Genomic DNA, 72,089 nt, shown 5'->3' on the forward strand with positions numbered 1-72,089 from the left:
AAGATGGAAAAGAATCCCAACCCACACAAGGTGTCACTTGTTTCGAATGTAACGGGCATGGACACTTTAAGAAGGAATGTCCGAATTATTTGAAATCAAAAAGGTAAAGTGTATGCCACGACCTTGAGTGACTTGGATTCGTCTGACTCAGAATCTGAAGAGAGCTGTGATGGAGAGGGGAACTATTCAGCTTTTATGACTATTGCTCATGTTGAGTCTTCGGATGAGTTAAATCTGCTGGTACAAGACCTTGGAGAACATAGTGATGATGAATCACTGGAAATTGTTGAAGAATCAGATGCTGAAGAAGATGAAAGCACAGCAAATCTTCAAGAGAATTATAACTCACTCTTGGAGAAGTCGGGTGAGTACACAAGGGTGGCCAAGGCTGCTGTGAGAAAAATGAAGAAGGCTGAGGAGGACTACAAAAATCTCCTAATTCGATATAGGGAGGCCAAATGTGAGATAGAAACACTGAATGGTGAGTTGTCCGAAGTTTACACAAAAGTGAGATTTCTTGAGAATGAGGTTGTGCAAGCGAATGCTAAAATAGAGAGGGTCACCACTAAGAAGCTAGATGATGTTATATCATCTCAAAAGAGCTTTTCAGACAAATCCGGATTGGGATATACCGGAGGAAGTGGTTCATCTGGAAATGTCACTAAAGAAGTGAAGTTTGTAAAGGCCAAAGATCCAGTTGTAGCTGACCTTACTGGTGAGAAGCTCGAGGTGGAGGAGAGGAAGAATGTGGTGAACCAACGGATGCTGAATCCCCGTAATCAGTCTGTGGGCAGGTCTGAATCTCGTGCCAAGTCACGTCCACGACCACAAAGAGGTCCTAGAGGAACTTATATGTGCCATTATTGCGGACTTCAAGGGCATACTCGACCAAATTGCCAAAAGCTGAGAGCAAAGAACAGTGCAACTCCTCAAAGGTCAGGAGGAACCAGAAATGATAGGAGAATTTGGGCAGGTGATCAATCTAGAGATCAAAATGGAGATCCCGGAATGATGAACGTGATGAAGATGATTGGTGCATTCACCAACTGCTTGGAAAGCTTCTCACGAAGGTTTGAAAGCCCTAACTCCCGTACCCAATCCTATAAGGAAATCACCCCAAACGCAAGTGACGTATGGGTGAAAAAGGGTACTCATGCATAAGCATTACAACATGTCCATGCATTAATACTTCCTATGCTTTGCGACTATGTTTGTTTGGTTTGCTTGCTGTTTTTGATGTTGGTTGTTTGCTTGTCTTCTTGTGAATATTTTTTAATTTTGTTTTATCAATCTTTTTGTTTCTTGTGTCAAAAATCCAAAAACCACATAAAAAATTAGAAAATCAAAAAGCTTGATTGACTTTGTTGAGTTTTGTCTCAAAACTTGTTTTGCCTTGTACCTTTGTGCTAATGGCTTTGTGCATTTTTGAGCATTGCTTGTTTTCATGCACTTATATCACTATGGGAAAAATCTTGAAATCTATGTGATTGTTGTAAATAGATCTTCAAACTTGTCATGAATGATTAGTGAATGGTTATGTTGATCTTGAGACATGCATAGACTTGTGTCTATATATCTTCCCACTCTTTATTTTTTGTTTTGCTAAAAAGAGCTCACCAAATGTAAATCTCCAAATGAAAAGAGATATTGAGCTGCAAAAGCCTGTTCTTTAAAGTGAAATGTCATATATCACTCTCACAATGAGAGATGATTGCCTTAAAAGATCAAAAAGATCAAATGTTATGATTGAAAGTGGAGTCAAATGATAAGCTCCAAGTTATGTTATCAAGTTGTGTGAGAGGTCATATATACATATTTCTATAATTGAGATGGGTCACATGATCTAGTGCTAATTGTGTATGCCTTGGTTGAATTGATCATTGAAGCTTCACATTAGACAAAAGACTATCTCATTATTGATATCCACACACAACACACAAGTTTATGTTCAATAAATGCCATATTCATTTGTGTGATTGTACTTCATAAAATATGTTTTCACATGCTCAATCTTTGTTAATTCAAGCACAAAAAGATTTTTGAGTGTTTTAGGTGTTTTTGGAAAGTATTTTATTTGAAAAATCTGAATATTTCAAAAATCCAGTTTTGCCCTGTTTCGGCGGCTCAGTCGCGGGTATGTCAAGTCGCGAGCCTCAGTCGCTTCTTCGCTGGTCATTTTTGGCGACTTGTTCGCAAGTGGAAGGTCCAGTCGCGAGGTTCACTCAGAGATTTTCGCGGCTCAGCTCGTGACTCACTCGCGGGTAGACCTTCCAGTAGCGAAAAACACTTAGAAAAATTTTTCAAATTTTTGGTCTTGAGTGCTTTGGCGGCTTGAGCTGGCGACTTTGTGGCGACTTAATCAAGTCGCGAAAAACGCGTGTTTTGCAGAAACAGGAGCAGTTTTTAAACCTCTTTTCAGTTTTCCCTCGAACTTTTGGAACTGTTAATCTTCTCTCTAAACTATCTTCTTTCCAAACACTTGGTGAATCCATTTTCAAACCTCATTGGTGCTTCATTTCTTATCCAAATCATCAAGAAAAGGTATGGGTTTTGCTTTCTCAATCTCATTTTCTTTTTCCTGCATATTTTTGTTATCGTTTGGACTGTTAGTATGTTCGAAATACTTCTCTCTTTATGTAATGGGTATGGAGTGTCGCGTTTGATATTGTTCTCTCCTGTTTTCATGCTGAGCGGTTACAATGTGTTTTTCATTGTTCTGATTTTTGCCTATTATTGAGTCTGAAAATCTTTTCTTAAATGGGTTTGGTGTCTATTTGACTTACTCATTTCACTTGCTTAAGTATTGATGTTGGTGTTTGGTATTGGTTACTGAGTTTTTATGATAACATAATGTATGTCTCTAAACCATGTGCTCTAGTGTGGTTGATTGATTTCTTCATGTTGAAAAATTTTCCCTTGTTCATATCTCTGATGGAGTGATTTATGTTATCTGCTCTAATTGTTCAAATGCTGTATCTGTTTGCATATCATGGTCATGATAACCTGTCTCATTGACAGTTTTGTCAGTTGTGTTGTCTATCTATGTCTTGGTGCACTATCACCTTTTTGCTGCACCTGTTATTCTGTGCTTCTTTGTATTGTTGGAAGTTTGGTTGGGTCTGCACTATCCTCAGTTTGTGTTTATATATTGAAATTTTGTTTACACTGAATCTTGTTGACAATTATCTTGTGTGGTATTGTTGTTTGGTTCTTTGCTGTGAGCCTGTTCTCTTGTAGATGTCTCGTCGATCTTCCAGGGGTAAAGACATTGTTGCTGACGAACCAGCAACACCAGTTGCTAAAAGGACTCGTTTATCATCTCAGGCATCTCAAGATCCCAATGAGGATAGGTTCAGACTTCCGCTTAACTCACACGCCTACTCAAATGTGTTTGACAAGTCAACCACTATAGTGGAACGGGTGGTAGAGTTCAACACTTTAGGGACCACTTTCATCCCTCGAATCTTTGAGAACCGAGATTGGGCAAACTTGTTCGGGAACTTTGATGATCCAATGGATGAGCTGGTCAAAGAATGCTTCTCCAATGCAACTGATCTTGGACCTCAACTCATTTTCTGGGTCAGAGGAACAGAGTTTAGTGTTACCCCAGACTCCATCGCAGATCTTCTCAGCATCACCAGACCTCAGAATGTGAATTTAACTCCTTATGATGAACGAAATCCAGAAGTTGGAGAAATTTTACAAATCCTAGGACACGATCATGAAGTATCCAGTGCAGGAACATCCATCAGCACCGCAAAGTTTGCACCTGAGCTGACCACACTGAAGTTGATCATGTTCACCAATCTCTACCCACTGTCCAACACTACATTCATCAATCTTGGGAGAGCTCTATTTCTTTGTGACCTTATTACAAGAGCCCCCATTGATATATGTGCTCACATCTACTACACCTTGAGGAAGACCGCATGTCGATCTGCAGCTCGAGGAATTATTCCATTTTGTAGTCTCATCATGAAGCTCATTCTTCGTGCAGGCATTATTCCTCCTGCAGATGGAAAAATGTTGACTCGTCAACGTCCCATTTCCTTGTTCACTCTTCAAGCTAGCAGAAGTCACTCCTCTAAATCACCAAGAAGTGCTCACATCTCTCTGGTTACTCCATCTACTCCTTACTCAGAGACACCTGCTCATACCACATCTACATCACGTGCTGTTCCTGAAGCTTCACCGGCTAGTATTCCGCAAGCACAGACTGCTCCTCATACTGATAGAGTCGACAGTGTACTTGAGCATATTCAGAAACGCGTTGATGAGCTTGTGGCACTTCTCTACTCCACAAACAACCATGTCCAAATGCGCCTCGAGACTATGGAGAATCAGCTAGATGAAATTCAACGAAAGTTGGACGAGAGTCTTTAGCTATTCGTGACAAAAAGGGGGAGAGCATTCAGTAAGGGGGAGAAAAGTTCAAAGGGAAGTGTGCATAGTGATAGGGGGAGTACACACATACTTTTGTCATACTTTTGTTTTTAGTCTTATCCTCTAAACTTATGGTTTTAGATTTATGTTTGTTGGGTACTTTTAGTGTTTTTATGGTTTTGATACACTGTGTTTTGGTGTATAGCTGTTACTAACTCATTACTTATACTCTTGGTTTAAACTTTAATATATTTTGATGATGTTATTCAGAATGCTTTTGTGTTTGTACCCATGTGCTTTTGTAAGCTTTTAGGGTTAATGTTTTATGCATAGTTTGTAGGCTTTATGGTATGTACCTTGCTTAATGCAGCCTTTATGCTATGTTGAAATCAGTACTTTAATCTAAATGTTCTGCATTCTGGTTTATGTACTGTCACTCTTGTGCCCTTGTAGGATTGTTCCTAGATGCATATGCCTTGTGTGTTATGCATTGGTTGAGTGTTGAGCATACAAGTGTCTTGCCTTGTGCTTGTTAACTTATATGTCCTTGTGTTCATTCCAAGTGTGAATGAGCACTGTGATCACTACCTTGTGGTGTTCACTTAGTTGATCAAGCCATGGTTTGTTTATTAACTCCATCTTTGCTTGATCACATATTTCCTGTTTCATATGCATTTATAATTTTCTGCTTACAATGATCATGGTGTATTGTTGTGTTTCAGGAGTATTATGTTCATATGATTCAAGTGCTTCACAGCTTCTAGAATTAGGTGTGAGTGAGTTTTGTTCAACTGTTCCCAACTCACATGTTAAGTCTAGAGTCTGTTTTAGGGTTTTGTCACGGAATAGCCAAAGGGGGAGATTGTAAGGTTGAATTTATTCAACCATCTAATTGGCTTTATTCCGTGTCAAATTTTCTTGTAATTCAGCATTTAGTAACCCTGTATTTAGGTGGGTTTGTTGTAAGGGTAGTGAGTGAGATAGAGTGAAGATTGCTCAAGAGTGTGCAAGAAAACAGAGACTCGTGGGTGGGACTCGCGGGTGACTCGCGGCTGCAAGCCGCCAGAAGCAGCACACGTGCCAAGCATGTTGGAAGATGAACAGTCATGCTAGCTGGAGCACTACAGGACAAAACAGGACAACTGGTCATACGGTTAACTCGCGACTGGATCTCGCGACTTAGTCAAGCCGCGAGGTCAAGCCGCGAGCCACCCCTGTTTTGTAAAACCTGACGTTTCACATTCCTCTCTCACTCCAGTATAAATACCCCTTTTACCCACGATTGAAAGAGAGCTTCCAGAGAGAATTTTGAGAGAGAAACCCTAAAGAAAAACCCTAAAGAAAAACCAGATTGCTTCACCCACAATCTCTACCTTAGAGTCTCTTCAAATTCCTCAACTCTCTTCCTCTCCATTGTCAAATCCTTGAGAGGCATTATACCAAACCTGGTTCTCACCATCATCATCACTGTGAGACAGTTGTTTGGATTTCTGGGAAGCAGTTAGGAAGGAGCCAATCTTCATTGGTTGATGCTACGGTCTAGTAGCGGAATCCGGGAAGCTAGAAAAGAAAAAGGTTCGGCGCAACCTCGTTGGAGCAAAAAGCTTGGAGGGCTTAGGTGCACTAGGTAGATTAGGCTTGGAGGTTCTATTGCTGTCCTTGTATCCCAACTGTATTTTCTAGTGGATTGATTACCGCTTGGAGGGCGGCGGAGAGGTTTTTCGCCGAGGACTTCGGTTTCCTTTTCGATAACACATCGCGTGTTGTCTTTGTGTTTGCATCTTCCTTCCTCTCTATCTTTGCCTTTATATTATCTGCTGTGGTTTTATTATGTTATGACTTAGATAGATTTTAACCAATTTCATATTATAGCATGTGTTAAGTTTCCGCACATTAGTTGTTTGACATATTGCTTGAATTGGTTAAGTTGTATTTTGGGGGTCTAAACGTTCAAAGGTGTTTTGTACACGTTTTTGAACTTTCAATATTCAATACCACTATATGAATATAATTGCATTCTAGACCTTATTAATAAATTATACTCCTAGACTTTATTATACATGCAACCCATTCATTAAAATATTTATAGTAATACAAAGTCATGAATGTTGACTATCACTTTGAAGATTACTATATCTTAATCCTTAAGTACCTGGTTTAATACTTTAAGTTATTCATCGTATATTTATGAAATCCAATTTCATAAATATATACTTTAGTGACTCCTTACTAAAGTAGTTGGGCCTAACACTCTAAATAACCAAATCTATTAAACTTATTTTAAGGGAATATTTTATATCTTTGTTAAGAGATTATGAATTTCATCTTAAGAATATATTTTCTATCAACATTAAATGTAGTTGTCTAACATACTGAGATTTTGATCGTGACTTTAGATATCACTCCTGATATATCAAAGCAACCAACACCTTATGATCAAGTTCATTATTCTCTTAGGATTTAGAGTTGATGTGAATAGAAATCGTGAGATTTATTATTCATTTGACAGTCGTTAGGAGAATAATAAATCTCACAGTGGTCCAGTTCAATATGTCTTAACTCTTAAAACATATCAACATATCAACTAGAAGTCTCCACTTCCATGATTAAGACAAATCATCTTAGTTGATATGTTATAGTCTTCACAGATGAAATGCTCAATTTCATCATCGACTACGAACTAAAATTTTGAGTTTACAATAATCACATAAATCACATACTATGCATCTCATGTACTAAAATAATGTCCCATTAGTTTATTTATAAATGGTCTCATATAATTAAATAGTTTAATTATTTATAACATGCCAATAAATTGGATTTTATGGCATAAACCACAACATAATATATATATATATATATATATATATATATTTGAGGAAAAGTAGTCGTACAATGACAGTGTATCAGGTAAAGCAAAAACTAAAAGTAAAGCCGTAGTATAGGCTTAAAAGAATATAAAAGCATGTGGTTCTTTTTACTTGAAAGAGCCTAATATATTGTTAAGTTACTTAAATTATGGTCAAAAATTTAATTTTATTGGCTTAAAAAAAATTCAGGGTGTTCCCAAATTTTTTTTTAAAGGTAGATAAATATAAATGGCCAAAAGGTGGCACCACCCCTAGAGCCGAGAGCACGTTTCCCACCTAAGCATGAGCATAGTGACACTCTACCCATTAAGGATCCTAGTGACCATAAACTGAGAATATGAAGTTATTTCCTAGGCACTTGTTTATTGTGGGATTCGAACTTGGGATCTCCACCTTCCAAACCTTTAGGAGTGAGCCCATAACCACTAGACGTACCAACCAACCACTCCCAATGGTGGTGTATCTCCACCACTTAAAGGCTATTACAAAATTTACTAGAAATAGTTTACAAATTACATAGTCTGTAATTTTACTTCAACAGTTCTTTGCTAAAATTCTTTTACAATCATGATCACTATCTTTTATTCTTTCTTACTATTGTGGTTACTTCTGATCGAAGCTCAGAGACAGAGTCTGTACAAAAATTTGTTAAATTCATTTCGAAAACACTCTATGGGGAATCCCTTTCGGCAGCACCCGCGCTGGTTCTGAGAGTAATTGGCCTTCAGCAATCATCCCCGATGCTTCACCCCAAAGAACCACTAAAGCTAATAAGTGTGCTTTCTCTGTTTGTGGAATAATTACCCTTTGTATCGTCGTTTTATTTATTTTTTTAGGGTAGTTACTACTGTTATGGCTTCATTGTTTAAATAGTTATTCTTAAAAATATAGAAGTAAATTATATGATCCCTCCTACAATTTTAATCTCCAGATATATATGGAAGACTCTTTGATGTCTACTTTTCACAATTTTCAACTTGATTGTTTCAAAAGCACAAATTAAAGAAAATAAAATTTTTAAGAAATTGTTAAAAGTAAAATCGGAATAAATAAAAAGTTAATGAGTAAAATAATCAAACTAAATAAATCATTCAAATATATCTAACTTCATACACCATATTTTATCCATAGTCGTAATACCTGTAAATTGCAACTATTGATAATTTAAATTTTGGGTAAATTACAATTTATCCCATATGGATTGGTCCCTTTACAATTCGGTACACAAAATTTCAATTTGCTACATTTAGTGTGCGTTTGACACCAAATTAAAAAACCAGTTTTTTTTTACTTTATTTTGCTACTATTCATGAGTCTTATTACACTTTTTGATGTTATTCATGAGTTTCATTGTACTATTTCAGCTAACTTTTATCTTTTTCTACAGTCATAGTTGTTAGCATTATACGATACGTATCGTATCATGTGTAAAACGTTCTGTATCATATCGACATATCATAAATACTCATGAATCGTACGATACAGTGTGTGTATCATATGAATTATATCGTATTGTAAAATCATTTGTATCATACGATACATAGACAAATGCTTTAAAATGAGATTTTTTGTTAAAATTTGTACTTTTATTTAAATCTAACAAGTTGTTAGACTTTTTTTAACATAAAATTATTAGGTTACTTAATTTAACCCAATAAAATAACAAATTAATAAGTTTTTCTTTTTTTCTCACAGTATACACTTACACTTCACTTTAATATTTACATATTTATTTTCTATACTATGAATAAGATGTTAATTGACAATATAATTTTTTTTTTTTGTCATTATTGTTATAAGTTCAAGAAACTAAAATACCAAGAAGATATATATATATATATATATATATATTTTTTTTTTTTAAAGAATTAGATGTTATTGACGATGAAGAAAATTTTAACGAAGAAATAAGTTTGCAAAATGATAAACGTGATGATATAGCATTGACTTAGATGGGGTTGATTAGGCAATAAGATGAATATGAAGAAAAAAAATTATTATCTTTGAGTCATTTGTAATATATTATTACTTTTGAATTTAAGCAATTTGAATGTGTATGTTATAAACACATGCTAGTTTGATTTATTTAGTTAGCTTGTTAAATGTTATTACACAAGTGATGAGTAAATTAGTCATTAGTTGAATATATTCAAAAATTTTAATGAATATACCCTTTATATATGTATATCTATAACTTTTTTTAAAATTTTTTTATAAAATGTTTGTGTATCTTACGATATACCATACGATATAATATACGATATGGAAAAATTAAAAATCGATTCACAATATGATTCACATTTTGACAATTATGTCTGCAATACTTTTAGCAAAAAAATTTCAATTTCGGCTAAAGGTCTATTTGGGATCCCCTTATTTTGCTGAAACTGAAATTTTTTTACTGAAAGTACTGTAAATAAAAGTAAAAGTTAGCTGAAATAGTATAATGAGACCTATGAATAGTACCAAAAAGCTGAATAGTAAAATAAGCTAGCTTTTTAATTTGGAGCCAAACACACACTAAATAAGTTATTCCCAAACGGACACTTAAACAATTAAACCCTTAAAGTTTGGACTAAAATGAAACGAATTAGAGCTCACCATCAACAAAGAAGGAGGAGTTGAGGAAGTTGAGCATGACACCTAGCTTACTAGCATATACATAGGTACTACTTTTAACAATTCTGTTATATAAAATTGTATTTCGTCCTCCTAAACAATATAATTAATTTTTTTAAGAGTAATGCTATAACTACAAACTTTTCTACAATATTTTTACAAACTATTGAGGTACAAATTATTACTAGTTCACACTTGGGCCCGCTACTTGCATTACTTTTTTTACTTACCAACAATCACTCATCATATCAGTAATTTGTAAAAAAAATTTGTAGCTCAAACATTTTCCCTCCTTTTAGAGGCCATAAAACAATTTATACATCTAAAATCTATAACAAAATACGCAAGCCCAAAACAATTAGCCCAACAACAAAATTTACCAATAACAAAGCTAAAAAAAATTAAGCCCAATTAACCAATTTTACCAATTAAAAGGAAGGGGGTGGGGGGTGGGGGGGGGGGGGGGGGGGGGAACTCAACAGCTAAGCAACAACAAAGTCAGACAAATAGCAGTAGAGCTGCCCCCTAACTCCAAGTCCTAACTCCGTCCGTGACCACACCGAGATCCTATAGTTCCCGTTGGCATTGATATGCCCATTGTCTAGCTCATCATGCTTGGCTTTTCCAAACTTTTTTGTGCTATCTCTGGCTGTGAAGCAACGTGGTCAACTCCTCCATAGAGTGGCTTGTGGTGACAAAGGAGCAATAGATCTTAGTGAAGTGGGAGTTTGGGGTTTGGATGTTTCTGTGTTGGGCAATGAGGAGGGTTAAAAAGAAAGAATAGAATGAAAAAATGAAAAATAATGTTAGATAAATATTATGGGTGTTTAAGAAAGAACCAAAAAAAAAAAAAAAAAAAAGTGAACTAACTTTTGATATTCTCTTAATAGTAATAGATAGATAATAATAACTAAACGTTGTAGTTTTAATTAAGGGAGTCAATTTTGTACTCGAGACAGTTTTGGTTTGATAAGAGGAACGAAATATTTTAGTATCGATTGACACCGATGCACTTTTTTAGAATTATTGCTATATATATATATATATATATTTGTATATATTTATGTTAGTATGAATTAATTAATTTTTATATTTATCAACATAAAATTTAAAATCTACATATTTTTATAAGTCTAAATATAGCATAAGAACATTAATCCAATATATTAACTTAAGTAGTATTTTTTTCACAAATTTTTTATTGTACCACCGGAAATGTCAAAATGTGAAACACTCGAAACATGGTTTAATAGCTGGTGCGGTATATTTTTCCGATATGATCTGTACTGATACAGCATTAACTTGCCTAATTTTAATTTGGTAGAATTAGGTCTTTTAAAATGAAAATGATATTTAACTACCATTTCATTAACGGACATGGATGGAAGGACTTGTTTTAAGTCATTAAATAATGTTTCATATTCAAATCTAAAATTTCAAAGAGTGTGGCACAAAATTAAAATTATTTCGAAGTTTGAAGTTACAAGTTACCAAAAAAAAAAGAAGTTACAAATTTTGAGAGTAAAGTCCCTTTCACCGCTAGACTCCCATATCGACTACAAGTTGTTTCTCTTCTTTTCCCTCCTAGGCCTTGTGCAATCTTTTTGAGAGTTGAGACACAGAGTAACACAAAGATTTGGGAAAAAGAAAAGAATAGGAAAAAAAAATGAGGGAACAAAATAAATGCAGTGTTCTACGCAGAGTCGTATCATCCGATCCAAGCAGGAAGCATTGACGGCACCGATATTCTCCCCCATGACAACGCCATTTACAGAGTCCACCACTGCGCCTCTACTGGCCTCTGTATCTCTCTCTCTCTCTCCTCCAATTCTCACAATTCCAATTCTAGAAATTTTATTTTCGCTTCTTTTGGTTCAGCATATAGTCAATATCAACTATCCACATTCAATTTAATCATTGTTTTGGTAAGGCAAAACATTACCTCATATTTGTTCTCCCACAATGGTTGTCGTGCTGCTTTATCTCTCAAGCTCTATCTTACCTCTGGCCTCCTGGACAGCTTCTACATCTGCTTGCCCTTGTGTTTCCACACACCTGTACGGGCAGCAACTCCGACAGGCCTTATCACGTGGATCAAGTGCTCATTAGGAAAATGATCTGTTGAATTTAGCATTATTAGTAATGCAAATGACATGCAGTGGTTGTTTAGACTTCTGATATAGTATTGGATTCATGTCAAGTGCTCTCAAAGATAGTATTCGTATTATTTAAAATTAAATCAATTTCCACCATATGATCCTCTTCCTATATAAGATACAGAAATCTAATAGGCGGAACCTGGTATTAAAGAATACTGATTTTAGAAGGGGAGGTGAACTTGAAATAGGCGGCTCTGATATTAAAGAAGTGCACAGCGTCTTATTGAGCAAAAAAATTAAATTTAAAAAATAAAATAAAATAAAAGCACAAGGATAATTATAACTTGATCCCATTTAAATTTAGATAGATGGAGAAAAATTGGACTCCAATTTCAGATTTGAATTGAACACATGGAAGGATAATTATGATGTGATACCCATATAAATCTAAACACATGGCACAAAATTTGACTCTAATTTAAAATTCTAATTTGACTTTTTCGAAGCTACCGCATGGGAATGGATATATTATTAATCATGAGTTTATTCATGTTTAAAAGGCTCAGTTAAGTCTAAATTCATATTATTAACCAGAAAATTTCATTAACAAAACTTGGCAGTATATATATGTAGAGAGGGAAAATTCCCGACCTATCACAAGCTGACACATCACATTATCAAGTCCACAAAATACAGCCAATTACAGAACACCATGTATTGCTGCTAGGTTTTGCTACCACTATTCAGAAGCCAACAGAAATTTGCCAAGTGTCATGCAAGAGCCAATCACGCATCAGCGCACGTGTAAGCGATGACTCAAGCGACCTCGCACGTGTAAGCGATGACTCAAGCAACCTCGCACGTGTAAGCGATGACTTAAGCGGACCAATCAAGCTGTGACATGTGTCACCAATCAAGCTCCGCCACGTGTCGCTCACCCACCCCAAAACTTCTATAAATAGAAGCCTTCCTGAGACATTTGAGGGGACCAAAAAAAATTTAGAAGTGAAGAAGCTCTGCGAAGATCAAGCCTCAAAGCCTTCAAGAACTTCAAGAACTTCAACCCCAAAATCGGAGAACATTCGAAGCAGAATCATCCAGATCATCTGCCTAGATCCTAAAGTTCACAGGAATCCAGCCAAAAGTGTCTGAAAACATCAATAAATCACAAATCATTGAAGCTCAACGGATTCAAGCCTCTAAAGCTCCGAAGAACTTCCACCACAAAACCTTCGAAGACGAAGAACGCACGAAGAACGCGAAGAACAAAGGATTTCTAAACAAGCTCATAGCCAGAGATTCATTGTAATTCCGTTTCAGTAATCTTCAATCCATCCCTCAACCAAATTGAAGGATATTTTGTGTTCAAGTCAAATCCACATTACCATAAATCTAATCAATAAGTTTTGCAAGGAGATCGAATCAGAGGATCACTCTTTTGTAATTCCAGAGAATTGTACCACACAATCATCAATACAAAATTCGCATTTGTGAAACTATTTTACTTGTTTGATTAATTTCAAACTAGAAATTTAGTCGCTTACAATATATTTTACACAGAAATATGAACCTTGATGACAATGTTTATCCAAAAGATCCATTCACGCTTTTGAATCTTCAATCTCTATTGGTGATTGAAATTTTCGCAGCTTAAAAAATTTAAAATTAAAAAAAAAAAAAAAAAAAAAAAAAAACCCTCAGAGTTGTACTCATTTTGTAGTTTTACGATGGGTCATTTTGTAACATGATGGGCATTTGTGTGAAGAAAAAACCTCTGAAGTTCTATGGCTGATAAAAGAAATTCTCTCCAATCTCTTTTTATAGAGAGAGGGGTTTGTGTGTGTTTTTATACATCCTTCATAGTTGTATTATCACGAAGCAGGTCCAATGGATTTAGATTGGTACTACCGATTCCCAAAGTATGAGTGTTTAATGTGTTATTAATTTCATCTCATTGGTTTCTGCACATGACAGCAAAATTAAAAATAATTAGATTGTACACGTGTATAGTAAAATTGGACTCCAATTTCAGATTCTAATTGAACAATTGGAATGATAATATATGATAGTAACAACAATAGGAAAATTCAAATAAAATTTCGAATTAAATTGTAACAATCTGAATAAAAAATTCCAGTAGAAAGACAGGGTGGAGTGATCCACTCCAAGAAGGCGACCAAACTTGCGTAAATATAGAATAATAAATCTCTCTTCGGAAAATTTACATTGTTCATAACCTTTACCTTCATTGAACATTTTAAAAACATAGTGACTTACATCTGCCATCCAGACATCTACAGCTGAGTCCTCTCCAATTCGCGTGAGATTCCATTGATCACTAAGTTCATTTGCAGCCTGCAAAAAGTATCATCCATCGGTCCACAGCAGTGCTTTCTTCATTGTTATAGGTGTCAAACCTGAACAAAAAGCCAAATATAAGGATAGTGAATTTTAGGCATAATGTGCATCTAATCACATATTAGCAATTTATAACAAATGTAAAGATGCAAACTTTGTAAGTGAATAGTAAACAAAACTCAATGTCAGAACCAAGAAGAAAGCACTTTAATCCAAAACTCAGTGCAAATGTAAAGATGCAAACTTTGTAAGCAATTTATAACAAAGATGCAAACTCTGGCTTTGCTATCTTTTTGGAAATTATGCAATGTACCCAAACCAAGTTCTTATCACCGATATTAATCTCTTTGGTTTTCATGTTTGACTACAAAATCAAGAAAAAACTTAATTAGCATAGTAACTCACTTGACCCAATACATAGAAGTGGTTTTAATGAGAATGAACCCACATACATTTAGCCACATGATGCAAAATTCAACTTCAATTTCAAATTCTAGACAAATGGCACAAAATTAGAGTTCTAATTTGGAATTCAATTCCACACTCTCTCTTCTTCACCTATTATTTTATATATAGATCAGATAATCATTTTTATTCATTATTATTATTATTATTATTTTCATTTAATATCCCACTCTCTCCTATCACATCTAAAAACACAGTAAAATAGTGAACACTCACATACCCTTTCAAATCTAATCTTTCACCCCTCTCTCATCCCAAACCCACAACCTCTTTCTTCTCTCTCTACTGCCGCTCCTATTGCTTCTTCTTCTTCTTTGCTCAGATCACCTCTCCCTCTCTCCCTCATGGTCAGATCGCCTCTCCCTTTGTTCAAACCCCAAGCTGCCACAAGAATTCATCTTTGTCAAGCACTTCTGCACAAGCAGTGTCAACGACATAATAAACAAATGCTGCATATCATATGTTAGCAGTACTCATTTTGATAAACAAATGCTGCATGTCATATGTTAGCAATACTCATTTTGATTTGGGGCTTTTAGCAAAATAATTAATAAATATTGCATGTGTAGAAAAATTTGTACCAATACCTTTAGCATTACTTTTTTTTTTTTTTAATTGATAATTAGGAGTGTGGGTATTTAAACTTTGGATATCTCTATTGTAAATACTATGATATGACAATTAAGTTACAAGATTCTTGCTTAGAATACTCCAAAATATATATATATATATATATATATTGAGAAAAAGCATTACTCAATTAATATAACATAATTAGCCCTACTTAAGCCTAATCTATAATCTATAATATATAGAGAATTGAGTTTAAATTCTATTCCATAAGTTTTGGAAGATGTGCCACCAGACCTTGAATGACTTGAATTTTTATTTCATGCTAATTTGAACAATCTTCCTTAATGAAATGCATTGAAATTCTTCTATCTATATATATATATATATATATATATATATATATATATATTTATATATATAAATCTATTCCCGAATTATACTCTCCATTAGAATATTGGTCTTTAAAAAAAAGAATATATAATTTCATATACAAATACAATCATAATAAAAGGCTAATACATAACTGGTAAATTCCACTAACATACCCTAAGGTTTAAATTAATGCCAACCAGGTCCAAGACTTTTCAAAACTAGCCAATTTCGTTCCTAAAGCCAACTTAATTCCTAAACAATTAGTTATTTTCCTTAACTGTTTAAGGGACTAAATTGGCTTTAGGGACCAAATTGGTTAGTTTTGAAAAGTCTTGAACCCGATTGGCATTAGCCCAAATTTCAAGGAATGTAAATGAAATTTACCCTATATAGTTTCATGTTAGAATAAAATCATAATAATTTTCCATTAATAACTCCTATAATTATCAAATTTCATAATTATACAAAAAAGGTAAAAGAGATAAATAAAATTATATTATGATAAACTTTCTCTCATACTGGGAAATTATTGTGTACTCCTGGAGTACTGTAAATGCGTATTCCCTCCTCTCACATGAATGGTGGGTTCCACTAATTAAATTCATGGTGGGATCTACTATTCATGTGAGATGGAGGACTACGCATTTATGGTACTCCGGGAGTACCTAATAATTTTCTCATACTTTTAAAGTTGTTAACTGGAATTAAGAGTTGGATTATTGGGTTACCAGTTCAACTAGTGGGTCATCAATCAAACCAAAGGATTAAAAAAATGAAGATAAGTTTATGAATCATATATATGTGTGTGTGTGTGTGTATATATATATATATATAACTAACCAACTAAAGCACTAATTAAAATTAAGTCTATAAAGCTAACCATCTAATATAATTCAACCTCAATGTTATACAAGTAACAACTATGGTTTTAAAAACCAAAATGGTCAAACAACTTATCTAAGCTAAAATTTGAAATTCTGTCATTATTGAAAATTCCAGCATTAACCTTGTTATAAAAATTTTTCCCATTACACTTAAGATACATAAAATGGTACTACAATGAAATCTTTTTTTTTTTTTTTTTGAGAAACAAATACATACACATGGGAGAAGAAAAGAGGTTTTAACACAAAACCATATTATAAACTCTACTCAAAATTTACGGTAACTTTTAAGGGAGTGTGTGACAAGTTATACTACAATGAACTTATAAATGTAATTGACATAGGTTGAAGAAAAAAAAAAAGCTTTGACTTTTACTAGAGCAATTGTATAGTAGTCCAAATAAACAATTGGACCAACTTAGGTACCAGTTCACCAAAGCACTAGGTAGATGACTGAATCGAATGACATATATAAGGATATTATTTAGAGTAAACATTCGGTCAGGCAGTGGCGTAAAACCAATGTTTTACGCCAGCCAATAGGAGGCTGCCACATCATCACAGTCTCTTTTGTCTTCTCTGTCTTGTCTTCTCCGTCTCACAGGTCTCTCTCTTCTCTCTCTTCCTGCAACCACCCAAAAAAAAAACCCAGCAACCACACGGTCCCCACCACCGATACACACACCACCACCACCACCACCTCTAACACCCACCCACCACCCCACCACCAAACGCACCCCCCAGCAACCACCAAAAAAAAAAAAAACCAGCAACCCCAGTCCTCACCACTGATACACACACCACCACCACCACCTCTAACACCCACCTACCACCACAAACACACCCCCCGGCAACCATCCAAAAAAAAAAAAAAAAAAACCTAGCAACCCCAATCCCCACCACCAGCTCTAACACACAAAAACCCACGGCATACTCAGCCACCGATCAACACAAAGCAAGGTTAGACCTCCACTACGCCGATTTACCACGCCCTCCACCACGCCAACCCACACCCTCCTCTACGTCGATCTAGAAACACAGGCCTCCACCACGCCGATCCACAAACCCAGACTTCCACCACGCCACCACCACGACAACACCATATGCACAGAAACCCACAAAAAAAAAATCAAAAAATCAAAGAAAATCCACACAAAACCCACAAACACCGAGCAAGCAAAGAGTTGAGAGAGGAGAGTTTCAGAGAGTTGAGAAGGGGAGGGGCTGATGGCCTTGAAGCTTTTAATTGGATTTGATTTTAGATGGAGAAGAAAGGTATGGGTGAGAGAGCTGGAGAGAGGAAGAGAACAAGTGAGAAAGAAAGAAAAAAAGAGGGAGAAGAGAGAGACCAGTGAAACGGAGAACACAAGAGAGAGAGAAAAGATATTTATTTAATGATGTGGCAGTTTTTTATTGGCTGGCATAAAACATTGGTTTTCCGCCACTGCCTGACCGAATGTTTACTCTATTATTTAACATAATATGTAGACCCCATTACTTTATATTAATCCGTCAACTTCTTTTTTTTTTTTTTTTTTTTGAGGAATCCGTCAACTTTTTTAGTTTTTCTCTATGTGGGAATTTTTTTTTTCTTTTTATATGAACAAAAAACTTTTGAATTTTACCATAAGTAGTCCAATCAACAATTGGATTAGGTGCCGGTTCACCAAAGCACTAGTAGATGACGAATAGAATGACATATGTAAGAGCATCCACAGTAGTGGAGCTAAAATTTTAACTTTTTAGCTACACAAAAAGTCATTTTTATCTATTTTACCTTCACACACCCTACAGCAGTGGAGTTATTTTACCTTTTAACACAATAAAATAATATAAACACTACAATAAAATAATATTTTATTCAACCACCAACCTACCACCACAACCACCATCAAACCCATAAAAATCACTGCATAACCACAACCCCACCGTGCCCATCAAAACCAGTGAAGAAGAACAAAACAAAAACCCAAAAAAATCAACATAGCCAAACCAGTGAAGAAAAGCGAAACAAAAACCTAGAAAACTCACCAACCATGACAACCACCACCACAACCCACTACCACTGCCACAACCACAACCACAACCATAAACCACAAAACTCATAGCCAAAATCCACAAAACCCACTGCCAAAGCCAAAATCATCCACCACCATCACAACCAAAATCCACAAACCCACTGTCAAAATCATCCACCACCACTACCATAGCCAAAATCAACCACCACCACTACCATAACCAAAATCAACCACCACCACCACAGCCACCAAACCCATATGAAAATACATATAAAAAAACAAAAAAAAAAAAAAAAAAAAAAAAAAACCTCAATCACAGCAAAGAGAATAGAGACATGGGCCGCAACGGTGGCTTGCGGCTTGGGGAGGACGGTGTCGGCGTAGGTCTGATCGGCGGAAGAGAAGTGGGTCTGATCGGCGGAGGTGTGGGTCGACGACTCGGGGCTTAGGTCGGCTTGGGCCAGTGACGTTGAGGCCAGCGAAGGCAATGTTGACTATGAGCTTCAAACCGGAGTTGAGATAGATGAGCTTCAGAGATGGAGATAAGAGTGAACAAGAGAGAGAGAGAGAGGCACGGTGATAAGAGAGAGCAAGTGGGGAGAATAAAATAATATATATATTTTTTTAGCTCTCATGAGCAGTGCACATCTATCTATAGATGTGCACTATAGCAATGGAGCTAAAATTTTTAGATTTAGCTCCACTGCTGCAGCAAGATTTTTGTGTTTGTGGAGCTAAATTTTAGCAATATAGTAATATGCCTCCACTGCTATGAGTGCTCTAGGGATATTATTTAACATAATATGTAGACCCCATTGGCAGCTCCTTGTTTGACTTTTTTTCTCTAACATTTTGATGATATTGACATAAGAACATTCACATCAGTCCATGGATAATCTTGTAAAATACAAAAAACAGCTCTTTTTACACATTTTGACCTAGAAATGCTCCACATCAGTGCTTCTAAATTGTGTAAAAATGTGTATATCTCTACACGAGCTACAGTAACCGTGTAAATATACATGGTTACTGTAGCTCATCCATTTATTATTTTATTAATTTCCCGTTCGCTCCCTTTTTTCTCTCTTCTCCGTGCTCAACAAACTCAGTAACTTCTCCTCTTTTCATCTTCTTCTTTTTCCTCAGATGCACACAAACACACCCACACACAAACACATCCACACAGAAAAATCAACACAAAGATACACTTGCTCAAAAAAAAAAAAAAAAAAAAAAAAAAAAAAAAAAACGGAGATACACAAACACACCCACACACAAACAAACCCAAACGGATAAACAACAAAGAGACAGATCAGTGCTTATCGGAATGATTGGTGCTTGACTGGAACGATCGGAGCTTGTGGGTCTCGCTTGATTGGAGCTCGTGGGTATGAGTCTTGCCTGATCGGAGCTAGGGAGATCGGTGCTTGTGATCGGAGCTGTGGATCAGTGCAGTTGTGGATCGAAACTGTGGATCAGTGCAGCTGTGGATCGAAGCTGTGGATCAGTGCAGCTGTGGATCGGAGCTGTGATTAGAGTTGTGGATCTATGCTGTGACTGAGATGATGTGGATCGGAGCTTATGGCTGAGAGGGAGAGAGATGGGTATAGAGAGATAGACCGAGAGGGAGAGAGATGGGTATAGAGAGATAGAAGAGGGAGAGCAACAAATCACAATAAATAGGTAGAGAGAGAGAGAGAGAGAGAGAGAGAGCATGCGTATAAAAATGGGTTGGTTGAGAGAAATAATAAAATAATTGAGAAATTGATTATTTAAATAAAAGAGGTGATAGAATAGATGAACTGATATGGGTGTTTTGTAAAAGTGATGTGTAAAATAAAATAAAAAATAGGTTTTTTCGTGTAAAATAGACAGAAAATTTAAACGAGTTGATGTGGATGCTCTAAATCTAGCAAATATAGTTGAAACCTAAGCCTAAAAATCCCAACAAAAATTATGAAAGAAAGGAAAATATTTCAATGTCTGAATCTAAAAGCCCGGCAAAAATTGCTGAATAGACTATTTCCAACAAAATATTAGGCGCATGGAATGCGTTCAAACTTATTTAGTTAGTTGGACTCTTTTTGAAAGTCGAGTTGGGCAAACTCGACTTTAGGCTGGAAAGCAAACACTATGGTGGCATTTTTTTTTAGTGGCATTTTTGAAAAACACCACTAAAAAAAAATGCCACTATAGTGTTTGCTTTCCAGCCCAAAGTCAAGTTTGCCAAACTCGACTTTCAAAAAGAGTCCAACTAACTAAATAAGTTTGAACGCATTCCATGCCCCTAATATTTTGTTGGAAATAGTCTATTCAGCAATTTTTCCCCTAAAAGCACAATTCAGCTGAGTCCTAGTCCTACACAGCTGCCACTTCCCAAACTCTCCCTCTTCCTCTTATCTCCAACTCTTAAAAGTCCCTCTCTAAATCTAAAAATCTCACTCCATATCCAACATGGCTTCTCCATCTCCCACCACCCCCTTCATCCAAACCCTACCAAAACCCATCTCCAAAATCACCTAAAAATCACATTTTTCCAATAATTTCACTCCAAAAATCTCACCTTTATAACTTTTTTGTTGGTTGGTGGGTTTTTGTGTGCGTGTGTGTGTGTGTGTGTCTTCAATGGCTTCAACACCACCACAGTGTTCAATCACAGGGACCAAGCCTTACCAAAATCACCAGTACCAACAAACCCACCACAAAGACCAAAGCCAAACCCATCCCCAAAATCGCCGCTACTGGACCAATACCAAAGTCTCTCTCTCAAACCCTTCACCTTTGCCTTTACCCTCACATCGCAATGCACCAAATCCCTGTGCTGCCGCCACCACCACCACCCAAAACCCCAGGTTTCACTTTCTCTGTACCCCAAAATCCGAGCTTTCAGCCAACTTCTCCGGCCGCCGATCGACCCGGTTCGTTTCCAAGCTTTACTTGGGTCGGCCCAAAGCCTCATTGGGCTTTTGCCACTCCCCTCTAGCCCAGGAAGTTCTGACTTTTTTTTTTTGGAGAAGCAGGAAGCTCTAACTTTTACTAGAGCAATTGTATAGTAGTCCAAATAAACAATTGGACCAACTTAGGTACCAGTTCACCAAAGCACTAGTAGATGGCTGAATAGAATGACATATATAAGGATATTATTTAAAATAATATGTAGACCCCATTACTTTATATCGATCTGTCAACTTCTTTTTTTTCTTTTTCTTTTTTTTGAGGAATCCGTCAACTTTTTTTTTTGGGTATACCATGATTTAATATTAAAACTAAGTATTTATCAGTCTATTACAATACATATTAGCTTTATCAGCAGTCAAAATAGCTTCCACCACATACGGTGGGTTACAAAAAACATCAAAACTATACACTGATTGTGCTCCCATTTTAGCCAATGCATCAGCACATTGGTTTGCTTCTCGAAAAGGATGGATCACTCACTTGCAAGGAAACTCCTTTAAAACATTCCTGCAATCTGGTCAACTTTTTTAGTTTATCACTATGTGGGACATTATTTTTTTCTTTTTTTTATGAACGAAAACCTTTGAATTTTACCATAAGTAGTCCAATCAATAATTGTGCTCCCATTTTAGTCAATGCATCAGCACATTGGTTTGCTTCTCGAAAAAGATGGATCACTCGCTTGCAAGGAAACTCCTTCAAAACATTCCTGCAATCTGGTCAACTTTTTTAGTTTATCACTATGTGGGACATTTTTTTTTCTTTTTTTTTATGAACGAAAACCTTTGAATTTTACCATAAGTAGTCCAATCAATAATTGGATTGGGTGCCGGTTCACGTAAGCACTAGTAGATGACGAATAGAATGACATATGTAAGGATATTATTTAACATAATATGTAGACCCCATTGGCAGCTTCTTGTTTGACTTTTTTTCTCTAACATTTTGATGATATTGACATAAATAGGCTCTTCTCTCACGAAAAATAAAAGATACACATAGGCTGACCTCCAATTACTCTTCATTCTGGACTATTGTGTGCTGCAACTAATAACCATGCCGTCTTGGTCCTTACGAACCACACCTTGCACTTGCAGTAAATATGAGTATGACGTCTTCATTAGTTTTCGTGGCGAAGATACTCGCACAAGGTTTACGGACCATCTCTGTAAGGCTTTTAAAGACAAAAGGATTCGCGTGTATAGAGATGATAGTGACCTTGAAAGAGGAAAGACGATTTGGACAGAGCTGGTGCAGGCAATCAAAACATCAAGGATTGCAGTTATTGTATTTTCCGAAAACTATGCTAATTCCAAGTGGTGCCTTGATGAGCTCGTGGCGATCATGGATTGCAAAAGTAGTACTAGTAAACGTAGGTGTAAATGTAAACAAACTTTAACAGTGCTACCTATTTTCTACCATGTGTCTCCGTCTGAAGTACGAGAACAGAAGGGAAATTTTGCAAAAGCGCTTCCGAAGGGCCCTAAGAAGAAATGGAGGGAGGCATTGACAGAGTCTGCAAAGTTGTCGGGCTTCCCTTTAAAAAAAGATAGGTAACTTACTTTCTATCTTTATTTGCGGTAATTTAATCTCTTCTTCCTTTCTTTCTTTCTTTTTTTTTTTGGTCATAATTAAAATCTCAATCTATATCAGTTAAATTTTATTAAAAAAAATAGATATGCATGTCGTTAGTGGTTTGTCAATAATTATCCCATGATTGATATGGTGTGTACCCACCACTTAAAAGGCTATTACGAAATTTTATAGAAATATTTTACAAATGACAAAATTTAGTTATAAAATTAATTGTAATCTTAGGCTATAACTTTATTCAATATATTTTTATTGAAGGTGAATTTTGACAAATCTACCATTAGATTATATATTCTTATTATATTCATCATACTTGTAAAATTTCTAGAAAATTAAAGGTTAATAACTATGTAATCAATAAATTGTTTAAATTACAAGTTTTTGTAGTTTAAAATAATGCATAAAATATAAAAATATAAGCTTATAGATCATATAGTAAATAATATCCGATTGATACAAAATTTTATGTGTGCATTAAGAGTGTAAAAAACATGCAATTCAACAGTTAGATTTTCAAAATATTTAATAATGTTTATTTTATTGAGTAAGATTATAACCTTATAATACAACTAATTTTGTAACTAAATTTTTTCATTTTACAAATTACAAAGTCTATAATTTTACTTCAATAGTTCTTAGCTAAAATTCTTTTGCAATCATGATCACTATCTTTTATTCTTTCTTACTATTATGGCTATTCTTCCTATTAATGCAGCTCAGAGTCAAAGTATATAGAGCAGATTGTTGAAACCATTTCGAAAACACTGAATGGGGAATCCCTTTCGGCAGCACCCGCTGGTTCTGAGAGTAATATTCATAGAGAAGACTCTTCAGCAATCACCCCCAATATAGTAGATGCTTCATTACATCAAAAAACCACTAAATGGAAAAGGTGTGCTTGCGCTATTTGTGGAATAACTGGCATATCAGTTTTAGAGGAATCAACGATATAATCAAACACCAAAACCAAACGTCATCCGCCTCTTCTTAGAATCAAATCTCCATACCTCCGCCTAATTCAGTGCTGGAACCTGGGAAACATGTCAAAGCCGCTGTGATCGTTGTGTTGCAACTTCAAGGGTTTTTTTTTTTTTTTGTGATTTGTTCTTTTACCTTATTTGGATTTCGAAATATTGATGGGGTTGGGTTAGTTTTTTGGATGTGAATCACTTGATTTGGTATAGCTTTCGCTGTATTTTGGTATCTTGATGTGTTTTGATAAGATTCCAAAGTGGTTGAGTTCAACCCCTAAACAAAATCTGATTGTTTAGTATGAGAATCTTATTTTTTGATCCAGCTAATTTTGTTTGGGTTCCAAATCAAGATTGTTGTATGATGAAACTTTATTGGGGGTTTTCTTTGTATTTTATGTTGGATTGTGTGGCCAAATAGCCCACAATATGGATGTTGAATTATGTGTTCAAATAACCCACAATGCATATGTATGTAATTCTCAAAAGAAATTACCTTACACAATGTTGTACAGGAAATAATTATTATTATTAAAATTATTTGAATAATGAAATTGCATGTTTTGGCCATGATTGGCTGTGTGGGGTTTGACATGGTTAAACATGCAGTTGAGATTTTGTAGGGATAATGAGTTGTGAATGGGGGCAGTGAGGTGGATAAGAAAACTGATTTTAATATTTAAATAAAAGTTAGAGACTTTAACGTTCATGTCCTAATTTGTAGGAATTGAAATAAACATTGACAACTTTTGTGGGTCTTTAAATGTCTCACTTGAGCTCTCTAGATAAAATAATCACATAGAAATCCTGTAGAGTAAGAAAAACCATTGCAACCCAAATACTATTTTATTCTTATTTCTCCATTTAAATATACGTTACAGATATTCATTGTTTTAGTTAAATAAGAGTTTTATTTCAATTTTGCTTCATCTTAATACTCGGTCTTGCACTGCTGTGTTTGTTCGTATTTCAAGTTTTATCAATTCTGTTCTTCAAAGATTTTAATTGACCGCTCTTTACTTGGAATGTACGGAAACGTGGAAATACTTAAATTGAAGGCATTGACTCAACTAATGCATGCCATGGAAGATGAGCCATTAATGTATACTTTCAAAGATTTTTTGTTTTGGGGGCACTTTAGTTCTAGGCTTGTTTAACATAGAAAGTATTGCATTTTTTTTTCTGTCTTTTCTTCTGAGATCTGTAGAGGTGATGTTGATGAGCCATTTGCTTTGGACAACATAGACAGTGGCGGAGCTAGGAATTTATATTTGGGGGGGCCATGTATAAATTTTTTTTTTTGTGGGTGCATGAAATGTAAAATAGTAATGTACAATACTTCATAACTTAATATGTATAAACCAAAGTATATTTAATTAAAATTAAACAATCATGAGACAAAATTGACAAAATGATTTAATATCTTTAATCAACTATATAAAATGGGCAAAGTCACAAAACATACAATAACATAAAAGCTAAACATCTTTGTTCAAAACTGTAACCTACGCTCTTTAAAAGATCTAAAGTCATCAAGTATTGAGTTAGTAGTGAAGTTCTCAGTAATTTCCTTTTCAATGTAGACAACTAAGTTATCTGAGAGAAACTCGTCCTCCATTTTGTTGCGCAATCTTGTTTTAACAATTTTCATAGCAAAAAAGGCTCGCTCACCAGTTGTTATGGACACTAGAAAAGTCAAAACAAGGCAAATCAATTGATCAATAAGAGGATATACCTGTGAATTTTCTGTCTCTATTAACCTTCGACATAATTCTACCATAGATGACAAATTTTGAAACTTCAAATGATTTTGCACATCATGCTCAAATAGCTTTAATTGAATTTTTAAACCAGTCCTATCCCGCTCAAAAAAATCAAGAGGATAATATTTCTCAACAAGACGACATATATCATCCACATTAAAGGATTTGTAAGCATCCTTTGGATCCAAAGCAGAGCAAAGTGTCAAGAGTTCTGTTGGTTGTTCACCAAACCTATTGTCAAGCTCTTGCAATTGAACATCTATATAACAAGATTATAATGATGCTCCACTGTAACATGATCCATTTTCTTATGACTTCTACCTTTAGCAAATTGAGCACTTAGATGTGGAATATCAATTTCAAATATTTTGGAGAATCCTATGACATTCTCAAGATTATCCAAACCATCTACTCTTAAATTTTGGATGAGTGCCTTTGTTGCTGAAACTAAATTTTGGGCATTTGAGATGTCTTGAGATTTCTACTGTAAAGCTTGACAAAGAACATGATTAATACCCATGATTTCCATCATTAGATGTAAACTAAATATAAACTCAAATGAATTAATCATTTTATGAGCTATATTTGCATCTCCACATTGCAAGTAGGTGGACCCATCTTTCTTTATATTTTCAAGCACCAAACAAGTTGGACCAAACATCCTCACTAGGCTACAAATAGAATTAAAATGAGGCCCCCAACAATCTCCAGCCCATTTTAGAGTCCCAATTTGGTTTGCTCCTGTTCCTGTTTCAAGTTCATCAATAGCTAACATTCTATCAATTTTTGTAGCTTGAGCAACTCTTAGTTCATCATTACGTTTACACAAAGAACCAACTGTAGTGATAATGAAATTTAAATTCAAGAAGAATTCATGGATAGGGATTACCTCTCTTGTTGCAGCAACTAATGCTAATTGTAACCGATGAGCAAAGTAATGCACAAAGTATGCATAAGGACAATCATTAAGAACTAAGGCTTGCAATCCTTTCCATTCACCACACATGTTGCTAGCACCGTCATATCCTTGTCCATGAATATTTTGAATGCCAAGATAGTGACGAGAAAGAATAGCATATATTTCGTTCTTTAGGGTCAATGCAGTAGTGTCTTTAACATGAGAAAGATCAATGAAGTGTTCCTGTATAAAGCCACCATTGTCAACAAATCTCAAAACAAGAGCCAGTTGCTCTCTCTTTGACTCATCACGTGACTCATCAACAATAATACAAAATTTAGAATCCCCAATGTCTTCACGAATCTTACTCCGCACTTTACTTGCAATAACATGCAGAATCTCCTTCTGAATTGTAGGTGAAGTGTACTTAGCAGATTTATGAGCATTTTCCAAAACAAATTGTGCAACCTTATCATTATAAGATGCCAAAATTCTAATCATCTCAAGGAAATTTCCTCAGTTTTTTGATTGAGGGGTTTTATCATGACCTCTAAAAGGACACCCTTGAAAGGTGAGCCACCAAACAGTATCAATAGAAGTTTTCACCCGCAATCAGTTATTTAGAATTTGTTCAAAACTTTGCCCATTCATCACTTTATCTATATGCACTAATTCACTCAATAGATCATCACAATATTTCACAGCATTGTTGTGGGGTGAGCAAGGATCTTCCCCAACATGATTCAAAAAGGCACAATTCTTTCCATTATTGACTTTTTTCCAATTTCTAAATCCTGTGAAAGTAAATGCATCACAGCCAGGGCGTCTACTTCTTTCCATGGTGTGAAAGACCGGGAAAATTCCATAGTGCTCTCAAAAAAGAGATTTTGGTTGCGTTGAAAGACACCTCTCTTTTTGGGTAGGTGGTGTGGAGTCACCACTTATTTTTTATACAAAAAAATAAGAAAAACTAAATACAAGATACATGACTGAGTTGTTCCATTCTCATTGATTGAATAAAAAAAAATACATGTTTGATAAATTGAAAATTACATGGCTTTGGGTCCTAGTTACAAACTACCAAATAATTACATGGCTTTTTGTCCTAGTTACATTCTACCCAAAATAAAGCAAAGAAAAAACCTAGGTCTACCTATCCAAAGACACTAAAATCGGAGGCTAGGTTACGGAATGGGAAGGCATTAGACACCTATTCTACCCAAAAAAAGTCTGGTCTTCTAGACTCTTGTAACCAATGTACCCCTTTTATGCATGCTATGAACGACATGCTGCACATATATAAAAAAAAAAAAGTAAATCACACAAGTTTATTTATGAAGGCATCCTCTTCTTTGTTTAAAAAATTCAGATCTGTTGTTATGAGTGGAAAAAAAAAATGAATTGGGTTTAGGAAAATTAAATATGTTTTTAAGAACTTAAAAAAATTGGTTTTTTGAAGAGAAAAATTCAAATCTATTTTCATTAAATAAAACAAAATCTTTTGATTTAAAAAAATATCAGATCTGTTTTTTGAAATCTTAGAAAAAACGGTTTTGATTTATAAAAGATCAGATATGTTTTGTAATAATAAAAAAAATCAGATTTGTATATAAAAAAAATTAGATCTATTTTTATATGTGAAAAAAAAAATAATAAAAAGATTTCTTTAGAAGAGGATTTTATTCATGAAATAAATTTATGCTACATGCACTAAATAAAACAAACACAGTAAACACAACCATTCATGATCCTTTTTTATTTCAAAATCTACTACGTTAAAAAAATCATATCTACATCTAGTGAAAATGTAGATCAGTTTTTTTAAATAAGAAAAATTCAGATCTGTATCTGAGGAAGATACAAATCCGTTTTTAATTTAAGAAAAATTCAGATCTGCATCTAATGAAGATGTAGATCCATTTTAAATTTAAGAAAAATTTAGATCTGCATCTAATGAAAATGCAGATCTGTTTTTAATTTAAGAAAAATTTAGATTTGCATCAAATAAGGATGCAGATCTGTTTTTAGCTTTGAAAAAAAAATTAGATCTACATCTAATGAAGATGCAGATCAATTTTTAGATTAAAAAAAAAAAATCAAATCTGCATCTAATGAAGATGCATATCCATTTTATTTGAGAAAAATGCAGATCTACATCTAATGAAGATGCAGATCCGTTTTTATTTAATAACATGCAAATTTTGGAAACTAAGAAATAGATCACAACAATAATAAAAAAATCAAAAACATGTTTCAACAAAATAAATCAACAATTCTTGATATGAATATTTGACACAACTAAACTGAAAGAAATATATAAACATGCATCATTACAACAAGAGAAACATAAGAAAAGGGGCTAAGAGACAACCTCTTACATGGAGCACTCTTCTTCTTGGGGGGATATTTTAGGGTTCAAAGAAATTTATGCAATTATCTTTGAAACCTAAAAACCTTAGCTTAAGAGAGAATATCATAAAAGAGGGGTCAGAAGTTTGAGAGTGAGAAAGAGTCTTCCTGAAAGCGTAAAAAAGTGTGCTGAATTTATCCAGTGTCTATTTATAGAGGCTGGAAGACTCGAAAAAATAGCTCAGACAATTAGAATGCGAATCGGGACGCGTCCTTTTGTGGAAAAGTCGAAAAAGATGTGTTCTATTGTCACTCGAAGAGCGTCGGGCCAAAGCCCTTATAAGTGTCATTCGGCACTTTGAAAGTGCCAATCAGTACTCCAAAAGTGCCGAATGGTACTCTTGGATGCCAATCGCACTTTCGTGTTCGAGTGCATTTTGGACTCCCTTTTTAGGTTTTCTTGAGCCAGCACTTGCACTTAGACGTGTTTTCAATCCGTATTCTAAGATTTTTATCTCTTTTCTGGATAATTCAAGTCTTTTCAACAACAATTATCATGTAGATAAATACTCTAAAATAAATCTTGATAAAGTTCAAATTATCCACAATTTTATTGTTATCCAATTATCCCCTTTATTCTTATGCAAGCAATCCTATTTTAGACATTAACTATCAACCAATCACAAAATTATTTAATTAATTTTAATTTTTTAACCAATCAAAATTAATTTAAATTAATCATACGTGGTCAACTCTACCTAGTCACAATGCATGCTGACCATGCAAACTTGATCATGCGATAAATTTCGATCCGACGATATGATTTGAAAGCCGGGCATATCGTCGTGACTATTAGAATCTCAAGATCATTTTTATTATATGTAATGTAAAAATTAATGCATGTAATGCAATCATGATTTTTTGGGTACATGAATGATCAATCTGGTCACCTTCCTTGATTAAATCATGGGTGCAAAATCTAGTGTCTACAGAATGCCCCTCACTGACAGAGCTTGGAAAGTGAATGTCAATCTAAAACAAAGACATTGATTTTAGCAACCATGATTTAATTGAGGATGAATTTTCAAAGATTACCTAGCCCTTGATCCTAGAACTTTGGAACATAGAACTAGTGCCTTACCTTTGACAAAAAATGAAAATACTAGTGCCTTACCTTTGAAATGATTCTTGATAATTGACGTGACCAAGAGGCTTTTCATTCCTGATCTTGAATGATGGAGCAACCAAGAGGCTTTTCAATCCTAATCTTGAATGTTGAAGGCAACCAAGAGGCTTTTCAATCCTAATCATGCTAGAAGGGAACCAAGGGGCTTTTCAACCATGGAACTGGAACTGTGACGACCCAGGGGCTTTTCAACCTCGATCTGGCTGCTAGAATGTCGATCAAAGGGCTTTTCAACTTCAATCTTACTATAGGAATGTCGATCAAAGGAATTTTCAACTTCGATTTGAACTACTAAAATGTCAATCAAAGGGCTTTTCAACTTCGATCTAACTGTTGGAATGTCGATCAAAGAACTTTCCAACTTTGATCTGGCTGCTGGAATGTTGACCAAAGGGCTTTTCAACTTTGATCCGAGTTATTAGAATGTCGATCAAAGGGCATTTCTACTTTGATCCAAGTTGCTGCCTGCAAAAAATCAAAATTTGGGATTAGACTTTAAATGATGAGTGCTTTATGGTCCCACTGTTTTTTGAGATGTGTGATTTCCATTTGTTTGATAATAAAATTTTATCAAGAAAACTTTGATTGATTTTTGGTAGTTCTTCGACAAAGATTTTATTTTTGACACTCGAAGCTTGGAATTGGAAACTGGAAATTTTGAATTTAAACTTTGAAAATTGAAACTTTGGAATTTTGAGACGTGAAATTTTTGAAGCTTGAAACTTGAGATCTTTAAACTTGGAACATGGAATTTGAGATTTGAAAATTTGCAACTTGACATTGTGAAACTTCAGATTTTGAAAATTTGCAACTTGAAATTTTGAAACTTGAGATTTTGAAAATCTGCAACTTGAAATTTGAGATTTTGAAATTTTTGCAATTTGAAATTTTGAACATGAGATTTGGAACTTGGAATTTGAGATTTTGAAAATTTGTAACTTGAGATTTTGAGACTGGAGATTTTGAAATTTGAAATTTGAAATTTTTGCAACTTGATATTTTGAAACTGGAGATTTTGAAATTTGAGTTTGAATTTGAAAATTAGAATTTGGAACTTGGGAATTAAAATTTTGAATTGAAAATTTGGGATTTGGGATTTGAAACTTTAGAATTGAAAATTTTGGGATTTGAAAATTTGGAATTTGAGAATTTGGAATTTTTGGAATCTGAAAATTTGGAATTGAAAATTTTGGGATTTGAAAATTTGGAATTTGAAAATTTGGACTTGAAAATTTTGGGGTTTAAAAACTTGGAGTTTGAAAATTTGGAATTGGAAATTTGGGATTTGAAAATTTGAAATGTGGAGTTGAGAATTTGAGATTTGGAATTGAAAATTTGATGTTGAGACATTGTCATTGTGTTGTTGTGTGATCTTGTTGGAATCTGGGGCATTGTATGATTGATCATGTTGTATTCTTGGCTTTGGAACATTTTTGAATTGTTGTGTTTTTTTTTTTTTTTTTTTTTGGGGGGGGGGGGGGGTGGGGCCCTCTTGGACAATGTTGGTGGCTCATGGAAATTTGGCAATGTTGGTAATCTGTGATGTTGTTGGATGAGTTTTGGCTTCGATTTTGGAGGCATTGGCATTGTGAAAAAATTTGTATTGCAAGCTTGCATGAACATATTCATGATGCATGTGGGAAATTTTGTTGGCATGTGTAATTTTTGTTTCATGAACATGTCAAAATTTTGTAGGTATGAGTATGGATAAATTTGTGGATATGGAAAATTTTCGTGGATATGGAACAATTTTATGGGCATGGGATTTTGGCTACAGAAATATTTTTGTTGGGTATGTGATGTTGGATCATGGAAAAATTTTTGTGGTTATGATTTTGGACATGTAAGGATTTTTGCGGTTGTGATTTTGGTTAGGGAAAATTTTTGGACATGTGATTTTGGGCATGGGAATTTTTTGGACATGTGACTTTGGGCATGGGAATTTTTTGGACACGTGATTTTGGTCATGGGAATTTTTTTTTTGGACATGTGATTTTAGGCATGGGAATTTTTTGTTGGTATGGAAATTTTTGATCATGTGGAAACTTAAATGGGACAAGTTTAGAATTCACCTGATGAGGTCTTGTAGTACCAATTTAAACTTATCTTGATCAATTCTAATGGAGTTTGTACCCATTTGAATGAGGCAGAGCCGAATGCCCCTAATTTAGAAATGAATGCATGATTTTTTTTTTTTTTTTTTTTTTTTTTGAAATCTAGAAATCCTGGTTTCTTATGAAAAGATGATGATGAATGACCCTTTTTTTTTTTGAAAATAAATGAGGCATGGCCAAATGCCCTTAGTTTGTAGATTGATGCATGACTTTTGAAAACCTTAATATTTGAGGAAAATATGATTTCTTTTTTTCAAAATGGATGAGGCATGGCTGAATGCCCCCAACTCAACAATCAATATGAATTTTGAAAAATCTTATTGTGTAAGGGCCTCAATAAAGAAAATTTTGAGTAAAACAATATCAAAATCAAAAAACTAGGCAAAACAAGGATTGCTAGGATGATGGGCCAATGGGCTCTGTTGGAGTGCCGATTGGCACATCTAAACTAAAGATTGATGGTGATTATTGAGTAGATGAAAGATCAATGTCCACCTCCTGCAAAAGATTCTTTCCATGAGCTTGTTAGTAATTAGTTGTTATAAAAATGTTTTGGGCCAATGCCCCTAGTTTAGAAATGCTTGCACAGAAAACTGATGATATGCTTAATGCAAAACAGATGCTCCTAGCCTATATTCACACACAAAAAAATGTTTTGATTTTGAGTCTTTGAAAAAAAAAAAAAAAAATTAGTGATTGTGACCAGGCCTTTTGAAAAGGTTGCCTACATACCTCTCTCATAGAGGATCAAGTCCAGATGTAGTTCAAAAAAAGAGTTTTGAAAAATGAAGTTTTGAAAAGAAAATCTTTTTGAAATGAAGTTTCTTTTTGGGTGATTGTGACCGGACCTTTGAAAGGTTGCCTACGTACCTCTCTCATAGAGGATCAGGTCCAAACGTAGTTCGAAACAAAGTTTCGAAAAAAATGAAGTTTTGAAAAATCTTTTTTGAAATGAAAATTTTTTTTTTTGGGTGATTGTGATTGGCCTTTGAAAAGGCTGCCTACGTACCTCTTGAAGGGACTGGGTTAGAGCACTTCTCCTGTTGGATGAATGGTCTCAAGCCCAACTAGCCCAATACAATAAATTTGTAGAGAATGGGTTTAAGAACTAGGTCCTAGTTTGGATTATAACAACTAGACACGATTACATATGAGCTAAATAACAAGGATATGGATTAAAGCATGAAATTTTGTCCTCGGGCATTTCGTCCGAGGAACTTAGTATCCTTCTTCTTCCTTCAGTACTAGGTTACAGAGGTTTCCAAGACCATGTAGACTACTACCGTCTTCTCCTTTTTCTCTCCTCCTCTCTTTTTTCATGATCCCTCATTCTTGGAGGGTCTCTCACATTATATACTTCTTTCCAGTCGATCTTGACCCTCCACCTGTTGATCATGCAAGTCATTACTCGAGTGCTCTTCCCATCGGCCACCTTTCCAAACCCTCTGTGAGTTGCAGCAACCAAGGCCGCACTGTTCAGGGTTCATTTCCTCATTAATGCGGCTAGAACGTTAGTTGGGTGCATTCAATGCGGAGGTGACAATTTCTCCTTGGATTGCTCTTGCACCATAGGCCCATGGGTATCCTACTGTACTTGTCCTTCTCCTGGAGGCGCTCTAAGAGGCTGCCTTTGCCGGCGTGCTGTTCTTTCCTCCTGGAATTTGGGATGCCGAGAGCAGGATCATCCTTGGCAACGTTTCTAGGCTATTTGGGCTTTCTTTGTTCGTCCTCGGCCATTTCTCCCTCCTCGGCGTAGGTCTTGGACTCAGTATAAAGTTGGCCGAGGTTGTCAAATTCATTGGCCCCACAATAGTCCCTCAAAATCCTGCTATCCGGCTCCTCAGACGGAGAGGAGGGTTTTGGTGGCATCGGGCCTCTGTCATGGCTTGTCAAGTCTTGTCCTCCATCAATGCCAGAGCCTCTTCGCTTGCCTGAGGCACGTTCCTAGCGCCTTGGTATATGAAGCGTGTCTTCATTAAATTCTGGCAGCTCTGTGCTCCCCACGTTCAACGATACGATGATAATCTAACGGTGGAGAGTTCCTTACCTTTATGGGCGGGAAAACCCGCACAGTTACTTTTAATGGGAGGTATAAATACCCATTTGAACTGATTTGTCTCTTTACCTTTGCACTTAAGAGTTTTTGCGCATATATCCTGGGTTCAATCAAACTTCCAACCAAACTCAAGTCTCTTTCCAGCATAAAAAAAAAACCTGTTCGAGGAGCTTTTCCTCATTTCTGTAAGTTTTCGTCTCTCTCCAACTCGCGTTTTCTCTCTTCTAAGTTTTTTTTTCTCTTGTTCCTCTCCTTCTTTCGTCATTCCCTGAGCCTTTTTAGCTGTTTCTAGAGATGGGTAAATTAAAAAAGTTAATTGAAACCGAAGAGGTGATGGAAAAATTCATCGCCGATTATAGGATACCCCCCAATGTAGGTTTGAGATACTGTGATGAAGGGGAATGGCATTTTAGGAGAAACGAGGGTGAGGTGGTGATTCCCCTAATCGCCTTCATAAAAGGTGGTGTGAGAATCCCCATGGGGCCAGTAATGAGGGATTACCTTAGGCACTTCCGATTAGCTCCCACCCAATGCGCTGCTAATGTGTTTAGGATCTTGGGTTGTGTGGATGCCTTAAACGAGAAAATAGGGCTAAGATTAACCCATCACGATGTAAACTGGTGCTACAACCTCCAACTCCTGAAGGGCAAATCCAACTATATGAAGACGAGGGACGATAAGGTTTGACTTATTTAGTGCCTCCCCGAGTCCAGCAAATGGTTAAACAAGGACTTTCTCATTGTGTCTGGGGAGTGGCACGATGGCCTTCATTGCCCGACAGAGAAGGGGGAACCAGGTGGGGTATAGAGAGTAAGAGAGGGCTAATCTTCTGTGCCATCATAATTTGCACGGTTCGGTTACTAATATGAACATGTCTTCTTTTTGCAGATCCACACGCCTTTCAACGACACTTTCACCTGAACAACCGGGGAGATTTAGAGACTATCCTCAAGGCGACGGTTTTTGTAAATGAAGCTGACAACCAAGTCAGAGCCGCTCACAAGATCTTAGGGTACAATCCTATCCAGAAGTCATTCGCCGCCCCGAAGCACGTGATCAGAGCTAACGATCCTCGGCTTCAAAAAATCGCTATAGTAGAGCACAGATTTTTGATTCCCGAAGGATCTCCTATCCCAGAAGGCATCCCGTTGGCAGGCTCTTCTTCATCCCACCAAGTAGCGGAGGCCGAGGGTGATTTGGGTTTGTCCAAAGAAGGATTCGGTGTGTTTGACCAAGCTAGTCCGTCCGAGGACCCTTCTAGTGACTTGGGTGACCTCGATTTGTCCGAGGCCGATCTCTTGTCAGTAGAGACATCTTCTCAGGCGGAGACGGGCTTTAAGAGAAAGCCCCCAACCAGCCTGTTTGACCTGATTGAGGGCCAGCCGGGGAAGGATGCACTAGGGAAGACACAATCCAACCTTCCTCCTCCTCCACCACAGCCTCAGCCTGTTCAGACCAGGTCTTCTCCCTCCCGATCGCAGCCACCCTCTCCCCGATCCAAACTTCTTGCTCCTTCCCAATCGACTCTGCCTCCTCAGCCTAAGCCCACTGACTCAAAGAGGAAAAGAAGTTCCAAGGGTAAAGAGCCAGTGGATGGGGGGAAGTCTCGCTCCTCTCAAGAGGAGGGTGAAGCCCCGCGAGCTCAAAAGAAATTAAAGATTGGGCATCAAGGCCATGGAAAAAAGGTCGATGCCCAACCTGCGCCCCAAGCTTGGCTTCCTGTCCCAATGCTTCATAGAGAGCCGTTGATGGACAACGCTTCCCTAAGGGACTTCTAGGGCGATGAAGGCACTTATATGGCCGACGCATTGGAGAGGACCCTGCTACTCCCTACTGATATAGACGAGTTGAGGAATCTGAGGAGGCAAGAGGTCTTCCTCAATATCAAGAGGTATTTGGGTACGGTAAGGTCTCTTACACTTGTGACTCCATTGATTTTTGCTCCTTGATCTCCCATTTACCGAGTGTTTGTTCCAATTGGCAGGCCATCCAGGCCACTTATAGGCTAGAGGATGAGGCTAAGGAGCAGAGCAAGTCCCTAGAGCTTGAACGTAACAAGCGCGTGGACGCTACGCGGAGCCTCAAAAACTCCAAGGCTGACCTCTCTCAGGCTAAGGAGGAGTTGAAGGAGATGACCAGGGCCAGGGACAACACCGAAGCAGGCCTAGCCAACGCCCAGAGGTAGGCCAAAAGCCAAACAAAGCGCCTACTTGAAATTGAAGATCAGCTGAAGATTGCTAAGGAGCAAATCGTTGATCTAAAGAAGAAATTGGTTGAGGCAGAGGGAGACAAAAATGTTGCGAAGTGGGCCAGGAACAAAGCTCTGAGGGCTAAAACGAAGGCTGAATTTGCCAGGACGGAGGCCGAGAGCTCCAAGGAGAAAGCTGAGGAGGAGGCTTATGACTCGAAGGTGGCTGAGACCTAGGCCATTCTCAAGGCTCAAATCCCTGGAGTATTCAGGCTCTACTGCTCCCAAGTCTGGAATGAAGCCATCAAACAAGCTGGGGTGGAGGCTTCATCCGATCTGTGGAAGGCGGAGAAGGTATACTATCCTCTAGCCATCCGTGAGACCGACCCTGCCAGCTCTGAGGTTGTGAGTGCTCCAAAAGAGGCTGAGGCTGCTCTGGCCGTGTCCACTCCTGACGAGCTAGCCCAGGGGGCAAGCTTCCTAGGACAACAGAAACACTTGGAAGTTCGAATCCTAAAGCGCCCCAGGAGGCTGCCGAGTCTATAGTCAATGCTCGGGCCTCTCATACTGAGGAGCCAGCTCTCTTGGTTCAACCTCTTCAGACAATTCCCCCGGCTGATGTCTCCAAGGGTCCTGAGGCCAATTCTGCTTAGCTCCCCAAGGAAGGGGCCAAAATAAAGTTGAAGAAGTAGGGGTCCCGGCCAATTTTTGTATCAGCTTTAATATAGTTTTTTTTTCTTTTTTTAGTTAGTGCTTTTTGTTCTAAGGACCTCGGAATTGCTGTAATTAAAATTTTTCGACTACATGTGTTTATTGTTACTACTACTATTGTTATTACTGTGAACCTTGTGCCTTGTAAATTGGTTATTCTAAGTAGCTTTACAACCCCAATTATCAAAAAATTGAAATAAGCAATTGGTAATAAAACATTACCATCCGTCCATGAATCGCTTGACACAGGGTATGAGGAAAGGTGAACTTTAATTTAAAAGAAATGATTCTACCAATTTAAACTTTAAGCTCCATATACACACTATTGCTATTGGGTGTATGCATCACAATTGAAATTTAAACTTTAAGTTCTAACTCACCGGCATTAAGGGGACACTTAGTTGGTGTCTTCCCACATTCTCAGGGGGTAGGGGCCGAGCCTATGATCCGAGGTACTGAGCGCGCACTTAGGCCATATCCACAACTTTTACAAATCTTGAAGTAGCTAGTTTCCCCATAGGTTCGAGTCCGAGGACCATGCAAGACCTTGGTTCTGTCTAGTACTTGGATTTTTCTCAGAATAGCTAGTTTTCCCATAGGTTCGAGTCCAAGGACCATGCAAAACCTTGGTTCTTTCTAGTACTTGGATTTTTCTCGGAGTAGCTAGTTTCCCCATAGGTTTGAGTCCGAGGACCATGCAAGACCTTGGTTCTGTCTAGTACTTGGATTTTTCTCGGAGTAGCTAGTTTCCCCACAGGTTTGAGTCCGAGGACCATGCAAGACCTTGGTTCTGTCTTGTACTTGAACGATTGCTAGAATGCAAGACATATAATCAGGATAGACTTAAAATTTGAACTAAAGAAATGTTTTTATTAATAATAATACCTTCTCAGGTTATTTACATTCCATGGACGAGGTACAGCTTTTTCATCTAAATCTTCTAGGTAGTAGGCTCATATTCCTGCAACTGAAGTAATTCGGTATGGCCCTTCCCAATTGGGTCCAAGCTTTCCCCAGGATGGGTTCTTGGCAGCACCCATAACTTTCCTCAGCGCTAAGTCCCCTGGTGCTAGCGGTCTAAGCTTCACATTGGCATCATACCCCTGTTTAAGCTTCTGGTGGTAATAGGTTAACTGTATCATTGCCTTTTCTCTTCATTCGTCGACCAAGTCTAGGTTCTTCCTCAGTAGCTCATCATTATTGCCCAAGGTGAAAGAGCTCGTCCTCAACGTTGGGAAGTTTACCTTTAGTGGAATAACAACCTCGGTCCCATAGGTCATGAAGAAAGGTGTCTCCCCTGTTGACCGCCGTGGTGTAGTCCGATAGGTCCATAAGACGTGCGGCAGCTCTTCTACCCATCTCCCCTTGGCGTCATCCAATCTCTTCTTAAGCCCGTTGACTATGACCTTATTGACAGCCTCGACTTGCCCATTTCCTTGAGGATAAGCTGGAGTTGAGTACCTGTTAATGATTCCTAGCTCGCAACAGTATCTTCTAAAGGTCTTGCTGTCAAATTGGAGTCCATTATTTGAAATGAGGGTGCGAGGGACCCCAAATCATGTGACAATGTTTCTCCAGATGAATTTCTTAGCATTCACATCCCTGATGTTCGCCAGGGGCTCAGCTTCGACCCATTTGGTGAAGTAATCTGTGCCGACCAGTAAATATCTCTTATTTTCTACTGCCTTTGGGAAAGGGCCTACAATATCCAGGCCCCACTGGGCGAACGGCCATGAACTGGACAGAGGGTTGAGGACCCCGCCTAACTGATGAATATTTGGGGCAAACCTTTGGCACTGGTCACACTTCTTAACATATTCCAAGGATGCCTTCTGCATCCCTGGCCACCAATATCCTTAGGTAATGGCTCGGTGTGACAGAGATCTTCCTCCTATGTGACTCCCGCAGATCCCTTCGTGCAGCTCTTCAAGCAATAGTTCTGATGCCTCAAGGTGGACACATAGTAAATATGGCCCAGAATACGAGCTCTTGTACAATTTGTGGTCCTAGGACAACCAGAACCGAGGAGTTTTTCTTCGTATTTTTTTAGCCTCCGACTTTAACTCGGGCAAGATATCATCTTTAAGGAACCTCACCATAGGGTCCATCCAGCTAGGGCCCACTCTAACCTCATGGATATGGACCATGCCTTTGGCTACTTCATTCGCTCTATCCAGATGCTCAACAAGAATAATTCGAAGCAGACCCCCCGCCGAGGAGGTGGCAAGCGTGGTCAGTGAATCTGCATGAGTGTTTCCACTTCTAGAGACGTGCGACAAGCGGAAAAGATTGAATCCTAACTGCAAGCGTTTGACCTACCTTAAGTATTCTTGCATCCTTGCGTCTCTGGCCTCTAATTCTCCCTTTACCTGGCCCACTACCAGTCTCGAGTCCGAGAACATCTCCACTGTTTTTCCTCCCAATTTCTGTACAATGGCAATTCCTTGTAATAAGGCCTCATACTCGGCTTCGTTGTTCGTGGCCGAGAACCCAAGTCTCAGGGACTTCTCTATGATGGTTTTTTTCGGGATATATTAGGACTAGCCCCACTCCAGATCCCCTTTGATTTGCTGCTCCATCAACGTACACCTTCCAACATGGGGGTCTTGGCGTAGAGATTACTCCAACCGATTTTTCATCCATGTTCCGCTCCTTTGCTACTATTTCTACCGGAGGTTCAGCAAATTCGGCCACCAAGTCAGCTAGGACCTAGCCCTTTATGGAGGTTCGAGGCATGTACTTGATGCCAAAAGCTCCCAGAATTGTGCTCCATATGGCAATCCTTCTAGTGTAATCGGCGGTTCGAAGTACGGACTTCAAGGGTAGTTGGGTTAGAACAACCACTGTGTGGGCTTGGAAATAATAGGGAAGCTTTCGCATGACGTGGACCACAGTCAGTATGGCCTTCTCCAAGGGTAAGTATCTGATCTCAGCTTCATGCAGCAACTTGCTCACGTAATAGACTGGCTTTTGAAGGCCATTGTCATCCCGTAATAGCATCAAGCTCACAGCATGGAGGGCCACAGCAATATATGCATATAGGACTTCATCGGCCTCGAGACTGGACATGATAGGTGGCCGGGATAGGTATTCCTTGATTTGCTGGAAGGCCACAACACAGTCCTCGGACCACTCAAACCCCTTCCACTTGTTGATCAAGAGATAGAACGGTCTATATCTATCCGCCGACCTAGAAATGAATCAATTGAGGGCTGCGATCATCCCAGTAAGCTTTTGGACCTCCTTTGCATTTTGCAATGGTTTCAGGTCATTTATAGCCTTAATCTGTTCGGGGTTAACCTCAATTCCCCTATGAGTAACCATGTAGCCCAAAAACTTGCTTGATCCCACGCCAAATGAGCATTTGGAAGCATTCAGGCGCAGCTTATGCTTCCTTAAGACGCCAAAGGTACTGCCGAGGTCCCCTAAATGCTCGGACACCACTTTACTCTTCACCACCATATCATCGACATAGATTTCGATGCTCTTGCCCATCTGTGGCTCGAACATTCTTATCATCATCCGTTGATAAGTGGATCCTGCGTTCTTTAGACCAAACGGCATTACCTTGTAGTGGTAATTCCCAGTTGGTGTCACGAAGGCTGTTTTCTCCTGATCCTCCAATGCTAGCGGTATTTGATGGTAGTTTTGAAAGGCATCTAAAAAACTCATCCAAGGATGGCCTGCTGTCGCATCCACCAGCTGGTTTTATTTGAGGCATAAGGAACTAGTCTTTTGGGCACGATTTATTTAGGCCTGTGAAGTCCACACAAACCCACCATTTCCCGCTTTTCTTTTTTACCACCACAGTGTTTGCCAGCCATTTGGGGTAAAAGACCTCTTTGATTGCCCCAGCACGCTTAAACTTCGCCACTCATCCCTAATTACATCAGCATGCTCTCTTGACGGGCGACACGGTGGTTGCTTCTTAGGAGTGATGGTCGGGTTGACATTGAGGTGATGACAGATGAAGGCTGGGTCAATCTTGGGGCCATCGCAAGCATCCCATGCAAATACATCAATATTTCTTTTAAGAAACTCAATCAGCTCCTCCTTCTCCTGAAAAGGCAGCTGAGCTCCTACCCGAAAGAATTTCTCCAGGTCGCCGCCAATAACCACCTCTTCTAAATCTTCGCATTTTGCCTCCTCGGCAGTTGTGTCAGGGGGCGAAACCGAGGCCCTTGATTGCTATAAATTCTTCTCAGTGGAGGCCGAGGATTCCGCATTGAGCCGATGTGAAACAGCCGCTACCACACATTGCCTCGCCATGGGTTGGCAACCACAGATTTCGAGAACTTGGTCCCCTGGCGGGAATTTCATCTTTTGATGCAATGAGGAAGCAACAGCCCCTAAGGTATGGAGCCAAGGCTTATCGACGATGGCTGTATAGGGGGAATAGGTGTCCACCACGATGAAGTTCACCTCCACTATCTCTGGGCCGGTCTGAATGGGCAGCCTAATCATGCCCTTTGCAATGACAAGCTTCCCGTCGAAGCTTATCAGAGGAGAGTTATAGGGCATCAAATCTTCTAGTTTTAACCCCAGCCCCTTGTAGAGGTCAGGGTACATAACCTCGGCCGCACTGCCGCCATCCACCATCACTCTGTTTACATCGTAGTCCCCAATTCTAAGAGTGATCAACAACGCATCATCGTGGGGTTGGATGGTTCCGATCTTGTCCTCCTCTGAAAAACTCAAGACGGAACGAAAGTTCATTCTGGCCCTCTTCAGCCCTGGCTGGGACTCCTCGGCTAGGGATGGCAACGGGTCGGGTTCGGGCCGGGTTTTTTCATATCCGGACCCGACTCGCGGGTCTGTTTCAGAAATCCGAACCCGACCCGTTTATTAAACGGGTTTTTTTCTTTACCCCAAACCCGCCCCGTCGGGCCTCCACGGGCCCCGCGGGCCCCGTCCCTCATGCCCAGCCAAGCCCAAAATCAGAAACAAAAACTTCGATCTATGATTTTCCGGCCCAAAATCACAAACACAAACACAAATCCAAACACTATCACAAACATAAACACAGTAATCCTAAACACAAATTGTGGATCTATAATTTTCCCTTTCAAAATCACAATCACAAACACAAACTCACATTGAGAATTTGACACGAACTGAACCCAAAAAAAAAGAAAAGAAAAAAAAAAAAAAAAAAAGATGGAGATCGAGGTGGAGCGAGGCCGTGAGGCCATGGGCGAGGAAGATGAGAGGGAAAGAGGGCTGTGCGACAGTGAGATCGGCGACAGTGAGGCCGAACGGAGTTGAGACTTGAGAGAGTAGAGAGCTGTGGGCTTGTGACAGTGTGGTGATAGTGTGAGATCGGCGACGGAGTGCCTGTGCAGCTGTGCTTGACTGCTTGTGGCCGTGTGAGACAGTGAGTGAGAGAGCTGAGACAGAGTGATTGAGTGAATGAGATTGTGAGCTGGAGATGTGAGGCTGAGGCGTGAGGCTGAGGGCGTGAAATGGAAATTAGATCAGACCATGAGAGGCGGCTGGGTTAGGGAAAATGGGAGATAGGGTTTTCATTACAGCTATATATATATATATATATAAGGGGGGTGTTTTTTGTAATTTTAAAGTAACCGGGTCATAAACGGGTCGGGTTTCGGGTCGGGTTTCGGGTTTTTTATAAAATCCGGACCCGACCCGGACCCGCTTCGGGTTTTTTTTTTAAAACCCATACCCGACCCTATTCTTTATCGGGCCGGGTAAAATCCGGCCCATTAGGGTCGGACCGGGCCGGGTATCCACGGATCGGATTTAAATTGCCATCCCTATCCTCGGCAAGTAGTTGAGCCACTGATAACACTCGCGCAGGGCGCGTACCTGTTCTTCCTGGTGCAGCCACGATTACATTGATTATCCCTGCGGGTGGCCTTAGGGCAGCATCCCTCCTGGCTTCTTGATGGCCTTGTTGACCACTGGAATGATGCAGAAGGTGCTTCAGCTTTCCTTCCCAGACTAGCTGGTCCAAGTAGTTTCAAAGGTTCTTGCAGTTCTCCATGGTATGTCTGTGGTCTTAGTGGTATTGGCAATAAAAGTTCTAATCACGCCTCGAAGGTTCTCCCGCTATCTTATTCGACCATCTAAAGTATGGCTCGTTCTTGATTTTCTCTAACACCTGATGTACTGGTTCTCGGAATACAATATTGACAATCTGTGCATTGGTTGTTTCGGGTTGCCCTACAAAGTCTTTCCTCAGGCAGTTGCTGTTATATCGGTCCGACCTTAAATCTCTCATCTCCTGAGGGATAACCTTCTCTTTTCCTCTTCCCTATAGCTAGTCTTCCTCCACTCGCTTATACTTATCGATCCGATCCATCAGTTGGCGCATACTGGTGGCAGGCTTGCCAGTCAAAGACTTCCTCAGGCCGTGATTGGCTGGGAGACTATTTTTGAAGGTGATAATGGCAACGTCGTCAAAATTTTCTTCCATTTCATTGTACGTCTCCCAATATCTGTCCGAGTAGGCCTTTAGGGTTTCTCCATCATTCATGGATAACGACAACAGAGGACTCAAAGGCCGAGGGGCTCTGCGGTTTGTAACGAAGCGGGAGCCAAAAGCTTGAGTCAGCTGCCTATACGGATCTATGGAATTCGTCTTTAGACCATTAAACCACCTCATTGCCACTGGTCCCAAGCTAGTTGGGAAAACCTTGCACATCAACACCTTGTTTCTAGAATGGACAGCCATCATTTGGTTGAACTAGCTCACATGCTCCACAGGGTCTGTTTTACCGTTGTAAATGGCGAAGGTTGGCTGCTGGAACGGTCAAGGAAGTATGGCCCCTTCTATGTGATGCGTGAAAGGTGACTTGGAGAGTTAATCCAATGCCATGCTCATGGCATCGTTTCCCAAGCCCCTAGGAGATGGGCTTCTACGCCTATGCCTCTGGTAGTGTTCTTCTTCATGGGAAAAGGTCTCACTTGGGGGAGTCCTCGATCTTCGTCTATAGTCATCGTCACTTTCATCGTCAGAGGGCATGTTAGGCCTAGAACGTGATTGCCTTTACTGTGCATGGTGCAGCTTTCTCTTCAAATCGTCTATTTCTCGCTGCATGGCCCGCTTATCATTCTGTTTCTGAGACATATGGCTCCTAACTTCTTCTGGTTGAGGGGCCCGGTTGTTATTCTGTCTCTGAAGCACGTGACTGCCCGCGCGAGAGTAGCTTTTGCTAGTTTGAGTAGTGTTTACGCTCCCCTCTCAAAACCTTCCATTCTCTTCATTTCGATCACATTCAGGATCAGGAAAGTTACCCTGTTGTCGGGATTTGGCTGGTTCGGGCTAATGAGAGCCTGCTTGATGAGGGCCTGATCCTACCATGCCTAATTGTTGTCCCTACTAACACACAAGTTCTCCCCACAGACGGGGCCATTTGTAGGGACTGGGTTCAAGCACTTCTCCTGTTGGATGAATGGTCTCAAGCCCAACTAGCCCAATACAATAAATTTGTAAAGAATGGGTTTAAGAACTAGGTCCTAATTTGGATTATAACAACTAGACACGGTTACATATGAACTGAATAACAAGGATATGGATTAAAGCATGAAATTTTGTCCTCGGGCGTTTCGTCCGAGGAACTTAGTATCCTTCTTCTTCCTTTAGTACTAGGTTACAGAGGTTTCCAAGACCATGAAGACTACTACCGTCTTCTCCTTTTTTTCTCCTCCTCTCTTTTTTCATGATCCCTCATTCTTGGAAGGTCTCTCACATTATATACTTCTTTCCAGTCGATCTTGACCTTCCACCTGTTGATCATGCAGGTCATTACTCGAGTGCTCGTCCTATCGGCCACCTTCCCAAACCCTCTGTGAGTTGCGGCAACCAAGGACATACTATTCAGGGGTCATTTCCTCATTAATGCGGTCAGAACGTTAGTTGGGTGCATTCAATGCGGATGTGACAATTTCTCCTTGGATTGCTCCTGCACCATACGCCCATGGGTATCCTACTGTACTTGTCCTTCTCCTGGGGGCGCTCTAGGAGGCTGCCTTTGCCAGCGTGCTGTTCTTTCCTCCTGGGATTTGGGATGCCGAGAGTAGGATCGTCCTCGGCAACGTTTCTAGGCTATTTGGGCTTTCTTTGTTCGTCCTCGGCCATTTCTCCTTCCTCGGCGTGGGTCTTGGGCTTTGTATAAAGTGGGTCGAGGTTGTCAAATTCTTTGGCCCCACACCTCTCTTATAGAGGATCAAGTCCAGACGTAGTTCAGAACAATGTTTTGAAAAAAAATGAAGTTTTGAAAGATCTGTCTTGAAATGATTTTTTTTTTTTAGGTGACTGTGACCGGGCCTTTAAAAATGCTGCCTACATACCTCTCTTATAAAGAATTAGGTCCAAATGTAGTTTGGAAACAAAGTTTCGAAAAAAATGAAGTTTTGAAAAATATTTTTTGAAATGAAGTTTCTTTTTTTGAGAGAGAGAGAGGAAAAAAAAAAAAAACTAGCAATGTAGTTAGAATGAGATTTTTTGAAATTTTATCTTTTTCAAATGAACAAAAGGTGATGACCAACCTCTTTGACCAATCATAATGCTCAATTGTTAACTCGATCTCATTGGCTAGAAAGGATTTGAAATCATTAAAAACATGTAATCAAATTTGCTTTTTCATTTTGAAATTTTTTTAGATTAAGTCTTCAAAGATAATCAAAGGAATGAAATGCTTAGGGATCACATATGTTGGGAGTAAGCAAGAAAGGGGAAAATCCCAAGTTTGAAGATTTGAAAATTTTTGAGAATTTGGAAATTTTTTCTCTTGAGAGTTATTTTCTATTGGAAGCAAACAAAGTGAGTGTTTGGAGCTTAGAAAAAAAAAATTTTGGCACTTAAGAATTTGTGAAATTTGTCTTTTAAAGATATTAGCCAGTGCAGCTTGATAATCTTGAGCAGTTTTCCTTCTTAATCCAAGAGAAAATATCATTAGAGCTAAATGTGTGCTTTCAATCAGCGGACTTCAAGGAGGGCTTTATTCAAAGGTTGTAATTTAGGCCAGGTTCAGGTTATCGAAAGGAAGGATATAAAAGGCTTAAAAAACCCTTATGATGTTTCCCCAAGTATGCAATACTTTAAATTCAAGCCTTGGAAGATTTTTTCCACATCTTTCATTATTGACTCTTGTGATAAAATCCTTGTCATGTTTCATCATCTTCTCATCGGTCTTCATTGACTCCTTTCATTTGGTCCTGATTTATTTAGCTCAACAACTTCCTCTTTTTGGTCTTCTTAGCATCTTATCTTGTGGTCAAATCACTCACTCTCATTTTTGTTTTTCTCATTTTTTATGAAAGATTTTTTTTTTTTGAATTTTTTTTTGTTTTTTGCCTTAATTTTTGCGTAGACCTCCCTTTCGGGTTTTTAGCCTAGTAGGCTCTCTCCTTTTTTTTTTTCTTTCTTTCTTTTTGGCTCTGAACTCTCTTTTCTAAACTTGATGAATCTTCCTCTTTTGAACTTGTCATATTGCTTTCATTGAGGACCTTTCCAAGTGGTGCTAGATCCATAAGGTCAACACTTCCTCATCTCGAGATTTAAGCATGCATACTTAATTTCCCCACCCAAGGTTTAAGTTTTTAGTGGGTTCATTGAAAAATAGGCTAATTGTTTAAAGGCTCAAATTGGCTAACAATGGATAATTATTGTAATAGGTGTCAAGGAATAATGTGGGTTATCGAAGGCGGCCTCCTATCCCTAGTGATGCCTTCTTGTAAGCACAACGGCTTAAACTCTTTTAATAAATTATTTTTGGAATAGAAGTATAAATGCTCCAAAAATGTGAAAAATTCTGTAAAGATTGGGATTGAGTGTAGGTGGTTTGAGAAATTTGGATGAATGGATGTATTTCTTTGATTGCCTTTTCGGACCTTTTCTTCTCATATTCTAAATGTTTAGCAAAAGTCCTTACATGAATTGAATGAAGTTAAATCCCTCATTGGCACAAATTGATTGATAGAGCAATTAATCATCATGATTTGGAAAAAGTTTTATCAAATGGATCTTCTTGTGTTCTCTTGAAAAGAAGGCTTTTGAAAAAAAAAAAAAATTTGAAGTCTTTGAAGGAACAAAAAAAGGGTTTTTAGAAAAAGGTTACTAAGAAGGCCCAATGCCTCTAGTCATTTTTTTTTTTTTTTTTTTTTTTTTTTTACATATGAGTAACATGTCAAACCAAATGCATCAAACAGAGCATGGATTTTATTAAGTAAAAGACCAACTAGAAAGCAAATCCTAAATAAACAATAAAACCAAATAGACAATCTAAAAACTTGTAAGATGAAATTCAAGCAAAGTTTGGATGGTAGGCTAATGATGGTGGAGCAATGACTTGTTTGTCAATCAGATTTTGAATGGCATGTTGCAGATTGATACATTTGTCTGTCTGATGGCTAGGTTCTTAATGATATTTGCAAAACCTATGTGACTTGTAACCTTTAGGCAGTGGGCTTAGAGGAGGTTGAGGTTCAAGTGGGCCAAGATACCCTTCAAGTTTGAGCTTTTCAAACAATTGGCTCATAGGCATGGGGAGTTCATTGAACTTTCTTCGAAACCTAGAATTGATAGTTGATGACTTGACTGCACTGTTTCTGATGTGGTAAGGCACTACCTCCTTGGGGATTGAGTCCATTGACTTGTTCTTGCTGATTGGAGAGGATAGTTGGAAAGACAACTCGTGTAAATCCCTAGCTTTTTTCTTTAGAAGTTGGAAGTGTGGGATCTCTTCAGGTTTTGGTGAATTATCCTTGCACAAGGTAGAGAGCATAGCTTGATTGGCTAAGATGACTTGTAATGCAGAGTTGGCTATCCGAGAGATTTGGGCTAGCTCTTCATTTATCTTCTCTTGACCTCCCAGGATGGAGTTGAGAACATCTTCAATTCTTTCTTAACTCATTAGGGTTGAACCTTCCTTGGGCTTGATAGGCTTGACTTTTGATGAACTTGGGATCCAAATGGTTGAAATCTCGGTGGACTTTGGCTTTGGGTTGTCTGTCTCCAAATGTGGGGGTTTGAAATGTCTCCCCCCCCCCCCCTTGTAATGTGGGCAATTTTTGTTGGGTCATTAGGATTGGTATCTTGGGGTTTGAAGTGTCTCCCCCCTTTTGTGGATGTTGGGTTACTTGATTGGGGTTCGAAGTATCTCCCCCCCCCCCCCCCCAATTTATGGATGTTAGGTTACTTGACTGAGGTTTGAAGTGTCTCCCCCCATATGTTGGTGCCTAGTAATTTGATTGGGGTTTGAAGTGTCTCCCCCTGTTTATGGATGTTAGGTGATTTGGTTGGGGTTTAAAGTACTTTGTAGGTCGGATATGGGATTGTGATGTTGCAGTAGCGGAGTGTCTTCTAAGCTCACGGGCTTCAGTACCGTGATGGGAGTGATGGGCTTGGAACTAGAGCTACTGGCTTGAGTGTCGGCCTTAGGTTCTCTTTGTAGCCTTCCTTCAGATCTTGACCAAATCCTTCCCTCTCTCTCTCTCTCTCTCTCTAGAACAGGCTCTCTTAGGTCAATTAAAGCTAGGTCACCATCTGCATCAACCAACCAAGCAAAAAAAAACTCACACAACATGCAATGCAATTTTATCATGAACCGGTCTAAGGGTAGGTTCTAAGTCATTATATTGTAGGGCGGGTTTGTTGTTTCATTGTTTCTCATAGCTAGGATGTTACACCTCCCAACTTATAATGTAATGAACATTATGTTGGTCCAAACAGCTTGGTCTGTCCTTTATAGTCAACAGGATATGATCTAGTGACCTTAGGCTATGAGTTGGTGAGTTCGCCACTGGGTACCCGAATCTAATGAAGATCAGTGATCCATGGTTACTACCACCACATTGTTGTTGAAAGGGGTGCATACATATTGCTTTGATGGCACACATTATGACAGTTAGGGAAAGCTTTTAACAAACAATACACACAACAAAACATCATACAACAAAGTATCATACAACATCTCAACAAACATAAATAAACAAACAAACAAAAATATCATTCAAGACCATGCAAAACAAGGGTACATATTTGGTCATTTAAGTCTAATACGAAACTTAGCCCTTGACATCCCCAGTGGAGTCGCCACTGTGAGAGACCAGGAAAATTCCATGGTGCTTTCAAAAAAGAGATTTTTGGGTTCTTTGAAAGACACCTCTCTTTTTGGGTAGGTGGTGTGGAGTCGCCACTTATTTTTTATACAAAAAAATAAGAAAAACTAAATACAAGATACATGACTAAATTGTTCCATTCTCATTGATTGAATAAAAAAATAAATGTTTGATAAATTAAAAATTACATGGCTTTGGGTCCTAGTTACAAATTACCAAATAATTACATTGCTTTTTGTCCTAGTTACATTCTACCCAAAATAAAGCAAAGATAAGACCTAGGTCTACCTATCCAAAGACACTAAATTCGGAGGCTAGGTTACGGAATGGGAAGGTGTTAGGCACCCATTCTGCCCAGATAGAGTCTAGTCTTCTAGACTCTCGTGACCTATGTACCCCTTTTATGCATGCTATGAATGACAAGTTGCATATATAAAATAAATAAATAAATAAAATAAAATAACACAAGTTTATTTATGAAGGCATCCTCTTCTTTGTTAAAAAAAATCACATATGTTGTTATGAGTGAAAAATAAATAAATTGAATTGGGTTTAGGAAAATCAGATCTGTTTTTAAGAACTTAAAAAAAAAATTGGTTTTTTGAAGAGAAAAATTCAGATCTGTTTTCATTAAATAAAACAAAATCTTTTGATTTAAAAAAAAATATTAGATCTGTTTTTTGAAATCTTAGAAAAAATGGTTTTGATTTATAAAAGATCAGATCTGTTTTGTAATAATAAAAAAAAAAAATCAAATTTGTTTTTATATGTGAAAAAAAAAATAAGAAAAAGATTTCTTGAGAAGAGGATTTTATTCATGAAATAAATTTATGCTACATGCACTAAATAAAACAAACACAACAACCACAACCATTCATGATCCTTTTTTATTTCAAAATTTGCTATGTTAAAAAAATCAGGTCTACATCTAGTGAACGTAGATCAATTTTTTTAAATAAGAAAAATTCAGATCTATATCTAAGGAAGATACAAATCCGTTTTTGATTTAGGAAAAATTCATATCTACATCTAATGAAGATGCAGATCCGTTTTTAATTTAAGAAAAATTCAAATCTACATCTAATGAAAATGCAGGTCCGTTTTTAATTTAAGAAAAATTCTAATCTACATCTAATGAAGATGTAGATCCGTTTTTAGCTTTGGAAAAAATAAGATCTGCATTGATGCAGATCAGTTTTAGATTTGAAAAAAATTAGATCTGCATCTAATGAAGATGCAACTCCGTTTTTATTTGAGAAAAAGAAGTGATAACATGTAGATTTTGGAAACTAAGAAATAGATCACAACAATAATAAAAGAATCAAGAACATGTTTCAATAAAATAAATCAACAATTCATGATATGAATATTTGACACAACTAAACTGAAAGAAATATATAAACATGCATCATCACAACAAGAGAAACATAAGAAAAAGGGTTAAGAGACAACCTCTTGCATGGAGCACTCTTCTTCTTGAGGGGATATTTTAGGGTTCAAAGAAATTTATGTAATTATCTTTGAAACCTAAAAACCCTAGCTTAAGAGAGAATATTAGAAAAGAAGGTCAGAAGTTTAAGAGTATCAGAAAGTGTCTCTCTGAGAGCGTAAAAAATGGGTGTTGAATTTTGAGATCCAGTCTCTATATAGAAAGGCTAGAATACTCGAAAAAATAGGATGTGTTTTATCGTCACCCGAAGATCGTTGGGCCAAAGCCCTTATAGTTGCCATTTGGCACTTTAAAAGTGCCGTTCGGCACTCTAAAAGTGCCAATCAGCACTCCAAAAGTGCCGAGTGGTATTCTTGGATGCCAATCGCACTTTCGTGTTCGGGTGCATTTTGGACTCCCTTTTTAGCTTTTCTTGAGCTGGGACTTGCACTTAGACGTGTTTTCAATCCATATTCTAAGATTTTTATCTCTTTTCTGGATAATTCAGGTCTTTTCAGCAACAATTATCTTGTAGATAAATACTCTAAAATAAAACTTGATAAAGTTCAGATTATCTACAATTTTATTGTTATCCAATTATCCCCTTTATTCCTATGCAAGCAATCCTATTTTAGACACTAATTATCAACCAATCACAAAATCATTTAATTAATTTTAATTGTTTAACCAATCATAATTAATATAATTAATCATGCGTGGTCGACTCTACCTAGTCATAACACATGCTAACCATGCAAACTTGATTATGCGATATCTTTCGATCCGACAGTCCGATTTGGAAACCGAGCATATTGTCATGACCGTTAGAATTTCAAGATCATTTTTATCATATGCAATGAACAAATTAATGCATGTAATGCAATCATGATTTTTTGGGTACATGAATGATCATTCTAGTCATCTTCCTTGATTAAATCATCGGTAGAAAATCGAGTGTCTACACATGGTAAAGAGATAACATGGAAGACAGTATGCAGCATCTTTAATAGGAGAATACTCTAGCCAAGAAGAAAATTGAGTGAACCAAGAAGCTTGAAAGCTACAAGGATGCTTTTCTCTAGAAAATGGATAGTTTGAAAGATAGATTTGATATGGTTTAGCTTTTAAATAAGCACGTCTAACTTCATCACGTATATTGGCTGGATAGTTACACATTTCAATGTGCTCTCCTGGATCTCGTTTTAAAATTCTAACATCAACTTCATTGGAAGTAAGTGGTGAAAATTTTAAATGAATTTCTTCAAGTTCCACTTCCACCACTGACAGTCTAGAAGGATGTTTTTTGGGATCAATTCTTGGAGATTTGGAAGGACGCTCATTGGAAGTTGACACTTCAACATTAGAACCCAAAGGTGTACTAATTTTTGAATTACCGTCTTCATTTTTTTGGAAAAATGAGTCAATAGTCCTAAACTTGCCCATGACCTAGATTTATCAAATTAAATTATCACTCATTAAATAAAATGACTGAGATTTAAAAAAATATACTAAAAAAATACTAATAGTCCAAAGATTGCTAAATAAAAGACAAACAATCATTTAAATGTCAATACATAAAATAATATAATAAACAACAACTAAATACATGAGTATATATTGTTTATAATATATTGATTATTATAATAATAAATAATATATTATAAGAAATTTAAAAAAGAAAGCAATGAAAAGAAAAATTAAAAAAAAATTAAAACAAAGAAAATACAAATACCTGGAAAGTGTTAAAAACTTAGGGGTTAGCTGGTCAAGCACAAGCACAGAAGCTTCACAAAATTGAGTCACAAATTGAGGGGCCCACGACAATAAGTTACTGACAATGATAATGACAAAGGGACAAAATTAGTCGGGAAGGGCTTGTGTCCAGTGATAACTTTCACTGGACACAAGCCGCACCCAAATTAGTCACTCTTTGTTGTCTAAATTCAACACATAGGACGTTTACCCCAAAAAAAAAATTGAACACGTAGTACATACACTACACTACTGCATTTCTGCAAAGTGCAAAACCTTTACTTTTAAACAAAGAGACAAAACTTTTACTTTCAAACAAAGGGATGAAAATCAAAGAACTAAAATCTAAAAAGATAAAAAAAATAGAAAGAAGAAGAAGGCAAAGGCAGTGCAGTGGTGAGAAGAAGGCTGAAGGCAAAGAGAAAGAATTGAAAGAAGAAAAAGAAGAAGAATGCAAAGGCCAAGTCCTCAACGGAGAGAGAGAGAGAGAGCGAGAGAGAGAGAGAGAGTCACCTATGTAAGTCTGTAAGAAATATTTTTTCTATTCTGCAATACTACTGCAACTGTGTGGCCATGTGGGAGAGACAAAGTTTCAGACTTTTCAATTTTTCTATTGTGTACAAGTAAGCCTTAGATGTGTTGGGATGAAATTAGAATTTTTTTTCTCTTTTATTTGTTGAGGTAATTGTTAAAATACCTATGTGTTTATTTTAAAGATGATAAATGTGTAATTATTGTAATTTGTTGACATGTATTTGTGGATTGTATTTTATTTAAATGAAAATTGTGTTTATTTTTAGACTTCCACTGAGCATAGATTACTTGAGGAATTCTACGTAGGAAAGGTGCCATTTCGAAATTAATTTATCTTACCATTGGCTAAATTAAATTACTTTTCTTATAATAAGGATATTACATCTAATTTTTTCTTACATGTGCCTGTTTCAAAAATTTTCATTCTAATATGTTTTCACAATTTTGTTATATGTTCTTTATACAGGATCTATTGTTACAGATGTCAGGCACCAACAATTCCAAGAGAAATGAACTACAAACAAGTTTAGTTCAGATAGAATGGATTAAATGCTAACTTTTTTTGGTTATATAAAATCATCTTTTTGTATTTTGAGTTGTGGCAAGTTTTATTTCTTATGATTGTATTTTGAAACTTTCCAAAAAGAATTGTGATGGGTTTTTAGATGGATGATCATCTTTTTGTATGCTTATTCGTAACAAATTTTATTTCAAATGGATGTATTCTAAATTAGAAATTTTCAAAAAGAATTGAGATAAATCTTATCTTTTGATGTGTTTATAATTTTGTGTGATAGGTTTTATTTATGAGAAAAAAAAATTGAATTAGAAAATTTTCTATCATTGTAATGTTTCCATTTACCAATGTCATGATCCCTGAAATATTGTTGAATCGTGACTAGTTCTATATCAAATGTAAAAAATTAGAGGGGGGGGGGGGGGGGGGTGTAGGGGTGCCTTTTAAGGTGGCATTTAAAAATTTCAATATTTAGATCACCTTCTTGTGAACTAAATTGCTGAGTTAAAATTGTAATAGGTGTAAACAAGAATAAGAAAAACTCATTTTTTTCCCTGAACATGTTACAAGAGGAAAAAAAACTAAGATGAGAGGAGGGGGAGGAAAAGGCAAACTGCAAGGAAAAACTCACGTTATAAGCTTTCCATGGACAACAAATGAAAAAGAAGTTTACATTTGCTTTATAGATAAAAAGCTAAAATTTTGAAGTTTGATTCTATATCTAGAAAACATTATCGTTATTTTCTCTTCTAATTTTTTGCTACAAAGAATAGTAGCCTTCACTTCATTCACCCACTATTGACATCACCACCTGTAGAGAATTTACACTAAATTCCCAGATCTATAAGATGCAAAAAAATAGAGAAAATATATGCCAAAGAAAATAATTACACAAGACAATATTTATGTGGTTTGGCAATTTGCCTACATCCATAAAATTGCAGTGATTTTTTATCAAATCAAATACAATATCCTCTCAAGTTTATGCCTAACTTGAAATCCACACCAAATACAATAATGACTCTCTAGAAATAATATAAACTCACCTAAAATCTTCAGTCACACTCTGAATCCAACAACCACACATGGTTGTAGTATCCAAAATATAAATCTAGAAGAAAACTTCAAATTAATCTTCTCTTTTGTATGTCTCATGGCTAAAGAAAATCTCCCTATCTTCTTTGCTCTCACACACACCTTTCTTTCTTCACTACACTCATTGCATCACACACTTAACTGCTATTCTTTTCTCTTTCTTCACTCCAGGTAGAACTCTTCACTCTCACACTTTTATGCAGCTGCCTCTCCTTTATATATATATATATATATATATATATATATATATATACATATATATATATTCCAAATCCTACACGTTGCTTCACTTACATATATGTATGTATTGTTGTCTCCTAATTCTATTAGAAATAGGAAACCAAGGTTACGCCCATACAATTGGGCCTACACCGTGTGGGCTGGACTAAGGTGCTTTATACACCTCAACAATCTCCCTCTCCAGCCCACTAAGGAAGGAGATCTTCAATCTTGCTCTTTAATTCAATTTCATGTCAGTCAAGCCAACACCAAGCTTGACTTTTTTCATTATCTTCACTAACACCGAGAACACCTCATCAATGTCAATACCTTTCACTCTCAAATAACTAATCTCATTGGACCTCCCTAATCCAATCCCTAGGCTCCCCCTCAACAGAAGCACACATGTTCTTGAAGCTAACTATTCGATGCATAGTTTTGAAATCCAAACTAGATCGGACAGTCAAACCGGGTTAACCGGAAACCAATCATTGATCCAGTTTTTTAAACACAAAAAAACCAAAAATTTAACTTTTGTAAGAAACCGCTCGAACCGCGGTCAAGCCGTCTAGTTTGATAGACCGTGCACGGGTTTTCTGGTCAAACTTGGGCTTTTTGTTTGAAAATATTCACTGAAAACTTGCCAGAAGTTTTGAATCTTTCATCATCAAGAGGGTCATCTTATTCGCTAGAAGCCGAAAGTAGCAGATCTTGTTTCCTAAATTGATGTTTTGGGGGACATTTTGCTCAGATCTGTTTTGGAAGAGAGGGAGAAGAGTTTGCTTAGATCTGTTCTGGGCAAGAGAGGGGCGAGAGAGAGAGAGAGAACAAGAAGCGTGTGAGAGCAATCGCACCAGTCAGTGCAAAATAGAAAAAAGTTGCAAATTTTACACAATTTTACACATTTTTGCTCAAAAACTACCCACATCAATTTGTCTAAAACACTGTTTATATGCAAAATTGCTACAGTAACCGTGCATATATGCATGGTTATTGTAGCTTTCTATATGACTATTTTATTTTTTTCTCTCTCCCCTCCCTTGCCTTGTCAAACTCTCTCTCACCCACTCTTCAATGCCAAGAAGAAGCTGACCACCAACATCCATCCACCATCACAACTAACCAACCACCACCACCACCACCACAACCAACTCATTACAACATCAATTTAATCCAAACACAATCAACCCAAAATTAATGAAAATCATCACAAACCCAACTTAAAATCAACTTAAAGCAAAATCAACTCAAAATAAAAAACAACAGAAAACCCATTTGGCAAAATACAAATCAGCCCAAAACCCAAGCTTGCCGCTACCATGAGAGAGAGAGAGAGAAAGTGTGACTGTATTGATCCATGAAGGCTTGGTAGAGAGATTTTTTTTAGATTTGAAGAGAGCACCAATTTGATAGAGAAGGAGAGGGGGAGAAAGAGAAAGATTATTTTTTTAGAAATGAAAAAGAAGAAGAAGAAAGAAAGAACGAATGAATAGCAAAAGAAAAAGAAAAAGAAGAAAGAAAGAAGATGCTAAAGAAGAAAAATCGTAGAAGAAGAAAGAAGGAGAAGAAGAAAGAAGAAGGAGAAAAAGAAAGAGAGAGTGTTTAGAGAAGTGGTGTTTGATAAGGTGGTGGGGCCATGTATGGGTAAGAGAAATAATAATAATAAATGTGAAAAAATATTATTTTAATAAAAGATGGTGTTTTATAGATAATTTGATGCGGGTGTTTTTGCAAATCAATTGTATAAAATATAAAAAGTAGGTTTTTAGTAAAAAATAGAAAGAAATTTTTACACTTACTGATGCAGTTGCTCTGAAGGAAAGAAAGAAAAGACTAGCCTAGTGGTAGTGTACTAATGGGCAGGGGTCTGATGGTTTTATGAGGATGGGGAATACTAATGCATGGGGAAGAGACTTTGTTTGGGAAAAGGGTAAATTAAATGCATGAGCGGACATTTTTTTAATTCATTTATTTTTATATTTAATTTTAAATGTTAAAACTTTTTAAACATTAAACTTTTTAATTTAATATATTAAGATAAACTTTAAAGTAATATTTTAAACTTGAAAGTGTTGCATCTCTATATTTACTTGTACTATTTTAGTAAAATATTCTATTTGTAATAATTTTATACATTTATTTATATTTAAAATAATTAATAATTTAATTATGACATCATTACGATTCGGTTTAACCTCGGTCTAACCTTAAAAACCTTGATCATCTCACTCTTTCGGTTCTTTGAATGGTCTAGGTTTCAAAACCATGATTCGATGTTCTCCAATAGACCTCTTCTCATGAGGTTCAACAAGTTGTAATGTAGGGTGTTGCTCCCCCTGCTTAAGACCACCAAGATTTTTCACTTCATCATCATCTTTTGTAACCTTGGCATATTTATATTTTTCATCACCTATGATCATTTCCTCATCTAAAGCACTATTAGGCAAAGAGAATTTTACTCTTTTAGTATCAACACCATTAATCCCGACTCTTAACTGTGGAGTCTACTCATAGTCCTTAACTGCATTGAACTTCTTCTTACAGGCCTTCACATGAGTCTTGTACATACTGCAACAAGCATGCCCTCTTGCAATAACCAATGATAACCTCTAGTAAGTTTCCATCTTCCGTTGCCAAGGTGGTTACAATAACTTGCTCGATCCATGGCCAATGTAGAGAACACATTCATCCTTAAATCTAGAACATGTCGCACATTCTTCAATATTACTAAGCAACCAACATTGGTTTTGATGAACATCACCAATTCCCAGAATTTTTGAATAACTTGAATTACCCATCTTCATAGTACCAAATTCACCTGCTTTGTACGTGCTGAACAAGCCTTTTGTAGGGATAATATGGTGGGAGGCTGTCGAATCAACAAACCACTCAACATCATTCTTAACAACATGCTCATACTTTAGATCTTCACAAAGAGCATCAAAGCATCCTCAATAATCACAACTACTACAGTATTCTTTTCATTATCATTTTCTTCATTTTTGTCTTTAGTTTGTTCCTTATTCCAATGCCAATAGTTCCTTCTTATATGACCCTTTTTTCCACAATAGAAACATTCTCTTGTTTCCTTAAACTGAACTCTCTCTCGTGATTGTGACCTTTCATTAAATCTAAATCTATCATTAGGTCCTTTGCTATTACTTCTACCCCTATGCTCGAGGTTTAAGGCAGATCCAGACCTTAAGTATTCACCTGCATCTCTCCTACGAACTTCCTCGGCTAGAATCAGATCTCGTATGTCATTATACTTAAGTTTACTATTTCTTGTAGAGTTACTTACTGCCATTCTCATAGCCAGGGACAGAACCAGGATTTATACCGGGGGGGGGGGGGGGGGAAGCTTAAAACCAAAAAAAAAATTTATGAAAATAAAAACTAACATCTATTTCATATTCAACAAAATACTACATACAAAATAAGTATTTCTTAAACATTTCATATTATAAAACACATCAACAAAGTAAAACATACAAAAAAATTGTTTCTTATTTTGTGCGCGATTTTTGTTTAGTCCATATTTATTTTTTTATTTTGTTTTTGTAGTTAAAGGGGCATGAATTTTATTTATTTATTTCTTTTCTTGTAAGTCAATATCTAAATATTTTAGAGGAGAGACAAATATATATATATGGGCAAATCTTAATTTTTTTGTATACCAGTTTTTTTTTTTTAAATGGGGGGGGGGGGGGTGTATTAGCTTATATGCATATATTAGTTTTTTTTTTTTTTTTTGGGGAGGGGGGGGGGGTGCATGGCCCCCCTCTGCCCTAGTGTAGGTCCATCCCTGCTCATAGCCTCCCAACTATTTGGCAAAAAAGCCAAAATGATCAGTGCATGGATCTTATCATCAAAATCAATTTCTACAGAAGACAATTGATTTGTGATGGTGTTGTATTTGTTCAAATGTTGTGCTACTGATGTAATTCTTTGCCATCTTCAGATTAAATAATTTCTTCATTAGATGCACCTTGTTGTTTGTTAACGACTTTTCATACATACCAAACTTCATCAGGTCTACTATGGTCTTCTCCTTCACAACATTGTGTGCAACGGATTGTTGACAGAGTTAGTCGAGTAACTCCCAATACCTGTCTATCAGGAAGAACCCATTCTTCATCTTTCATAGTTACAGGTTTCTCCCCCAAAAGTGGTAGATGCAAAACTTCTCCCATAAAGGTAGTCCTCGATCTGCATTGTCTAGAATCCAAAGTCTGTGCCATCGAATTTTTCTATGCCAAAATCCTTTCCTATTTCCTCTGTTGTTGCTCCCACTCAAACCTAACCCTAGGCTTTGATACCAATTGTAGAGAATTTACACTAAATTCCTAGATCTGTGAGATGCCAAAAATAGAGAAAATATGCACCAAAGAAAATAATCACACAAGACAATATTTACGTGGTTCGGCAATTTGCCTACATCTACAAAGCTGTAGTGATTTTACTTTTATCAAATCAAATACAATATCCTCTCAAGTTTATGCCTAACCTGAGATCCACACCAAATACAATGATATCTCTCTAGAAATAATATAAACTCACCTGAAAATCTTCAATCACACTCTAAATCCAACAACTACCCATGGTTGTAGTATCCAAAATATATCCCTAGAAGAAAACTCCAAATTAATCTTCTTTTGTGTATGTCTTACAGCTAAAGAAATCTCCTTGTCTTCTTTGCTCTCACACACACCTTTCTTTCTTCACTGCGCTCACTGCATCACACACTTGACTGCTATTCTTTTCTTTTTCTTCACTCCAGGCAAAACTCTTCAGTCTTCACTCTCACACTTTTATGCGGCTGCCTCTCCTTTTATGTATGTATGTATGTTATTGTTGTCTCCTAATTCTATTAGGAATAGGAAACCAAGGCCACACCCATACAATTGGGCCTACACCGTGTGGGCTAGACTAAGGTGTTTTATACACCTCAACACCACCATCAAGGATAGCTTCATTTCCATGCCTTCATTGGTCAATAGAGTGTTCGCTAACTCTAGCCAAATACTCCAAGAGTTCAGTCATAGACAGTAGTGCAGCTTTCCTTTAAGTATTCAAAACTATTTGTCAGTATCACACTGCCCACTATTGACATCATTGCCATCAAGGATAGCTTCATTTCTATGCCTGCATGGGTGAAGAAAAATAAATTGTAGGGTCCAGGTGTTTTCTTCCTGGGCCTACCAAAAAGTTTTCTCTCCAAAATGGAGAGAAAACTAAAGGAAGAAAATAAAGTTGCTTAATGGACAAAAATACCCTTGTCTAGCTCCTATCATTTTTTTTTTTTTTTAATGTTGGGCACATTGCCTCCTTTTTTTTCATTTTTCTTTTCTTTCCTCTACACGTTGCTTTTTTTTTTTTTCTTTCTTTTTCATTTTTTGATTTCCTGGGCTGAGAGTGGCACGTTGCCTCTTTTTTTTCTTTTCTTTCTTCTTTTCCCTTTTTTTTTCTTTTCTGGGCTGTGGGTGTGATAGTTGTTTTGTTTTTCTTCTTTTTTTCCTTTTTTTGTTTAACTAGACATGATTTTTTTTGGGACATGATTTTTATTTTTTAATAAATTGGGTGATTGCTTTTTTTTTTTTTTTGGTTGCTTGACACTTTTTTGTTTTAATTGAACATCATTTTTTAACAAGGGTGTATGAGTAAATTTATATAAACTCACTTTTTTCATCTCTCTAATTTTCCACTCCCAACCAAACAAAAAGGAGAGAAGTTAAAATATTTTCTATCCTCCCACTATTTTCTATTCTCCCACTTTCCACCCTTCCAACCAAATGAACCCTAACTCTAGCCAAATACTCCAAGAGCTCAGTCAAAAACAGTAGTGTAGCTTTCCTTTAAGTATTCAAAACTATTTGTCTGCAAAAAAGAGAGAGAATAAGCTACAACCACATTAGTAGTAAAATCCAAACAACAAAAACACTTAGAAACCCATTAGAATCTTGAGTTTTTTTTTTCAAAAAAAATAGTCATACAGTAAAATGTAAGAAATAAAGTTAAACAGACCAAGAACAAAAGTACTTGCGAAAAAAAAAAGATTCACATACAATCAGATTCTTTTTGGGGTTGAACTAATATAGAGACTTAAAAACAATAGAAAGCTCACAATAAAAGCAAAACTTTTGTGTGATTTCCATTTCATTAAAATAGTTCCTACAAAAAATATCATCTCCAATAATGGCAAGTAAAACGATTAACCACTAAATTAATTCCTTCAAAAGCTCTATTAGAAAATAATCAAAATGCATCAAGCTACCAAAATACATCAAAAACTGTACCAAATCAAGTGATTCACGTCCAAAAAACTAACCCAAGCCCATCAATGTTTCAAAATCCAAATAAGGCAAAAGAACAAATCACAAAAAAAAAAAAAAAAAAAAAAAAAAAAAAAAAAACTTGAGGTTGCAACACCACGATCATGGCAGCTTCGACGTATTTTCCAAGTTCCAGTCCTGAATCCATCAGAGGCATGGAGGTTCGATTCTAAGAAGAGGCGGACGACGTTTGATTTTGGTGTTTGGGTATATCGTTGATTCCTCTAAAACTGACATGCAATGGTTTTTTTTTTTTTTTTAATTTGGGGATTTGTTAAGATGATGACGTGGCACCTTCTCATTGGTTGGCATAAAACTCACTTTTTACACCAGCTTCAGACCGAATTTAAACTCTTTTTATAGTGCTAGTTAAAACTGTTCTAACATCTGTCATTGGTTAACATGTAGTTATTTGTAGTCAACCATTTCCACAAATTTTTATTCTGAAAAGGTAACATTTATTCTTAAAAGGATAAAAACCCATTTTAGTCCCTATATTTTCACGCAATTTCTACTTTAGTCCCTAACTTTTTTTTCCACCGATTTTAGTCTCTATCCTGGAAAACGCGTCTCATTTTTGTCACTGACGTTACATTAGAGACGGAAATTGCACAGCTGGCAAACGGCATATATTGTTGGCCTGATGTGGCCATTAAAATAATAATAAAAAATGTCACGTCAGCATTTAAATTAAAAAAATTAATTTATTAATTTTAACTAAATAAAAAAAATAAAAAACAGAATTAAAAACTAAAAATCATATGAATTGAGATCTAAGTGTGTGTCTTAAACAAGAACACAAGCCTAGAAATTATATTAAAAAAAATTATAAAAAAAAAAAAAAAAAACAAACCCTGAGATCAAGAACAACAAAAACACAGTTCAAGATCTAAGAACAAAAAAAGAAAAAAACACCCACATACACACACTTTCTTTCCTTCACTCAAACTCACTCAAAAAAACAACACCCAGATCTAAAGTAGTGTCGATCCCGGTCCAATTCGTCGGGTCGGGGCGGGGCGTAGTCCGACTCATCGGCGTTGAAGATCCAGAAGGTGTTCCAAGGGTTTCTAGTGAGGAAGAGCGTGAAGAAGATCGCGGCGATTAGGATAGAAGTCAATGAGGTGGAGAGGCGGATCTCGAGGGAAGAGGCACTGGAATCGATGAAGGACCCGAAGGAGAGGCTGAGGGTGAACGAGACGCTGATGAGCTTGCTCTTTAGGTTGGATTCGGTGAGAGGCGTCGATTCGGGGGTTAGGGATTGCCAGAAGAGTGTGATCAACAGGGCGATCACGTTGCAGGAGTTTTTGGACTCCATTGTTGTTGATGGACAAACCTTAACCCTAGGAGGTGAGGTTGATGAAGCTTCTGATTCCTCCGAAATAGGGGAAAAGGAAGGTAAAGTCTCTGAGTCTGAGGTTGAAATTTCTGGTGCTAATTGAGCTAAATTTGTAATTGAGCTAAATTTTTTGGGTTTATTTTGTGTTTGTTTCCTAAGAAAATATAGGTTTATGGTTTTGTTGGAGATTGGATTGTTTACTGGGTTTATGGGTTTGATTTGCTGGAGAATTCGGTGTTGTATGGTTGATTAGTTATTCAATTATGGACTTTGTGAAAATCAAGTGGATTAGTGATTTGCTGGAGAATTTGGTGTTGAATGGTTGTTTGTTGGTTTTTTTTTTTTTTTTTAATAAATTTTTGGGTTTGTGTTCTTGGATGTGGGTTTGTGTTCTTGTTATTCTTGTTCAAGACACATACTTAAATCTCAATTCATATGATTTTTAGTTTTTAATTCTGTTTTTAATTTTTTTTATTTAGTTAAAATTAATTTTTTAAATTTAAATGTTGACGTGGCATTTTTTATTATTATTTTAATGGCCATGTCAGGCCAACAGTGCATTCTGTTTGCCAGATGTGCAATTTCCGTATCTGATGTAACGTCAGGGACAAAAACGAGATGCGTTTTCCAGGATAGGGACTAAAATCGGTGGAAAAAAAAGTTAGGGACCAAAGTGGGAATCACGTGAAAATGTAGGGACTAAAATGAGTTTTTTGCCTTCTTCAAAATATAGAAGTAAATTATATGATCCCTCCAACAATTTTAATCTCCAGATATAAATGGAAGACTCTTTGATATCTACTTTTCACTATTTTCAAATTGATTTTTTCTAAAGCACAAATTAAGGAAAATAAATTTTTTAAGAAATTGTTAAAAGTTAAATTGGAATAAAATAAAAAGGTAATGAGTAAAATAATCAAACTAAATAAATCACTTAAATATATCTAACTTCACCCCATATTTTATCCATAGTCTTAAGACCTGTAAGTTGTAAGTATTGATAATTTAAATTTTGGGTAAATTACAATTTATCCCATATGGTTTGGTCCCTTTACAATTTGATACACAAAATTTCAATTACTACATTTAAACGATTAAATCCTTAAAGTCTAGACAAAAATGAAACGAATTAGAGCTCATCATCAACGAAGAAGGAGGAGTTGAGGAAGTTGAGCATGACACCTAGCTTCAACACCACACCTCAGAACGAAGGCACACTTGGGCTTTAGGGGTCAATGCCCCCCACCCCCAATGTTTTTTTAACACTAGTACATATAGAGGTACTACTTTTAGCAATTGTGTTTTATAAAATTATATTTTGTCCCCCTAAACAATTGTGTTTTATTCTTTTAAGAGTAATATTATAATCACAAACTTTTCTAAAACATCTTCACAAATTATTGAGGTACAAATTATTACAAGTTCACATCTGGGCCCGCCACTTTTTTACTTACTAATAATTACTCACCATATCAGTAATTTGTAAAAAAAATTGTAGCTCTATCATTTTTCCTCCTGATGACGTCGAAAATTGTCACCAATGGGTCACACCGTACTCGCGACTCGAAGCGAACCTGCACGACAGAAACAATCGAAAGAAGTCCTTCAGAGAGCACCGGTGTGGTGCCGGCCAAAAGCTCTCCGACGATCAAGTTAGAATTCTTCTGTTCTACTTAGAGCGTTAGAGAGGGTCAATTAAAGCGTACCTCGATTTCTGAGGGTGTTAGGCCTTTTATAGTGATAAAGGGTTGACTTTTCTTCTTGGTTTCCAAATCTTTTCCATGTGGGACTCTAATACAAATTCCTCTGAGCGTGGTGAGCAAGGATTTCCATTTTTGGATCTTAGGGCTTTTCTAGGCGATACGGACTTCGAATCATGGGCCCTTACTACGTCTGTCAGCAATGGGCCTTTAAAGCGCAGGGGATCATCTTTATACAGGCCCAGCAGTTCCGATCCGTCAGGCCCATTAAGGTAGGCTCATCAGGCTCTATATTTTACCATCTTCAGTTGCCCCCTTCACCCCAATGGTCCGTCACCTTTTAGGTCAAAGGATCAATGGGGTGACGATCCTAACGTATGGGTATGACGGGTATTTTATGACGGAGTGAAATCCGTGGGACAAAAGAAGGTTTCAAGTTTATAGTCACAACTGGTTGACGGATTTACGCAAGATAGGATGACGGTTCCAGACGGATCAACCCTTTAGAGGAAGATTCATCAAGTTGACGGTTACATGATGGGTACAAATCTGTTGATGCGTACTGACAGGTTGTCAACATTTATTGAGCATGCCACGTGTCAATCTCTGAATGGCCGTTGTATAGGATCGAAGAGTCATCCTATCTTGCGTAAATCCGTCAACCAGTTGTGACTATAAACTTGAAACCTTCTTTTGTCCCACGGATTTCACTCCGTCATAAAATACCCGTCATACCCATACGTTAGAATCGTCACCCCATTGATCCTTTGACCTAAAAGGTGACGGACCATTGGGGTGAAGGGGGCAACTGAAGATGGTAAAATATAGAGCCTGATGGGCCTACCTTAATGGGCCTAACGGATCGGAACTGCTGGGCCTGTATAAAGATGATCCCCTGCGCTTTAAAGGCCCATCGCTGACAGACGTAGTAAGGGCCCATGATCCGAAGTCCGTATCGCCTAGAAAAGCCCTAAGATCCAAAAATGGAAATCCTTGCTCACCACGCTCAGAGGAATTTGTATTAGAGTCCCACATGGAAAAGATTTGGAAACCAAGAAGAAAAGTCAACCCTTTATCACTATAAAAGGCCTAACACCCTCAGAAATCGAGGTACGCTTTAATTGACCCTCTCTAACGCTCTAAGTAGAACAGAAGAATTCTAACTTGACCGTCGGAGAGCTTTTGGCCGGCACCACACCGGTGCTCTCTGAAGGACTTCTTTCGATTGTTTCTGTCGTGCAGGTTCGCTTCGAGTCGCGAGTACGGTGTGAACCATTGGTGACAATTTTCGACGTCATCACCTCCTTTAGAGGCCATAAATAAATTTATACATCTAAAACTTATAACAAAATATGCAAGCCCAAAACAATTAGCCCAACAACCAAAATTACCAATAACAAAGGTAAAAAAAATATTAAGCGCAATCAACCAATTTTACCCATAAAAAAAAATTTAAAAAAAAAAACTCAACAGCGAAGCAGCAACAGAGCCAGATGGACAACAGTAGAGCCACCTCCTAATCCCAAGTCCTAGCTTTGTCCTTGACCACACAGAGATCCTATAGTTCCCATTAGCATTGATATGCCCATTGTCTAGCTCATCATGCTTGGCTTTTCCGATCTTTTTTGGGCTATCTCTGGCCGTGAAGCAACATGGTCAACTCCTCCATAGAGTGGGTTGTGGGAGCAATAGATTGTAGTGAAGTGGGAGTTTAGGGTTTGGATGTTTCTGTGTTGGGCAATGAGGAGGGGTAAAAAGAAAGAATAGAATGAAAAATGAAAAATAATGTTAGATAAATATTATGGGTGCTCAAGAAATTAAAAAAGAAGAAGAAGTGATAAATAACTTTTGATATTCTCTTAATAGTAATAGATAGATAATAATAACTAAACATCGTAGTTTTAATTAAGAGAGTCAATTTCGTACTCGAGACCATTTTGATTTGATAAGAGAACAAAATATTTCGGTATTGATTGACATCAATATACTTTTTTCAGAATTACTACTATTTATAAAAAAAAAATTATACATTTATATATGTTTGTGTGTGTGCCTGTATATATATATATATATATATATATATATTATGTCAGTATGAATTTATTTATTTTTATACTTATCAACATAAAATTTAAAATCTACATATTTTATACGCCTAAATATAGCTTAAGTATGTTAATCCAATATATTAACTTAAATAGCATTTTTTTTTTAACAATTTCTTTCAAATTTTTTATTGTACCACTCGAAATGTCAAAATCTGAAACACCTGAAACATGGTTTATTAGCTGGTATGATCGGTACCAATATGGTGTTAACTTTCCTAGTTTTAATTTGTTAAAATTAGGTCTTTTAAAACTAAAATGATATTTAACTATGATTTCACTAACGGACATGGATGGAAGGACTTGTTTTAAATTATTAAATAATGCTTCATATTCAAATCTAAATTTGGTGTCAAAAAAAAAAAAAATCTAAAATTTTAAAGAGAGTGGCACAAAATTAAAATTATCTCAAAGTTTGAAGTTACAAGTTACCAAAAACAGAAGTTACAATTTTTTTTTTTTTTTTGAGTAAAAAAAAAAGATGGAATTTTGAGAGTGGTCACTTCACCACTGGAATCCCATATTGACTACAATTTGTCATTCTTCTTTTCCGTCCTTGGTCTGTGCATCCTTTTTCCTCTTTGAAACTTATATGTATATATTAAGAGGATTTAGAAAGTTAGTTATGGTTTCAAAAAATGTCAAAAATACATCTAATCTAATTAGATTATTCTTATTCTTAAAAAATAAAAAATAAAGTTAAAATTTTAATTCAACAAAATTCAAAAAAACACTAGTAGAGATTTTTTTTTTCCCTAAAATTTAGCACACTATCTATTTAAATATAGAGAGGTGCTATGTTTACAACATTTTCACAACAAATCATATGTGGTTAGGCCAAGAATGTATTGACCCCTTTGGTAAAATTAACCAATTAATTAACCAAGTAAATTAATTAGATTCAATTACATGCAATGAGCGTGATAGCACAAACAAATCACCAACTAAGTTAAATGCAACAGAAAATAAATTTGACATAGGTGATTTGTTTACGAATGGGGAAAACCATCGAGACAAAACCCTACCAGGTGAATTTAAGGTCACCACTCCCGAGAATCCACTATTATCAAAACAAGCGGTTACAAGTAAAAGGAATCCCAGTACCTAATACCAACCTACAGTTGAACCCGTACCCCAATATCCAATTAGACTTGTAATGTAGTGACAATCTCTCCTTTCAGTGCACGGCTCCCAGTACGTGACTAACCAATCGATGCATAGATCTAAGTACGTGACTAACACACCAACTTGAGGAGGATGTTAGCTGCAAAGTTCTTCAGTTCATCCAAACAATGATGATCAAGAAGCTCCTTGGTTACAAAACCCTTAGCGTAAAGACATAGCAGCTTCTACAAGGAATATGATGAACCAAGGCAAAAATTCTGTCTCCGGTCACAATTTGCATACACAATCAATTTGCATTGAGTTGCATCACTTTGCATCACCTTTGACAACCCTTAAAATAATCCTTATAAATGTCTAGGGTTGTGAGAAAAGAAACCCTACACAAATACACTTGGATATGCATGAAAATAGATTTGGAAATCTAAATCTCGTAATTCTCAACAAGTACAACTTCTGTCGAGCATCAGCATTAAACCTTGACAGATATGAATCTGTCAAGCTATCTGTTGAGCTTTAATGAACAACACTTCTTCACTTGTTTCTTGGACAAATTTGCATGACTTCAATACTAGACTTGAACTCTTGTTCCTTGAAGTACTAAACTCATCCTAGATCTATCTAATTACAAGTAAAGTGTGTTTTGTCAAAGGATTAGACAATTTACATAACATATGTCTCTAACAATATCCACATATGTCCTAACAAAAACATTTTTTTTTCTAAAAACTTACAGACACTAAACTAGCAGTTCACTCCATTTCAAATCCTAAATTTTAGTTTCTTAAAAACTCATTCCCGTGTAATCTTACTAACAATAGATAAATTCAAATTGAAAAATTACATTAAACTCAAAATAAATAAATAAAATTAAAAAAAAAAGCCTCATTGCACGTGCAGAGTGCGTGTGATGTGGCAAGGTTAGTATATATAAAATAGCCTCATTACATGCGTTTCACATGTACGATGAGATTTTTTTTAATTTTTATTTTATTTTTAATAGTATCATAATTTTTCATTCATTCTAATTTGAGGTTTACATATTTTCTCTTTAATATTACGCATTTAGACCAAATAATACAACTAAGAGTGTCATGAGGCTAGTTTCAAAAAATGAGCAAATATTACACGTTTAATTTGTAGCAAAAAAAAAAATGTGTTTTTATTTTATATATATAACTTTTATTTTGAGAATCTAATTTACTAGTCGCTAACTCGTGCAATGCACAAGGTAAACAATTAGTTTTTATTTCTTTAAAATTGAACCAAAAAATAGAACCGTACATATGTGAGGACAATGGAAATGATGTCAAATGTTATCATGATGAAGAAATTGGAAATTCACAACTACCTTAAATTTATAGAACAAAGATATTTATTTCACAGCATTATATTGAATGATTAAAACCCTTAAAAATGAGTGAGGAGGATAAAAACTTTTGCAAACCAAGAGTAATTTGGTAGAATTGTAAAGTAACACCCTCTTTCGTATGCAAACATATCTCCAAAGAACAAAGCATGTAATGGAACCATAGAAAATGAAAATATATCTTCTTCTCACTAACATACAAATAGCTTAATTAAATTTATGACTAATCAACAACAGCATAGTGTGGAATAATCAAACATATGTATCTAATAATTCTAACCATAAAGCAACTACAACATGAGAATCTGGTTCAAAGTATTTAAACAATAACCAAATTTACAAATGCCCTTTATATATATTTATAGTGATGGTGTGATGTCCCACCAACAGTGATAGGGCCTCACCTATTCCACATATGCTCACTGTCCATGGAGGTCTTCCTAGAATTCCTGTTTTGCACTTCACTAAGCATCTTATTTGCATCTCTCTTCCTTAAAAAGAAAACAAAATGTACAACATGAATAACATTCTCCAATGAGGGTTTCAATTAAAAAAAAAAAAATAGAAAGGAAAAGACAAAACTAAACATTTTTTTTTTTTGTAAAAAAAATAGGGCTTTAACAAATTAGAAATTCAAAGCATGAAATCAACTACCAAATACCAATTATTATTGAACATCATGAAATCTATAATGAATTGATAACAGATTTTAAAACTCCTAGTAATGAAGAATGGCAACCCCCCCAACTCAACAACATTTTTGCCAAAAAATGCATACTGCACATCAGATAGTGTCTTAGAACTACCACATTAAAATCTGCTATCAATTCATTCAAGTAAAAAAAAAGGGTCAATTCTCCAAACTGTTAATTTTTTTTTTTTTAATTTAAAAAACCTCCAAATATAAGAAACACATTTAATGAAATTAATCATTCACAATGAGAACAATGCATAACCCACATATAAATATAGGGCAGGACAAACATTAAATGGTTTTTGAGCTAACCATAACATCACTCTCAAAACAAACTTAGAAATCTTTTGCTAATGTCCATATCATAGTAAAACAGAAAACCTTTAAAGCCCAAAACCACTGTCATATTCACTTCACAATAAAAACATTCTAGTTGACCATGAATTAGTAGTTTATGAAAACAATACTTGAGGTAGTATAAAATATAGCCCGATCATGAAACCATAAATCCTAGATAAGCAAAAGAAAAAAAAAGCCATGAAACTGAAAAAACATGAAAGCAAAACCTATAGGATTGGGAGGCTAAGATCAAAACTAAATACTGCCACCAAGTATATATAATTAACCACAAATCCACATGAGGCTAAAATAATGCAATAATCTACAATAGTAAGTTAATTATTCAATAACTAAATTAATATATTTGCATTTGTATATATCATCAACTACAGTAAAAACATTGAAAACACATAACAAATATGGCAAATCAATATCTAAAGTCCTGTTTCTAATTAAATAAATTTGTTATTTAAAGGAAAAAAAAAACAACACATTGAAGATACTTCAAAAATATTATCTACTTAAACAGCACACATATAGTGAAGAAAGTGTGCTTTGACATTGCATATATATTTAGTGGAGGACACAATGAAAATACTCAGTCCTTGATAAATATTGAAAAATTAGTTAAGGAGAGTTTCTAAGAAGATGGCTCTGCAGGCAATAGTCACAAAAGTACTGACACTATAAAACACTCAAGAACATTCAACAACAACAACAACCAACTAAAATGCTTGACTTAATGACACATTGAATAGAAAGATGTAGCTTAGTGACCATGGGCCATCATCAAATAGTTTATGCCAGTTCATTTATTCTATTATTCCAATACATGTACAACAGTTACTCTTGTAGGCCTTTTGTCAAACACCTAATAGATATAGCCAAGAAATAGAACTTGATTGATGTACAAGTGCTGAAATAGAGGAATTACAAAACCTGTAGACTTCAACAAAAATGAATAGAGAGAAAAAGGGGTTAGGAATTGAAATCCCTAAATTGACAGAAAAACCTAATTAAAAACGAAATCCTTAAATTGCCAGAAAAACCATTATGCGCCTGGGTTATCAAATCCTTATGGGGAGGAGTCAAAATCATGGGCAAACTAATAGCTTGAATTTTACTTGGCTTTTGGAATTTCATCTCAATATATAAACCCTTCAGCAGTTCTTTTGACAGTATCAAGTCCTCGAAAGTACTCGCCGATGTATACGGGTATCATTCATAGTAACCTACATCAAATTAACCCCCTAATATATCAAAACCCAAAAATTGAAAACTGAACAAAACATATCTATTAGACTCAACTATACATGTGTGTTTTTGCATTCATGTTCCAAGTAACATAATAATAGGAATTAAAACTATAGAAAACTATATCTCTTACCACATTGTACAAGCATAAAAAAAAAAAAATTAATATCAATAATAAAGATTCAAAACCCTAATTAGGATCTCAAACTATAATCAAAATCAGTACTTTATTATATTTTAACCAAAAGTAGCAACAAAGGTATTGAGCTGATCGAAACCCTAATTAGGATCAGGCAAATAAAGAAATTCAAATCTTGGCGATGTGAGAGATTGATGGTACCGCAGTGATCTAAGCATCTTAGGGTTCATTGGGGTACTTGTTGACGGTGCTTTTGGTGTCGACATTGAGTTCTACGGCAACTTTATCCTGTTGCGAAGTTGACAAAGTAGTCGTTTCCTCCAAAGGCTTGTCGTCTTCTTTGTCGCCTCAGTGTTTCGCCTCCGTCTTTGGAACAAGGATTTCTTGTGGTGGCAACAGTGAAGCAGCAGCTGTGGTGTTTTCCTGAGGCGATGGCGGTGGCGATGGTGGTGGCGTTGTCAGTGGTGTCAGCCATTGTGAGAGAGAGAGAGAGAGAGTGATCGATAAAAAAAAACTTAAAAGGTTGCTTTAAAAAGAGATTATTCATAGACGAAGAGTATATATATTTAATAAAAAGAAAAAAATCAGATTTAAAAATTAAAAAAAAAAATGCTGACGTGGAAAATTGTGGAGTTAGC

General features: G+C 36.5%; 3 protein-coding genes across 3 annotated transcripts; 1 reads left to right on the forward strand and 2 right to left on the reverse strand.

Moving 5' to 3' along the window:
* Positions 1-22,577: 22,577 nt before the first annotated feature.
* Positions 22,578-24,620, forward strand: LOC126703294 (TMV resistance protein N-like). Its single transcript, XM_050402255.1, has 2 exons — positions 22,578-23,152; positions 23,908-24,620. The coding sequence occupies exons 1-2, from the start codon at positions 22,656-22,658 to the stop codon at positions 24,143-24,145; spliced, it is 735 nt and encodes a 244-aa protein (XP_050258212.1). The 5' UTR covers positions 22,578-22,655; the 3' UTR covers positions 24,146-24,620.
* Positions 24,621-25,655: 1,035 nt separating this feature from the next.
* Positions 25,656-27,325, reverse strand: LOC126703853 (uncharacterized). Its single transcript, XM_050402918.1, has 2 exons — positions 26,443-27,325; positions 25,656-26,185 (listed from the first exon to the last, which is right to left on the reverse strand). Exons 1-2 carry the CDS (start codon positions 27,323-27,325, stop codon positions 25,656-25,658), a joined length of 1,413 nt encoding a protein of 470 aa, XP_050258875.1.
* Positions 27,326-41,616: 14,291 nt separating this feature from the next.
* LOC126703854 (uncharacterized) lies at positions 41,617-42,144 on the reverse strand. The gene has a single exon (XM_050402920.1). The coding sequence runs from the start codon at positions 42,142-42,144 to the stop codon at positions 41,617-41,619; it is 528 nt and encodes a 175-aa protein (XP_050258877.1).
* Positions 42,145-72,089: the final 29,945 nt, after the last annotated feature.

Source organism: Quercus robur, chromosome 10 (assembly GCF_932294415.1).
Source record: "Quercus robur chromosome 10, dhQueRobu3.1, whole genome shotgun sequence".
Lineage (NCBI taxonomy): Eukaryota > Viridiplantae > Streptophyta > Magnoliopsida > Fagales > Fagaceae > Quercus > Quercus robur.

Bases quoted from the DNA above. Each gene is read 5' to 3' on its own strand.
- LOC126703294 (XM_050402255.1), top strand. From the start codon at position 22,656: ATGCCGTCTTGGTCCTTACGAACCACACCTTGCACTTGCAGTAAATAT. The intron at 23,153-23,907 runs GTAACTTACTTT...CTATTAATGCAG, and splicing joins TTCCCTTTAAAAAAAGATAG to CTCAGAGTCAAAGTATATAG.
- LOC126703853 (XM_050402918.1), bottom strand. From the start codon at position 27,325: ATGATTAGAATTTTGGCATCTTATAATGATAAGGTTGCACAATTTGTT. The intron at 26,186-26,442 runs GTATTAATCATG...CTTGTTATATAG, and splicing joins TCTAATGATGGAAATCATGG to ATGTTCAATTGCAAGAGCTT.
- LOC126703854 (XM_050402920.1), bottom strand. From the start codon at position 42,144: ATGAACTTTCGTTCCGTCTTGAGTTTTTCAGAGGAGGACAAGATCGGA.